Source organism: Vanellus vanellus, assembly GCF_965231255.1.
Source record: "Vanellus vanellus genome assembly, chromosome: 6".
In the NCBI taxonomy this organism is placed as follows: domain Eukaryota; kingdom Metazoa; phylum Chordata; class Aves; order Charadriiformes; family Charadriidae; genus Vanellus; species Vanellus vanellus.
The window spans coordinates 8,829,660-8,901,748 of NC_138911.1; the positions used below are offsets into that span (position 1 = coordinate 8,829,660).

The 72,089-nt window shown below is 44.7% G+C and overlaps 1 protein-coding gene across 4 annotated transcripts; it reads right to left on the reverse strand.

The window, feature by feature from the left end:
- Positions 1–18,245: 18,245 nt before the first annotated feature.
- WT1 (WT1 transcription factor) lies at positions 18,246–53,404 on the reverse strand (the record flags this gene model as incomplete). 4 transcript variants are annotated; one of them, XM_082485541.1, is made up of 9 exons in its annotated part: positions 18,246–18,271; positions 23,139–23,231; positions 24,854–24,943; positions 31,498–31,648; positions 33,029–33,131; positions 42,581–42,658; positions 48,305–48,407; positions 48,647–48,769; positions 53,014–53,404. In XM_082485541.1, 9 exons carry the CDS (start codon positions 53,402–53,404, stop codon positions 18,246–18,248), a joined length of 1,158 nt encoding a protein of 385 aa, XP_082341667.1. The 4 variants fall into 4 exon arrangements, with proteins under 4 accessions (XP_082341667.1, XP_082341665.1, XP_082341664.1 ...); XM_082485539.1 differs by lacking the exon at positions 18,246–18,271 and adding an exon at positions 19,604–19,725 and having other exon boundaries at positions 23,148–23,231; XM_082485538.1 differs by lacking the exon at positions 18,246–18,271 and adding an exon at positions 19,604–19,725.
- Between the last annotated feature and the right edge of the window lie 18,685 nt (positions 53,405–72,089).

Consider the following 72,089-nt stretch of genomic DNA (forward strand, 5'->3'; position numbering starts at 1 on the left):
AATAATTCAAAGAACTTCACAACAGCCCTCAAGGCTTGTCTGTATTACGCAGCTGGGAACAAACATTTCTTCCTCCTGTGAACTACAACTCACAACATTATTAGTTAACCAAAGGTTAAATGTAAGTAAGAAATGTTTGTTCCTATTACACCCGACAGTTCCTTACACACATACAGATATCTCAGTAGATATTTAAACATGACTTTCTTCTTGGTTCTGGAAGTGAATGTTTCAAATGACACGGTAACTGAACCTGAATAGAAAGCATAATTATTAGTCCTTAACAGTCAATAATGAGGCATGAATTGCTTAAAATTTGATGAGAAAGATCTGTGAACAGTTTTGAAAATTAATTTTGTCAGGTCATATTTAGTCAACAGCTCTCTATTTCAATTGTGAAGATTAATGTTTTTTCCATGAAACTAATGCCAAAACTTTGACTCATTGGAAATAAAACATTAGTTTAAAGAGCTACTCATTATCATTTGGTTTACAGTAAAAAATAAATTTCATGAATTAAGATATAAACCATTTTGTCACATAACAGTATGTCAGAGAAGACATGGAAGGTGACCTGTGTACAAATAGTTCATCCATCGTTGCCAAGTTCCCAACTACTGTAACACTTGCACAGTTTACATGGAAAGAGAGAAGTTTTGCTTGCTCAGACAGCTGACTTAGCTTAGCTTTCCTCTGTAAAATAGAAATTATAATGCATACCTTACAGGAGTATGTCGTTTTCATTATCCGTAGTGTGCAGAACGCTCCCCTGTGTGTTAACACCCACTGGCCTAATATCAACACCAACCTGGATGCACGCTCAGATCTTCTGCTCCATGACACCGTTATGCATGTGAGTAGAGATTTCTCATATGCATAGAAATTTTCAGAAAAAATCCTGGCATAGGGCAAAGAGGTTGTACAGGGTTTAACTACAAAGTAATGAGCAGTACTTGGAAGCACCCCTGTACCTTCAGCGTGTGTTGCTGCTTATGTGAAAGACACTAACAGTAGATCCCAAGGTCATGCTCTTACTGCAAAAACTTTATTCCCATAAGAAAGCAGCAAAACTTTGTAGTTTCCAAGCACTTCTGGGAAATGATGAATGTAAATGAATGGTGTGCAGCATTTTGCAGGATAAATTCGTGTTTGTTTGAAATCAAAATAAAAATCTTACTTTAGCATTCAAAATCTATATTAAATGTCTAAATGAGGCAAGAAAAAGAAAACATGGGAATTATTTTTTTTAATCTATAATAATATTATATATAATATATAATACTATATAACATATATTAACTGTCAGTGCTGGAGTATCAAAAAATCATACCAGGAATTCTTGCAAAATTTGCAAATCCTTAACTTCAAATTCTCCTTTATTTCCCAGAAAATGCCATGGACAGCAGTTGTTATCCTGTCATATACTCAGTAGGATATATCTCATGCTGCATTTAAAGTTTTATTCTCTGTTTTTTGTTTTGTGACACAGTGTTTTGGTCAATTTTGCTCTCAAACCAGATTATTTTCTCAGATGTTTTTTACTCTACAAAATATTTAGGCTCATTCTCAACCTACTGAGATCTGGAACTGGTATTCTTGGCTTTAGGGATGCTCTAAAATGACGAAGCTGGGAAAGCACTGGCAGATAGTGCCTTTGCAAGTGGGGGCAGATGTTTTGCAAAGGCTAAGAAGCTAAGGAATCTGCAGAATTCCTAAACCCCAGTGTGTTTAATGCTCCTTGCTGTCTCTAAAATACCAATACTTTGATGTGTGTCCCATATCCTGGATTGACTAGCACTGTGAATTTTGAGATCTTTGTAGTCAGTTTTCACTTCTGAATATACATCCTAAACATTTAGAAATACTGTATTTTCTGAAGAAACTACCAGTGAAAACATTGTTAAAGTAAAGGTAATTCAGAGCATATGTAAATAATCTGTAAAAGACGATTTCTCCAAAGTTCCTAATGCTGGTCATGATTTTGGGAACCTTGATTTTGGTTCTACAATACGAAATACTTTGAAAAGGTTGCAATTTTTTCCAGAGGACAGAGGATTAGTTTTAGTAAGGAATACATATTCCTTTTAGAAAACAATACAATTTCAACGTGCCCCCATTTGGCTACTTAAAAATGGAAGCATTCAAAGTGTCTAGTTACTACAATTAAGTTGGGCATACATAAAGCCTTTGTGGATTCTTATGCTGTCTGCGTCTTGTTCCATGTCCAAAAGTGCTCAGTTTGCAAACAGGAACCTCATCTTTCTCTACAGCCAGCTTTCCAAGCTTGTTTGGATCTTAATATTTACATGAGTGACTTTTCATGCTTTTCACATTATCGCAGCCAATAATTGTTCAGGTACATCTGTGAGAGATCACCACCTTAATTTCAACCTCTCCAGTTCTGATTCAGGAATGCACTTCAGCAAATCCATCATTTCTAAGCAGTGTGTAGACTATACACATATTCAACAGTTTTCTGAATGGGAATATTTTCTTATAGATCATACGGCTGAAACCTACTAAAAGCTACTTATTGTCACGCATCACAAGAAAGAATTATATCCAATCTTCTCAGGGTTAACTGTTCGCAGAATAAAATAAATTAAAAAGAAAAAGAAAAAAGGAAATACGTTGTTTAGAAATAAACTTGCTAAATACAACTGAAGGAACACGTTCCTTGCACAAGCAATTTTACATTGCCATTTTTGAAAGTCAGGCTGGATTTGAACACCTGAGTAAAAAACAGTAGTTACCTGAATACAGACAGTACAAAACTGGGAGCTAAGAATTAATTTTAAAGAGACTGCCTCAAGGAGACAGTAAGATTTTGTTAAATCACAAGCAATGTTCTAATAGCATGAACAGTAGTGAGTGACACTGTTGTGAGGAAACCAGCACTACTTGATACAGTGCACAGTTAAATCCCGTCTGTGCTGTGTGTGAGGGAGAGATCTAGTGCCTGGCCCATAGAGAGGGTGGTTACAATCAAGGAAGATACTGTTTACATTTCAGAAGTCCGCATATTTTTACAAAAATAACCATCATCATCTAATGTCAGCCCCACAGCGTACACAGTGATTCACCTCCTGATTACAGCAAAGATTTTTAGGATCCATATGTCCATCCCTTTAAAGAGTGCCAATACTCAGACTTCAAGAAAGTCAAAGTATTGTGTGTCCAAGGGATATTGTACTGAGCACATTGTTCATTGCTTAATTCAATAAAATCTCCTTTGTTGAAGCTACTCAACGTTGCCACAGGATTTCCAGTCTAGTAGTAAAGTTCAGTGCTGTTATCCCAGCAGTCCATTCTGGCTTGCTACATGACATAGAAAATATTTCTTGTGACTGATTAGCAATAGATTGTTTTTATAACAGTGTGTTTCTGTACACATGCCCTCCTCCAATATCCCTTCCCTGTTCCCAGGATAGACACCAACTCAGTAGTCACAGACTACTATATTACATCAGAGAGCCTCATTAAATCACTGTAGACACAATTATCTTTTGTATCCATCAAACCATGAAAGGTTACCTGAGTTACTAAAAAATTCCAGGCGTGTCTTCCTAATAAACAACAGTATAGTGATTAATTGCTAAAAGAATCTGGTGCTTTAGGATTAGCTTTTATTTGGAAAGTTTAACATACTCGTTCACCAGACAACTGAACTCTCCACTTCTCACTTTCTCAGGTCACCTGCAAGTACTAAAGATTTATGGGAGCAAGAAATATTGTTACTTTTTAACATGGCGATGTTTTTTTAAGCAACATATCTCAGATAGAAATTTAGCCCCATGATGCATACAAAGAAAGAGACTTCGCCTTGAGAGGATTTGGTATGAACTGGGTCACAAAGGCAATTAAAAGTCGTAAACCAGATGTATTATGTCTGTTCTATCCTTTTCATTTGTGTCAACGGGTGAAATCGTAGCATGGTACGCCCTGGTTCATTTTGTCATTCTAAAGCTAGAAATGATGTAAACAAAAAAGCAGCTCTCTTATTTTTTTAGTACTGTGAAAGATAGTATTTTTATTCCACTTAAATCAGTGCTAAATTCAAAGCTGAAAATGCATGTGTATTTTTTAAAGATTCTGATTCTGTAAAGCGCATTCCATAGTCTGGATTTGTTTTAATTTGATTAATTTGTTTTCTTCTATATTCCATAGTACCTATATGGAGGATGAAACACATGTAAATAAATCACACAGTTAGCACTGTTTTCATTCACCTGTGGAATCCTTCACAAGAATTACTAATTCATTTAAAAAAACACACTTTAACCTTCAGGCGACTGAGCTGGGCTGAATATGGTTTCTGCTTCCATGGAGTATCAGTTTAAACACAGTGAAATAAGTAAATCATGTATGTGGCTGCTCAGTAAGGAGTTACTCAAGTTAATTATATTTCTGTTGGTTTTGGCAAATAACTAATGCTACAATATTTACTTTAATAAGTTGAAGTAAGCTCTGAGCCTCTTTAAAATCACACTCTCTAGAGTGCAAAAAATGTAAACACTGCAGAATGAGGATTCCACTTGAAAATAGATTCATTACTTATTTGCCAAAAGTCTTGCAAATGAGGAGGATTTGCTATTCTCAGTAAGGTATATTTATAGGTAACTGCTGGGAAACTTGCAATATCTTGATGGCACTGAGAAGCTGGTGCTGTGGCATCATTCCTGAATAAATGCTGTCTTTGACCCATCGGGGGAGATGGAGTAAAAGTCTCTTTGCTACCATTAGGTACAGATCAGGGTGGAGATCAGTACCTAGTAAGGAAGTTCATGAAACAAATATTCCCCGCGACACCAGTCCCAGAGGCAGAACTAATCAAAATGGGTAGAGATTTCCATGACTGCACCTCAAAAAGTTCACCTTCATTAACCACTCAGTTCTTTCTTCAAATGCATTGTTTGGGTGATATTTGTGCTCTCATCTTCACCTGAGGGACTTTCAGACTCATGCCTGATACAGATATCTGCATTTTTTTAGGGGAAAAAATGCCATATAGTGTCCCTAAATAGCTTACTTTCCATAGCCAGACAGAAATGTGCCTGTAATTTGCTTTATACTGCCAATACTTTTTGTGAGAGGAAATTGTTGGGGCACTGGAAGTTATTTATTTTCCACTATATTTTATTGGGTTATTTCCTGTTTTGCTTCCTGTTCCTTTGCTCTGTCTTATTTGGCAGATTGATTTTCTTCTTGCACTTTCCTTCCTCCAGTTTGTTCTCCCAGTCCTACTCACCATCTACTTGTCCAAATCTTCTGGACATCAGTTGAATCTTAGAAAGTAGAGCTGGCCAAGGATTTCAACATTGAAAATGCGGATAAAGCTTTTCAGCTAATTTAAACCTTCAGGCTTGCCATCAGAGTTACGTCCAAATCTAGAAAACAGTCATTTCCTCTGTGAGGGTTTATTTTTTTTCTGCATATTTATTTTTCCTTTTAATTTATTTTCCTCAAACTTATGCTAGCCCCTGCTTTATCTTGTTCCTGTTCCCGCTAAAGTCAGGATTAGACTGACCCAATTATTCTACTTTCTGTTTTAGGTATTAGCATGCTCCCAAACGCCCAGGCACCTCAGCAGATTTTTCAACATTTAGACTGGGACTGGCAGAGGGCAAAAGAACTGGGAAATAACACAACATTGCTGGTACCGCCTGATGAGCGTTGGGCACTTGTTTGGGGTTACATAAGCTTACCTGGCCTAAGAACTTTATTGCTGAACATATTCACCTTCCTTCTCTGTTAATCTCAGTAAAGTATAATTATGTTAAAAACATTTACTTACAGGTGAGTAGAATATTGAACTTTGGCTTCCAGCTCCATCTCTGCTATGTACTGCATGTTTTATTGTTGCATTAGGAAGCGAAAATAGCTCATTGCATGATGAAAATTAACCAGATTTCTCTGCAGGTGAATTTTCCAACCTACTAGCTCACAAATTTCTACTGAAATGCACTATGCTTCAGGAAACGAGTTGCTCTAAAGTTATGTGCCCCTCTAGACTGAGATAAATGGAACGTGAGATGCATCTATACCTTGGGAAAAGAGATCATTAAGTTCAATTCACAGAGAAATAGCCTCAGGGGATCTTGGGCTTATTCAGGCTAACCAAAAGCCATAGCCAGTGCAGCAAAAATTCCAAAATTTGACATATTTAAGCTATTAATTTGAATTGCCAAATAGTCTTTAGACGTATTGTTACAGAGCCCTGTAGTGGAATTGCTCGGCGGTTAATTTTACTCATCAGCTGCGTCAACACATGTTCAAGGAAGACAGAAGCATTGTGTTATTCCTGCAGCGTTTTATGATTTCTCTCTTAAGGAAAACAAATTGAATTTGTATTTCTTTTTAACAAAGGCATTACTTTTGCCATAACTCTTCAAATTAAACAAAACTCTTACAGAACACTATTGATTCCGTTCAAAAGCACATAAAACAATTGGAGAAAAGAGACTAACGAAAAAAAGTTATCATTACAAAACACAAATGAAGAAAACTCCTTTATTTTAATTACATATTTAGTAGCAACTGTGCATAAACCATCAAAACTGGAGAGGGAAACTCCTAACATTGCTTTCCTAATCAGTTTCTAAAATGTTATCTAAGTTTCAGCATTTGTTAACTAAGCACAAATTTGATAGCATGGAGGGGAAGCAATACACTCAAAAGAGATTACACAGACAAGAATATGCTGATACTAAAGGCAGTGAAAAAATATTTTTTATGCCAAGAAAGAAAAAAAACTTAGGGTATGACCTGGAAATTTGAACACTTGAAGAACAAGGGTTCAGCATTTTTTATTTTTCATTTTTGGCACGATCTCTTCACTCCAATTTACTGCTCATGCGTTTGGACACAGATTCAACTGTCTCCTGTATCCAAGGATAATGACCTACCGCTCCAGTGATTTAGTAAACCTCAACTCTGTGCAGCCACTCAATCAGTGATGGGCTAATCCCTTAATGGCCATTTGTGTCTTTCCAATGCATCCTAAAGAGTACTGCAACACTCCGATTCTGCTGAACAGAATTATGTGCACTTCTTCCACCCTCGTTATCTTATCAGGTAGCTAATTCCCACAAATGATCATGCAGTTTCAAGTTTAAGATGAAATTGCAATTGAATCATAAATTTGTCACTCTCCAGACAGCTGCTAAGTCAGTAAAATCTTGATCAAGTGGGGATTAGTCACTGGATTGAACAATTAAGACCTGTGAGTGCATCTGGCCCTCTGTCAGAGACATGTTTATTGATAAAAAAAATAGTTTATGTTGAGGTTTAAAATGTTATTAATTCTTAAGTGGGGCGTAATCCTTTATCTAGTATATTGTGACACATAGCTAACTATCCCACTAACGTCTTGTTCTGCTCAATTGACTACTTAAACAGAATTAATTTTTTGAAATAATGATGACTGTGAGCCTTTATAAAGTACCAGAGCAGAGTGCAGTGAGAGACGCCTTTTACAAAAATTGTTTGCTTCTGTGGCTTTTTTTTAGTCTGTAAATGGAAACAGCCTTTCGGATCATCACCTAGCTATGTTTTCATTAAAATGTTCATATACATTAAGCAATATATTTCCTCTACACAAGAAAAAGATGTTTCCCGAAGAGAACTGACGTATACTCACATATCTGAGCCCTATTTTGAAAAAAAAAAAAAAAAAAGGCACAATAGGATACTGGAATGCTATTTTGTACTGCTTGTTACATAATGGAAACAAATAAAGGAGATAAGGACTTCCCTCAAGCTAGTGAACCCTGTCCAAAGTTTTCCTTCGTAGAGATTGTTCCCATTGTATCACGTATCCATGGTTTACCACTATCTATTTTTGTTGGTTTATTGTAGGAAACTGTAGATCTCTGAAATGTGAAATGTTACTGTTCCATGGCTGTAAATTTTACACCTTTTGTATTTTGAACATTGAAATGTTTTTTTAACTACAGGTATAGATGGAGTGATATTCTGGCTACTTCTTTAGTTCTTCAGTTATGGAGTTTTCATTGTGGAGTTTTCATTGTATTGACAACCAGCTGTGAAGAACTCAGCACAGACTAAGCCTCATTTCAGGCATACTACTAACAACAGCAATTTTTGTTCATCTTTGTTCTGACTGAGACTTCAAGTAGTAAATTAAAACCAAGCAATTTAAGGTATAATTCACTAATGATACCATGAGTGCATGCAGTCTTGTTACTTGACAGATTCAGTGCCCACCAGGTCTGTAGTACATAATCATTCACCAAGCTCTTCAGTGCCACCAATATCAGGTTTTTTTGATATATCCAGTGTAATGAAAAAAAACAACAGCATTCCTGTCTCCGTAGATAAAAATGTGATTTGCTTACCTGATGGAAATCTCCGTGTTGTACTTGCTTGTTATGAAAATGATTCACTGGAATTACATCAGACAAAGGAGAAAATTGAACTTGCATTTTCTGCAGCCCAAATGTTCTCATTCCATAGTGCTGAGTACAAGACTTCTTTTTTTAAGCAGATCTGTACCCTTCAATCCCTTTGCTTTTCTCACAAGATAATGAAACAAAACATTCAGTTTGGGGCTTGAGAGAAATATTTTGTTCAACTTGACATAGCAGTTTTCAGCATTTTCTTTCCACAAAAAAAGACCCAAAAGATTACATATAAATTTGTCCCAATTAAATTGAAATTTGGGACAGATACCTAAGTTTGACTGCCCATCTGAAAAAACAGTTCATATCCTTAATTAACTTAGCAATGTGCTGTATACTGCAATGTTTCAGAGTTCAAAGCCACATCAATATAATAACAACCCATTAACTCAACGCAAGAAACTAAGATGAATTAATGTTATGGAGGAAATTAGTGTCTCCTTACAGTAACATAGCAGTGATATTTTTCCGTGTACAGTTACACTGAGCAGCACCAAATCAATATCATATGCAATAAACAATCATCATAATGTTTAGCTATGTTAAGTGTTCACAGAGCTCAGCTGGAAATAAAGGTATATATAATTTCAGCAGTGCATGATTACATGCTGTATCTGTAAAACACTCTTTATCCACCCTTTGTTACCAACTCTGTGTCTGGTGCAGGCTCTAAGTGTAGAAATGAAACCAAGCATGATTGAAGAAGTTCTCAAGGAACAGTTTAGCCAGGCATGTACTTCTACCTGTGGTATAAATATTGGCTGGATTTAGCACCGGGATATGGTGGAAAACTTCAAAGGTAAATTAACCATCTTCTGGTTTTTGAGCAGAAAATCTCAAGAGGGTCCCAGCCATTTCACAGACATAACGTTTCTGCAGCCCATCTCGGACAAGGAGGCCTCAAACTCTGACTTCAATGACTTGCTTATGTAAGCCAAAATTAATGCCCTCAGAGATACCTTTGGCAGAATCCCTGAAGTGCTTAATTCACACCCAACTGCAGGCTACAGCAGACAGGAGGGGAAGTTTTAGTCAGTGTTCAGTCAAAGGTAACAACTGCCATGGGCAACAGTGTGCAGAGGTGGCTGAGTCTTGGGACTGCTCCTTGTTTGGGCTGTGCTCAGTGCAGCAGTAGCAGTGATGGCTGGTTAGGTGGGTGCTTGGGGCTGGGCCACGTACACCTGCTGAAGCTGGAACGTTTTCATTTGTATTTACTATGGCAAATTCTCCCTCAGAATCACACCCTATGTTCTTTGTCAAATCACAGCTGAAGGGCCTCTTGCTCAAGGAACGCAGCCCAAATTCCTCTGACAACCAGGCTGGATTAGGGTGATTCACTTCATGAATCAGACAGAACATGCCCTACACTAGCCATTGCTTTTCCATGCTGCTCAGAATCCTCATTTTGTAAATACTCCAAAATCCTACTCTCACAGGTCACAGTCATTTCGTTTTGCCCTTGCCTGTGGCTGATTAATGCAAATTAAATTTCATGCCAGTCAGCTCAAGCAATCTGCACAGTGCGCAGAAATCCAGAGTTTCCACTAGACAGTAAAATAGTTTTCACCAGTAACTAATGTTTTCAGAAAAGGTCAGAGTTCTAAATGCACTGATATCAAAGAGAAGAATTAAAAAATTCAATCACAATAATCTTTGGTTTAAAAGTACAATTGAAAAATCCAGCTGGGTTACTTAAATTTTTTTTTTTTTTTTTTAGTTTAGTGTATGTCCGAATAAAAGCATTTAAAATGTTAAAACAACAACCCTACCTTTAAAGACAGATCTCTGCAAAAAGAGCCAGGAACGTACTAAGCTATTTCCAGAAAATGGCCAAGACAAATAACACACAATGACAAAATTTCCCCTGACTAAAAACAATGTTATACATTTCATGACTATTCACTATGTTGTTCCTAAAGTGAGTTCACGTTTTGGGACAGTATTTCAGCTGGGTCTCAAGATTAGCTCATCCCTATCTTCTAACATTAAATACTCATTCCAGACAGAGAGGGGAACTTAAAAGAAAAAAACAACCCAACCCTGCCCTAGGTTTCTCTGTCACCTGAAATTTTATTCTACCTAAATAATATCCAAATCTTATAGCGATAAATGCAGAATCACATATCAGAGGTACTGGAATCCAGCTGAATTACATGATATACAGAATATAACCTTCCTGTAGTCTTGATATCTATGTGACAGAACATCCTCTAACTGGATACTCCTAACTGGGACACTAAATTTGGAATAATCAGTGGGTTTTGAACGTAATCCAGCAATTTTTGGTCAGGTAGAAGTCTTACTCGTATTCAGTTCAGGAACATGGGGCTTTTCTGAGTAAGAGTCTAAGACTGCAGATTCAGCAGATGCTCATACTATTAGAAGTGCATTATATTATATTACATTTATTAACAAGGGAGATTAATGTTTTAACTGGCTGGCCTCAAAATTCATAGTTAATTGTGAAATTCAGAGCCTTTAGTGTTTTTTGGTTCCCTGTGGTACCCAGTTCCAATAAATACTCCAGTGCCATTAGAAATTACATTGCGTAAGTCTCTATTAAACAAAACGTTTCAAGATGTAAACCCTTAAAAAGAGCAGTATATGTTTTGCTGAGGCTATCCCCCCAAAATTAATTTCGGTCAATTCAATTTTTTTATATGATTTTGGATATCTAGCCTGTACAAAACTTTTTGTAATCTAATTACATGAAACAAAGTAGCACATCAAAGGAAAAAATGTGAACTCTAGAGGCTCTTCACTAAGAAAAATTCACTTTCTTTTTTTTCTTTGACATTCTTTAATTAAAAATTTTAGCGTTCTCTGAGAAGCTCAAGAAAATATTTGTTCTCTAGGCAAATGTTATCTATCTATGAGGTTTAAAATGTTGTGGCTCTAAAGCACGTATCACTGAATCGCTAAATAACATTGCCAAGGTATCAGCTGCCTCATGTTTGCCATTGTGGATATGGAACACTCTCCTGCTAGCTGACTGTCTTTAATTTAGCCCAAGCTCATAATAAAATGTTTGGCCGTATGATCAGTGACTGACGTGAAGGGAGCCTGGGGACTTCGGTCCCACTTCTAGTGGCTGCCTTCTCCACATGCGCAGCCACAAAGCAGGACAGCCAAAGACTGGGAGGGCGGGAAGAGCAACCTGCTACCTCCCCACAGGGTGCAAGTCTAGGACCCTCCACTTTGGATCTGAAGTACAGCGGTAAAAGCCTGAAGAGAAAAGTATGTGGCTATTGCCCAGTCTCTCTGCCTTGTGTAGCTAAAAGCAAGGCCCTGTCACTCGGGGCAGGAATATTTCCCCATCACTGTGCTCATTCATTTTTTGCTTTTAATAGTTAATGATTTGTTAAGGAGACAATGGAAATGTCTTCAGTGTTTGATTCAGCTTTAGAGAAAAAGGGAGATTCTGAAAGACTTAACTATTAGACCTGTGTGTGGTAGATGAGAAATAAAGGGTTAAAAAAATCTAATCGTGGGCAGCCATCAAGTGGCAGAGAGTAGCAAACATACTGGACACAAACAGGTGATAAAAGGCGGTAAGAGACATGACAAAATTAGGAAAATAAAGAACACTGTTATAAAGATTTATAGATCAGCTAAAGCAGAGCAAAATAAATGATAAGAAACACTGATAAAAAAGAAATGGGGCATCAGCCATATAAACACGCAGGAAACTTCAATGCTTCTGTATAGTACTATGACACTGCTTTGTTTACACCAGCATTGACCTTTTGCTCCCAAAGAAGTTTATTAACCATCTTGGTCTTTCTTTGTGTTGCTTTACTCATCAAGAGAAAGTTGTACAGGGTTGATTCTGATGAATGGCTTTTTCAGAAAGTCAAGTTATCCTTGACTAGATGCAGATGGCCTAGTAAAAAATGAATGCTGCCAGCAGACATTGTCTTTATCAGTAGTAAAAGTTCAGCAGGGACTAGACTTCCTCATCTCTGGCCAGGGAAACCCAGCCTTCTGTTTCAGCACCATATCACATATTGTCCTAATGAATTCTTGTAACACACTGCAGCCCAGATAAATATGCTTATATTAATGTTTTTTGGCAGTCTGGGGCATGGTACAGGATTGACACGAGTGTTTGGATCCTGCCTGCAGCAGACACTAGGAATTTATACAGCTTAGAAATATTAGACTGTTGTTAGGTTGTTTGTCCTGTGTGATGACTTTCGGTATTGCAAACCACGGTCCGTCCTCCCCAGCCTGGCTTCACAAAGGGGAAGCCTGTCGCGAGCCCCGCTGAAGTCCTGCAGCCGGAGCGGGGTGAGGAAGCAGCTCAATCACTAGAGGGTTTCATTCACTCCGCAACAGTGCAGAAACTTATTTGAGATTTATATTTCGGGTGGTCCAGTGGACTTTCACCAGGGCAATATCCATTGCAGGCAATTCAAATCCTGCTGCCATGTGGCCTTTCCTTTCTTTGATTCTCTATTAATTCTTCCTTCTAGTAACAGAAACGTGTATCTCCACACTTCTGAGGTAACGAGCAGTGAGAGATTTACAGCACACCTCTCCAGAGCATGACGCACTGTCCTAAGCAGCCTCAAGGACAGCAGGAGCTTCCCCTTTGAAGAATGCCCCAGGCAGGCAGATTTTTAAACCTCTGTAATTGCCAAGAGCTACCCGGATCCACTTGGATAAATGCTGTAATTACAATAACAGCACAATACTGTACTCAGGCTACTGAACTACATTTTGAGTTGTATTACGTTTTAGTCTTCAGTTCTGACTGCTGCTTTGTAAGTCCTGTAACTTTCTGCCAGAAGTCGGGCCATCGCTCCAGCCGCAGCAGGCAGCTTGGCTGCGCTGCGCTCCCGGAGCCGCGCTTGTCCTAAAAGCGAGCGAACCCTCCGGCTGAGCCGTCTAGCGGCTGCGAGGGAAACAGCTCTCCTGCTCTAAGAACAGCTTTTTGTTGGGCTGCATTTCTTGCCATACAGTAGATAAAAACCTCTTTATTTGCCTTTACAATGTACCTTTGCTGTGCAGCTAGACCGATAACTTAACCTAAAAAACTCAGCAATACCGTTAAAAATGTCAGAGACCTTCCTGGGAGGAAATATTAAGCAGACGTGATTGTTGTATGAGTAGAGCACGTGCATGAGGACACACCATTTCCCAAGAAACTCTGGGGCAGGATTTTTTCTGGGCAGTGAGGTTACTTTTTTTTTTGTAGTTTTGTTTTTCAACATTTCATTCAAATGAATGGGAGTTCTGGGGCATGACTCAGATGGGAATGAGCCATAAAAAGAAACAGCCTGAGAATAAATACAGTTGTATTTCTCTCCTGCACCTCCACGCTAAAGTCTCTCAGTGCCCTGTGTGTTTTTATAATCTCCTTGCACCAAAAGGGCTTTTTTGATGCTGGGGAAGGGCAACTAGTTTTAAATTAGATTTATCTTGTCATTCAAGCCAGGATGACCAGCCAGGTCTTTCCATGATTGCTCAGATTATTTTTGCAGATTAAGATCTTGGTTCTGCCAGAGTTCATCAGAACATAACTAGCCAGTTTCACTTAAAAACCAGTGATGCTATTAAATTATATTTATACCTATGGCATAGGCATTCAGTCACCAGGAACAGAAAAGCCCTGCCTGGGACTATACTTTCTAATTCAGGATTTTCAGTGCCTTTAAACACTTGTATTTTAAAGCCTTATCTGTGGCTTGCAGCCTCTCCGGGGCAGAGTCCTCCCGCTACTCATTGTTCCTACAGCACCTAGCACAGGATGTCTCCATGTTATGTGTGTCTTCTAGAATAGATCGTCCTCACTGCTCAGAGCCCTTTGAGGTCTCAAAGCTAACTTTTTTAGCAGCAGAAGCTGGCATTAGTGTTTGGATTACACTCTGTATAGAAAACCGTACTTTATTTATTTGATGCTCTGGCTGACTTTCAGTGGCCATGCTGGTCTTGATTCCCTCACCACCACCATTTAAGAACCTTACTGTGCTGGTGGAGCCACATCTGCTCGTCAGCGCAGATCTCTCCATGCCTAGTGAAGCCTAGTTTTAAGTGCTCAGTTTGGCCACATCTGTACTGATGAGCAGATGTGGCCAAACTGAGCACTTAAAACTAGGCTTCATCATGCTGCTATTTGAAGCCACAGAATTTCTGCCAGCTTTTTTTATGGGAATCGACACAGGCTGTGCTGAAAACATGAAAGTATGCAAACCTTCGTACAAGCAGAGAAGAACATAACCTTTGTATATTTTGTCTTTGCCTCATTTGAATCATACTCTAGCCAACCCTGTTCTTTCCAATATGATGGGTAGTCTTCCATGAAAATGAAAAAAAAAATCGTTGTTGTTTTTTCTTTTGGTGTCTCTTTCTGTGCTTTTCATTGGTAACTTGCAAGAAGACAAGCTGCTTGGGTAGAAGTTCTTCAAAAAACTGTTTCTCAGCAAGCCTGTCAGGGCACCTCACTAGTGAAACCAAGGGCAGCACTTAGGACCAGCGCACTGAGAGCACACCCATTTCTGTCTGCCAGGCTCATCTTCCTTTCAAACTGTTCTGGCAGTTTCCCTTCATCCCTCACAGGACACTGCCGACAGCCCTGGTAAGTCTCCCAAGCGCCAAGAGCCACTCTGCTCCTCTACTGAGCAACTGGGGCTCAGAGCACTCTCTGAGGCTATTGGCCCACCACTGTCCTCGGGGTTTATCTCAACTCTACCCCCAGTTTTGTCACTGTATCCTTCAATCCCCTCTCTCCCCATAAAAGTGTCTAGCTGTCTCTTAAACTCACTTTACCATTTGCTTCTTTGACCTCACTTGGCAACTTATCCTTGTGTTTATTATTTGAGGTGGAATAGTTCTGGCTACATTCCTGGTTTTACTCTTAATTGTCTAATTTTTAGAATGGTGTCGGTGGGGTTGGGATTTCGGTTTGGCCTTTTTTTAACTCATCGGTCTTGTGACCAGGTCTTCTGTTTCATTAGGCTCCTTTGTGTCATCAGGACTTCCAATAACTAAAAGAATCCTAATGAATTTTTTATTGGATCTTCCCAAATATTGCAGCTGGGCTTTCTTGTCCATTAGTGCCATTCTGAACTGCACACACTGCCTCTAATTACTTTTTTGTTAATTGGAGGGGAGGGAGGGGGGAGGACGAGTTTCCCCAAGCAAGGAAGAGTTCCCCAGCCGAAAAGCTGAGCAATTCTCCCTGCACGTACTTGCCGCAGGGGGAAGGTACAAGCAGGACTGGGCAGTAGAACTCCTTCACGTCCTCTGGCAGCATACCTCTGCCTGCTGGTTGCCTTTCTGTACCCACCTCATGCCAGGTCCAGGCAGCTCTGAGCTGTGGGGCTGCAACCACCTTCTCGGCGCCCCTCGATCCGCTCCAGAGCCTTGTCAGACTTTTGGACAAGGTGTTGGGAGTAGTTTGCTAACCATATTGGATTTGCTGTCAGGTCACACTGATGACAGGAAAAGACTGCAGATGATAGGGTTTTCCCAGCGCCTGTCTGGGGAAAGGGAAGGAGGAAGAAACACTGGTTTAAGACACCTACCTGCATCTTCAGGAACTGTTCCCAGTTGCTGTAAGGTTGGTTGGTGGAGCAGTGGAAAGAATCCGACTGACATCCTGAAACAGATAGGCCTGGTTGGAGCGGCTTCTAAAATGAACAACTCGCCTAACCCACCACGGAAAGAGGAGCAAAGAGCTACTTTTTTGCAAGTCCCCCCTTCCCTTACAGGAATCAGCACCTGTCTGAAGGAGGGACTGCCTTCAGGTTGGTTGCCGAATTGCAGCAGGGTAGCACCTTTGTACCTCCTGTTTGGTCAGTGCAGTCCGTACCCTTAAAGAATATGACATGCCTCCGAAGCAGATCATGTGGTTACAATTGAGGCACGTTAGCTTTCATGTTTTTCTAAAGTAGAAGGGACGCTTTGCTGGATTCACTTACCTTGAAAAAATTGGTGCAAGTGAACCCTCGAATCCCACCTGAGAGCATCAGAGAGAGAAGAGATCACGTTCCCTTTCCTACGCAACACATCTTGCGCATCATGAAGTGACAAGAAAAAGTAGAAGTGTTAACTCTATAATTAACATTCTCCATTCCGGGGGGCTATGGAAGCTACAGGACAGGAATAGTGTGCCAATTGCAGCAAGACATTAACCATCAGCCAAAACAGCATCCATCACTATTTTCAGTTTAAGAACAGAGGGCAGAGGCATAAAAGATTTGCTCAATTAATCGTGGGATTGAAAATTTTCCAGAGAGCTAAGGATACTTGTAAGATATAATAGAGTGCAGCCCCCTCGTCTTTCACATGGAGGTCAAGCTCACAGAGGCTCGGCCTGCCGAGCAGTTTCTGCTTGCCGCGAAATGAGGAATTGCATGCTGCAAGAACCAGCGTCTGGGGGCTGCTTCTGAGAAATTCATGCAGTAAAGCACTTCAGTAAAGGTGGCTTACCTTGCTGAAAACAGGGAAATGAAAGGGAGAGACATAAAATGCCTCTCATGACAAAGACTGTAAAATAACTAGGAATAAAACCAAAAAACAATCTTGTAAACATTTACCATTGTCTTCACTGTACTCGGCGGGCTGGGGGACGTAATGATCATCAGCCATCAGAGTAGCAATAAGTACTTCCATTGAAAAAGTGGCGACAGCAAAAACAAAAGGACATGCTCTGTCACTCATCAACCCACGCTTCATTTTTTTTGTAGCCATCTACCATCATTATTCGGCATGCGATTCACTAAGCAGCAAAACCACGGCTGTAGTTATTTACAGGTCACTGGAAGTCTGGCCTGTGCTGCAGTGGAGTTTTGGTTGTATTTCACAGAAGATAGTTTTATTTATGTTTGACTAAGGCAGGCACAACTGGAGGCTGAATTTTCTTTTTTTGGCTTTTAGTATAAACACTCGTGGCAGCTCTCTATTTTGGGTGCAGACTGAAAACCAGATTGTTTTGTAGTTGCAGAAAACTGCTGGGTAAATCAGAGGACATTGTTATTGCGACCGAACTTTTCTCTCGAGAAAGCAGGAGGAGTTGCTTTATTTTTTAATTCTGTGCAGTTTTATGTACACCATTCGCTCCAAATATTTGATGTTTGCCACACTTGTTATGAGTTTCTCCAGAGAGATGCTGTCTTTTGGCAGCAAAAGATAAAGTTGACTGATACAAATGAGTCACAGTACCCCAACAGTAATTAACAGTGATGCAATACCCATGCGAAAAAGAGGACTTGAAGAATTAACTGTTGAGTTTTCTTGACGATGCAGCTGCACTTTAAGAGAGAAAGCTCAACCCATCATAGAACTCCATTGTGTACATTAGAGAAAAAAGCTTGGCAAGATACATTAAAGATTTTTGCTAAAGAGATACAAATATTTTGCAAGGTCAAAGGGCGCTGAGGCAGGCTGTACTTACTTCCAAAGAAAAGTAGGCAGTATGACAAAGAAACAGTAATATTTTTTTATCTTCATTTTCACACTTCATCATCTAAGAAAGACTGTCTTTTTCAACCTGCTGAACTGATTTAAGCCACCCCAACTCTAAGTTAACTTTTACTTAAAAGTCAGTCTATGACATCCTAATCTAAGAAGTTATCTGTGCTTATGCTTTCAGCGCAGTTCTGCAGAAGGCCAGTACGGCTATTTAAAAAACGGATTTTGAGATTCTATACCGGTCTTATGCAAATCTTATAGGTCGAAAGTAAAGGAATAGTTTGGTAAGAAGACGAACGATCGAAGCAACTGTTTTATAGCACAATATGAAACTTGACACTGTTTTCTGCTGCCAGTATGATTCCCAAGTGAGATGGATAAATTGTGGTCAAGACCTGGACAGGTTAACTAGTGGTCATCAGTGCTGGTGGTACCTTTATATACAAAAAAAAAAAAAAAAATGGATACTATTGGACAGGGCATTTGAAATTTAATACCAGACATGAAACAAGACATCTGTTGGACTCTCATTTGTTTCTCTTTGAATGGGCTTTAATTGAAAGCTCAGTGAAAAATGCAGGTTACATTCTTAGTGTTATCAATAGTTTGTAACAGCAACAACATCAGAACAGTGATGCATCTAATATTTATACACTTTCTAATTTTAGATGTCTAAGAGCAATACATTATCAGATATATATACACACAATTTCAAGCAATTAAAAGTAAATAATAAACCCCTCCTCCCAAAACCCTGAAACAATATATTTCCTTACACTAATAATGTCTTTTTCACATATACTTGACAAAGAGTCTTTTTAAGTTACTTATCTTAAGAGTAATCTGTTAATGGAGAACCTGGACCAGCCCCATTAAAAGTTCAGTTTTAAGTTTATACAGCTTGCTAGCCACATAACCAGTGTGGCTTTACATTGTAAACAAATCCCAAATGTCTACAATGATTGGAATTAGTTTTGTGTAAAAGAGATCTATGCATCTCATGACAGAATAAATTTAAACCAATACATTAAAAAGAGAGAAAGGGAGAGAGTTATTTGACAAACAAAACAGTTTGGGGAGATCAATTATGTGATTACTTAAAAAACAAGTTAACTTAATGGTAAGATTCTTGTTTTCTGTACAGAGAGGTTCTGCTTCATCTATCTTTAGCTGCTCTAGAAATACGTTCTTTAGAAAAAGGTTTGATCTGTGAAATTCAAAAGCAGAGCTTCGCACTTTAAAAGCTTGCCCTTTGGCAGTACGAGTACAAAGTTTACCAAAAGCATCTTCGGTGACTGTTCTGCCTCGTTTTGTGAGGATAGCTGTACTAGCATTTGGAAACCTCAGCATATGCACAGATGCAGTGAGCCTAAAGCTTACCTTCAGCCGGGAGGAATCACCCTACCCACTGCAGGACTTAAAAACGGCACAACAATGTGTACCTAGAAAAGTCCAAGTGAAAATAAAACCAGAAAACTGGAGACAGATGTGGAAGGTAAGCGTAGTTTATAGTAATCTTGAAACTGTGGCGATCTTGCTTACTTTTTAACAAAATTACAAATAAAAATCTCTTGACCTTATTGAATAGGAACTTGTGTAAGTCCAAATGGAAGACAAGGCTGAGCAGAATCCTACGGTTTAGTTAACTTGTGTCAAATAGGATGCGAAGACAGCTGCAGCACTCTGACAGAGGTGATCGAAGATGGCTGATAAAGTTTGCAGTAGCTCATAATGTCCCATCTGGTTTATTCACTCGTTTGAACTGTCTAAAGGGCCAACTGCAGTTTAGTCATGTTCCTCTGGTGCATGTTGTGATGACGAACTAATTCATCAGACCTGGCAAATTTTTTTTGACAGCTGGGCCACCGGCAACTGAAAGGCTTTTCACCTGTTAACAAAACACCCTGTTATTAACTGGGCATACAGCTCGCCTGAGACACTGCTATTTGTTTTCTTTCTGCAGGGTTGTGAGGAGCCCCTGTCAGGAGGAGAGGCATCCCGGGCTGTCCTGAGAGGGTGTGGGAGTGCCCTCAAGGCCTGCTCGCATCAGCACTCACTGCTTTCTTACATCTCCCGCAGCTGATGTTTAACCACAGCCTCTTCCAATGACGTAGAACATTTTGCAGTGGTTCACTCCTGAAGACGGGCCCTTACTGAACACTGTGTTGCCATGTCTATGCTACTCTCAGCTCTCAAAGAAACTACTTTAAAAGTCACTCTGGCCTTCGCACAAGCTTCAGTCACACCTTGGACTGTGGTGCAGACATACTGTTAGTCACTGTGAAAACAGTCAGCGGCTATTTAGAGCTTGACCTCAAGGCAAGGAGAGATTTTCCAGCTAGTTCAATGAATTTTGGCTGAAGTTCTTTGAAACTGGTGAGTGTAAGTGCATATGGTAGAAGCAACAGAGTTCAGCATGAAGTCTGCTGAGCCGGACTCAAAGTTTCCCACTACTGTCTAAATAAAGTAGATTTGCATCTATGGGAGATCTTAGAGGCTCAAAATATTCAATATTTTTCTAGCATTCCCATGAGCATAATATTCACTAAAAATGACCCCAAGCAGAGCACAATGAATTTAAACAAGAAATGCCATCACCTTTTTACAGTTTAATCTGGTCTCTCGATTTTCTACAATGTTTAAGTGGAATTTCAGGCCGTGTTTCTGATGCCGCTGGAATGCTGATGGAATGCTTTCATTAGCTTAGAGCAGTGCCCGGTGATTCATGTTTCTTTTAGAACTGCATTTTCTTTTTTTTTCCCCCCAAATAAATGCAGTATTTTAAAGTAGGTTCAGCTCTGGGGCTGGGCTCTTCAGCGCTGTCTACACACCTCGTACTCTCCAACTCAAGACACACTGGGGTGGTACAAGCTCACCCAGACATCTTCTCCTCTTCTTTCCCTCACACTTTGTGCGTTTCACAAACATCTAAATTCAGACAAAAGGGGAACTGGGATTGGCATAAATGTGTATTTCTGTTTGCAAAATCCCGTGCAATATATTTTAAGGGGGGGGGGGGGGGGGTGTTAAAATCTACTTTATCCACTTAACATAAGCAAAAGCATCAACTATCTCACATGAGTGCATAAAACAGCATGGGACAAAATTGATCTGGTCAGAGCTACCGATAAAAGTCACGGATTGTATAAAGTGGTCTTCTTTCATCTCAGCAGCATTAACAAAACCATCCTGTGAACCGATGCGAGTTAGCTATTACTGGCCAGTTTTTCTCAGTTTTGCTGTTCCACAAGCAATTCTGGTTGTCCTCTCACAACAGGGGGCAGCAATCTCTATTAGTTCTGTGCTGGGCACAAATTACTTTGTACAGCTCCAGTGTACAGATATCAGAAATCACACTTCCATTGCTAAAAATGTATATGGATGTATGGAGTTTTCCTTTGATTCATTTTTTTTGCTTTCTACAGCAAAGATTGCTGTCACAGTAAAATTGCTTGGGGAGACAAAAATCACAATTTGTAGCTTAACAAATAGTTTGGCAAATCACTTAAAATTAGGATGGAATTAGATGGAAGTCACCTGTGCTTTGCTTCATCAAGGTTTGACGTGGAGCAAGTTAACTTGCAACTTGTTTTGTTGCAAAATTCAGGGGGTACAAGAAAGAAAGAGGAAGGAAGCTACAGGGCAAGATGGAGATGAAAAATCCCCACCCACCACTCCTGCTCATTCCCCTTAGGATATGTGTATTTTGCAGTCAAAGAGCATGACACATCCAAAACCGCTGACAGGAGGATCATCGCAGCAGCGCGCAGCTGGGCTGCAGAGCTCGCACAGAACCTGAGCCAGTGGCAGGCAGCAAGCCCACGCAAAGGTCTGTGCTATGAGGTTAGCAGTGCTCCAGTGAGGCTGCTTTCAGCAACGAGTGCAGCGTGGGCTTGGATCATGCGGAGCAAGGAAGAACTACAACAGGGAGATGAGTTTCACTAGAAAAAAGAGAGCAAGCTCTTCACTGGTTTAGCTAATCCGGAGTAAAAAATTACCGGAGTCATGAAAGTCTTGAGTTGGCAGATCAGTTAGAAATGAAATGGGATGGGGAATGTAGTTTATCCTGACTTGCTGGCACGTGACAACCACTTGCCATTTTGTCTCCACCAGAACGTTACCTCTTGCTGATGAAGAAAATCTCTTTCTTCATGCAAATGCACACAGACCCAGGCCCAGCAGCTCAAATGAGACTCCAGGGGAACCCGGGAACACAGCCATGCCCTTTATCATGTGCACATTGCAAGTGCACATATGGCCAGTACTTGAAGCATTTGTTTGGCTGGTGCCACAGAAAATGCCATTGTTCTCATATGAATTATTTCCTTTATTACAATCTCTTTTTTTTTAATTATTTTTTAAAGTCTTAAATATGTGGTTTTATGGTCCAGAAGAGAAAAAGTAATCCTTAGCAGGGAGAAAAAAGATTTTCAGGCTCTTTTTTCCATCCGTACAGAGACTGAATTTAAAAGGTTAACGCCAGTATTGAAAACACTGTGACATCTAATAACATGTCAAAGTGCTCGGTAAACAATTACTTGGTAAAAATACTGCATACGTAGCGAAGGGAACCGAAAATGTCAGTTCATAGGAATAATTCTAATACTTAAAACTAAAATATAGAGGTTGCTCCTTAATGGTGTTTACATTTACGTGAAGGCAGAGTAGACTAAAATGGCCTCCTATTTTTTTCCCTGTATTTATATGAAATACTACGGTTTCTACAAAAAGGTCCTTGAATATTTGAGTAAGCTTTTACTTTAGTGTCTGTCAGTGTGAGTTTGCAAAAGGCACTCCTTTTATCTTCTGGAGAGATTACAGTACAAGCAGCAACAGCAAGAGCTTTGCCGTGCTATCCTGCATTAGGCTCAACTGACACTTAGGAGAAGCATGAGTAGGCATGAATACTTTAGATTACGGACCTTCGGCTGAAGCTAGAATTAAAATTTCTGTCTTGCAGGGTTTTTTCAGTAAAGGCAGTAGATCAACTTGACATTTGTGGGCTGAGACCATGATGTTCATTTCACAATAGCTGACAAAATATATTTTGCCAAGCTGAGATTTCTTTAAACACAAAGAAAGAAAGCGTAGTTTCCAAAATTACCTAAAGCCCTTTGTAAAGAGTGACTATGACACTTGGGAAATGTAGTCACACTGGAAAATCAACACACTCTGAAACTCTTTCTGTTGCTTTGAATATTTAACTCCTGGCTAAGAGACTTTCTAATCAAGTAATTTACAACAACATTGATTTAGACTTAAAAAATAATGAAATATAAATGTGAAGAAAAGTTTACGCACTTGTTTTACCTGTATGAGTCCTGGTATGAGTCTTCAGATGATCAGATCTGGAGAACTTTCTCTGACAGGTTTTACACTGGAAGGGCTTCACACCTGAAAAGACAAAAGAAGTCTATTCTTATATCCCAAAACCTTTTGGGAGAGTGGATAAAGTCAGCTATTTCTGCATTTTCAAAAAGCCTGTAACTACTCCTCCTGGCTTCATGCATTGAAGTTCATACATTGAAGAAAGTAACCTCGTCTGCCAATGTCTGGGTCTGAAGCATCCAAACAGCATCACCACAAACAAACACCCGCTTACGCTGTTGGACTAAGGAGGATCTGCAAACGTTGTTAATTCTGATCCTGTGGCTTGGAACTATTGGCATCATATATGAGCAGATACGACACCAGAAGAATACAGGCGCAGAGGTATATTTTTGTATACTCCCAATAGGCTGAACTTACTTTACACTTCTACTAATTACTTTACACACTACACGTAGTTCTTGGGGACTACTTAACACAGATATGTTCTAACATGCAGTTGCTAAAAATGTATCATGGCACCAGCTTTCAGAGACACTTCCTACATCTCTCAATAACACCATTTAAGTGGGATAGAATATGTTTAGCACGAAAAGTAGTAGGCAGAAATCCACCACAGAACAGTGGTTGCAGTTTCTTGCTGTGTCTCAGTCAGAGAAATACTCTGAAGCCCTTTCTCATGTTCCACGCACAGTGCGCTCACCACGGTTCCACTCCCAGACAGGAGGCTGGGGTCATCACCATCTCCTCTCCTGTGCCTTCGAGAAGGGCAGCTGTCTCCCTTGTCAATCTAACCTAGACCTCCAAGAGCTCCTGAAATGCCGAAATGGGCTCTCTTGACTTTTCCAGAAAATGGTGTATGCAAAAAAAAAACCAACATGCTGAATTTGGACTGAACTCACAAGTAGTTTTGGCTGTCTCAGAACATTTCACCCAGTAAATGATTCACTGGGACAGACACACAAGCTTAGCCAGGACCCAGACCCCTTCATGACTGCTGCTGCCCTCTCCGCTGTATACGAACTGCTATACACTTTCCAGGTTATTTGCGCAATCCAACCAGCCACATCTGTGACGTTTCTCTCTTGGCTGCTCCTAGAATCCTTCTCCAGTTGGCAGAATTCAAAAAAGGCTCAAATCTAAGCTAAAGCGGTTTGTTGAGTTACTGTTTTAAGCATAACAGCTGGTGTGGCTTCTCTTTCTCCACTTCTGCTTTCCACATGTAAGTGCACAGTAATTGCACCAGCCTTTCACGTTACGCACCTGCAGCATTCACCTATTAGCATTGCCACACGAACACTGGAATAACAACAGTAGCGTTTATCAGGTTACTCATTGGCCACTTTTTCTTGCAGAACTGTTTGGTTTTTAAAAGCAATATGTTTCCTATATTTGGGATACAGCATAGAGCCAACAGTTTAATTAAGAAAGCTTTTTCAAAAAGATGGTGGCAGGATGAAAGGGTCACCTATACAACCATAGTAGTGCCAAAATGCCAATAAAAAAAAAAAAAAAAACAAAATCAGCTACAGTCCTCTCCTAAAGCTAACTTCCAGAACTGGGCACTACGGGTACCCTGTATGAGCAGACACAACACCAGAAAAATAGAAGTTTAGAAGTATACTTTTTGGATCGCAATTCACATATAAAGATGAGCTCTAAGGAGCAGAGATGTGTGGTCAACAAACCTGTGTGTCGTCTTTGGTGCCGTTTGAGTTGGTCTGAACGAGAAAATCTCCGTTCACAGTCCTTAAAATCACACTGATAAGGTTTTTCACCTGTAAAGGACAAACGGTTTATCAGAAAAAGCAGCTAAATGAGGGAACACGTCAACCAGAATCAGAAGATGAAACACGTCGCGCTAAAAGACTTCTCTCCTGTCTAAAGCCGTCTAGTGGTACAGCAGGACTCTTTTGCTATAAAACCACACACCTGTGTTGGAATCAGTGGGGAAAGGCCGGCATGATTCTACTGCATCGACACCGATATTGAATCTGCTCATTCTAAAAAAATAGCCCATTATGTTAAAGCTACAAAAACATTCAGGTTGCATGGATTTTTTTATTGTTTTCTGCTGGAAAAGAACAGAAATCCCTTGGTTTATATTTCTAAAAAAAAAAAAAAAAAAAAAAAAAAAAGAAGTACTAAGCCCTTTCCACCTGTTTCAGTAACATATAATTTGTACAAGGGAACAACTTGTAGTTTGCTTTTAATCGGATTTGAAGCAAAACCAAAACCAATGACATCCATGTAGGTGGTAGTTTTAACCATACTAAATGGATTAAAAGAAAATGAAGAGCAAAATTCAGAAAAATACATTCTTCCCCAAAACACAAATGATGTTTCTTCCATAAAGCGCCATAAAATAGAATTTCTCACGTAGCTGCACACCTCCCGCCGGCAAGCCCATGACTTATTGCAAAGCCTCATGTTAATATAAAATCTTCCTCCACCTGCCATACAGTTCAGAAGAAGTCCTCAGGATGGGTTTTCTCCAGGACAAATAGCGAGATTCTGGCTTTTTAAAAAAATGAAATCCCTACAAGCTGGCTTCTCAAATGAACATGGTCTTCAATGCAAAGGACTTCACCAACCACATAAACATGCAAAAAGCAATGCAGCGATCGAGGAGCTTGAGGGAAGAGGGAAACACTGCTGGCATGTAGCATACCACGGAGTTGGTGAAATTTGGCCAGCCCAAACCCACTAATCTCTATGCTGTTACAGGAGGAACTGTATGATCTTTCAGATATGAATTGCATCTAGTCTAAGGCCCCTTTGCACAACACTGGAATCCTGCAAGAGCCTCAGATATAATTACATTTGTAATTATATCTGCGCAGAGGCCTCAGCACAAGAAGTAATGAAACATCTCTCACTGCAAAGCCGTGAGAATCCTGGCTTTTATCTGGAAGGTACACACGAGACCAGCTGGGACCTGCTTTGTCTACAGTGGAAAGCTGAGATGTAAAACAAAGGTCCAGTAGGAAGGACCTAAAGAAAAACATCAGCTGAAGTGGGCACTGAGTTTAATTTCTCTAAGTATATTTTTAAACACATATCACTTTAATAAATCTTCATTGCAAGTGTCTGCATTTCTGATTTCATTATGATGAGAAAATGCATTCTGGTTTTTAGTTTAAAGCAGAAGCATTCTGATCTAGGTAACGCCACATAAGTCGTACATTAAGAAGAACTTTCCAAATTCATAAAGGTGTGGCTAAGATCAAAATTTCACAAAAGCAACTCAATCTGCAAGAACAAGCTAACTTCCTGTGACAGTCACCCAAAGGAGTTTACTGATTCTCAAACCTAGGTGTGGACAATTTCCATGTCTGCTGTGCTTAATTTATTAGCATAAGGGATTAAAGTTGCCACAGGTGTTTGAAATAGTTCCGTACACTTTGACCGCAAGGACTCCCTGGGGGGTGCCTGCTTTTCAGAAACCACTTACTTCCAAGGAATTCAGCCCTTTGGCAGATTTAAGAGGGGGAATGTCAGCAGAGCAGAATGCAGTGACAGGATGATTGTCTGCTAATTGCAATATAAACTCAGAAGATGGTTGAGGAGGTATTTGAATCAAACAGTATAGCGGGTCTGATGGCATGCACATGGAAGCATTTCTTGAAATACTTGGAAATATAATCTTGATTAAATTAAGGACAAATTTAACCAATGCATATATTAAAGGAAACAATCCAAGATGCTTACACAGAGATATGATGACACTGCGTAGAAAACAAAAAGCAAACAAACAAAAAGAGGCACAGTATGTGGACAGAAATCCTAATTTCCCTTTCCTTCTACATCTTCCACGTCAGTTAGTGCCAAGCAAAATGGCTGCCAAAGCCAACTGTCACGTACCTCTTTACTCCCATACGTTTCATCAGAACAGGATGACAGAAATGTCCCAGATTAGAAAAAGTCTGTTAGTACCCCATCAAATCACTGTGCCGAGAGGGGTTACAGCAGTGTCTAGCTTCCCCAGGCCTATTGAAGCCTCTCCAATAAAAGGCTAAAGTCTCTGAATGTATGAAAAAATACCCCATAATGCTGTCACCTTCCTGTGTGACTACATACAATTTCAAAACAAAACAGGAGATGAAGATGAAGCTTCACCAGTCCTTCTTTCCACCTGCCACTCGGAGGCTTTTACGTTTCGTTACTGAAAGAGGGCACACAAAAGAAAGGCATAATGAAATAGTCAAGATGGGAGAGGATACCGGGAATAGTAGTTCTTTAATATTTAAGAAAATATTGAGAAAAACTAAAGCTCAACAATCACAGAACAAGTATGGATCAGCCTTTGCATGTATCGCAATAAATGCTTCTAATAAAATAAACCTATTTGCTCAAAAATAGTTAACTTAAACTAGAGGAAGCATGGGCACATTTTCTCTGGAGCAAACTCATTTGCCCAGATTCATGGGAAAACAGAAATTCCTACTGCCGTAGCAGTTGCACAAAATATTCACAATCATCGCATTTAATTAAGGAGTGCTGGAAGAGCAAAAGCCCATCGCTAACAAGAAATCATGAAAGGAGGCTTTTTTTTTGAAACCAGAGACTGCAAGTCCAAATGAGAATCTGAGGGCTTATCTATACTCCTTTCACCCACTTAAACCCCTTTTCTTGTATACCCACATAATCAAATGAGCACAACCCCATAATCACAACTTTACCTCACTAATATAACATTTTTCTATTCAATATAATTTGCTTTAGCAATCTTAGATAAAATGTACGTTTCCCGATTTAGCAGGGAGCCTTTATAGGTAACAGTTGCTATCATCTTCACACTGGAGATCAGGTGTGAGATGTCATGACTGTTTTGATACTAATCTTGTATTTTAAATAGATAAGTATTCTTATTTTATGCCGTAGAAACAAAAGCCTAAAAGCAGTCCATGCTGGGCGAGGCTAAAGGTCCATCCAGCCCAGCATGGCCCACATGAGATGCCTGCAGGAGAGCAGAAGATAGCAAGGACACAGCAGCACTTTCCCCGGACACTCTCCTAGTATCCAGCAGTTCATGAGTTAGCACCTTTCTAAGCCAAAGGTGGCTTTCTATTTAACACTCATTAATGGAGTTTCTTCCCATTAATTTGTCCAGTTGTTTCTTGAACACACATAAGCTTTCAGCTGCCACACTATCCTGCAGAACGGTATGCCACGGCTTGAGTATGAAGGTCAGTATTTCAAAGCACCATTAATGACAGAGTGCTACCCCACAGGTTACCACACTAGGCTCTTAAGAGGAGAGCCTGTGCAGTTCCCAGCTCAGGCACAACTACACCCATTTATCAATTTATCATTTCTGTATATAGAGGACATAGCTCTGTCTTTCAAAGGCATTGTAATGATGAACTGCATTAATGACTGTAAAGCATTTAGCAGCGCAGTGGCACATGTCATAGTAAAAGGATATTTGCTTTAGTCAAAGCAAAGAAATCATTGTTAGATGATAAGCATAAAAATCATTATTAGACTGCATTACATACATCCCCAGAGCCTCAGCAATTCGCCACCGAGACCTGAGTCCCCTACCACATAAAGGACAACCTTCCTGATTTACAGATTCCCATATCCCATTGTAGAAGCTCATACCTGCAGCTGAACATATTTAGGGTGAAGAATATCCCTGGCAAACAGGCAGAGAATATTTTCTCTGCAAAGATGCTTAGCTTTCCGCTAGGATAAATCCAGTTTGTCCAATGTGTGGCACTGAACCCAAAGGGTCTCTGGAAAGAATGCTGATGTTTTCACCATAAATGAAATTTATGGAGGTCTAGATATCAATTTGTTTCTGCAAAGAAGTCTCTGAAGTCTGCCACAGGATGACAACTCACATTATTTGCTGAAAAGTTATATGTATTTTTGCATTTCCTTTCAGAGGCCTATCTACTGCAGCAAAATACACCGAGATAAGAAAAAAGCTTTTTTGGCTGTACATGTTTCAATAATGGCATTGTTAACAATGGATAAGCAGTCTTGGAGGGTACAAAGTGTCAACATATTTTCAACTAAGGCTATGTTGAAACATTGGTAAAAACTGATTACAGAATCCAACTTTGTGTTTCAGGACCCTGCTTGATTTTGTAATAGTACAACTGATGAAGAATGGAAGACCTGATGATCCAGTCCTCTGGAAGTATCTATTATAGAAAGAAAAGATAATCAAGTGCCAACATTATTCTGCAAATATACTATCTGCTGGTTTAAGGTTAGATGTATGTAACAGCTTGTTTTCAAATCATGTGTTCATAATAAAAAAAAATGACCTACTACTACACTAAGAAAGGTGGAAGAGCTTCAAACCCATGAGTGAATTCAGAACCACCTTACAGGAGGACTAGTAAAATTTTATGTTGGCTGTAGAGGTATACCAAACACAACTAAATTATCCTCCACTTGAGCTGACATCTGATAGCTCTCCTGACTTTACACTGGCTTGTCAGGATTCCTCCTCATCAAAACACTGAATCAGAAGAAGAAAAAACACATCCCTTTGTTTAGTAAGCATATTAGGTGTTACGTTTGCCAACTATTTTCTGTCTAATATGCTAATTCCACCAAGCCCAATTTCTGTACCTAGTAGAGAATTCTAGAATGGGGCTTTGGCGTTCATTGGGTTACAAACAGAAAGATGATCAGAGAGCCTATGGGACAGCCACGTAATTATCAACATAAACCAATAGCCTCACTGGAGTCCTGCTAGCCTCTTAAGATATCCCCAAACATATAAAAACAAGCAGGTGGAGAAAAGACAGAAGGTGCAGAGGAGTGTGAACTGTAGATATCGTAATTGTTACCAACAAGACACACACATTCTTCATAGTGATGATTTCCTTTACCCTGTTCCACTACAGCATAAACCAAAGGAGGGGCATGTATGACCTCAAAGACAACACGAGAAGTCTCGCTAGGGATGCCAGATGGCCATAGTCCTATCCTCTATGTCTTTTGGGGCTTTTCTGACTCTATGTGCCTAGATTATATGTGGTAGAATTCTGAAAATCTTCTTCAGTCAAGGAAAACAAAAAAAAGGATGTAAGCTGATGCATCCTTGTGATGCATCCAGAAATAATATTGCAAAAGCCAAGCCACTAAATGAAACAAAAAAATAGACCAGAGTAAAGAAATTATGACTGTTAAAATAAAGGGTAAATAAATTTATGAGGAAAAATTCAGAACTGTTCAGGCATACTCAAGAAAAATACTGCAATTAATGGACCCCAAAAGATCTCCAATTTTTCTTGTTTCAAATTTATTTACAGAAAATAGAGTAGCATTTCCATAGACCTTCATCTCTAAAGACTAAATTCCAGTTAAAACCTAAATTATCTTAAACATGTAATCTGAGCAACACTGGAGAAGTCTATCTGAATATTTTGTGACTTGCCCATTCAGAATTTAAAAATCCTTTGTAATGTTCATTTCTCACCAATAAGTATTTTACGTAATTAACCAATGTCACCACATAGTCTGCAAAAGGACAAGTTTGCAACTATTTTTTATGAAATGTTAGACAGTCTGCTAGGTCACAGCAGCATGGACTGCCTTCCTGTTGTCTGTTTCATCCCTTTGACCTTCCACCATATTTACGGCTAACTGAACATCCGTATTTACAGATTTTATCCACAGATTTCTAGATGAGCACAGAAGAACTGCCTAAATACAAACATGACAGGCAATCAAAAAATGCATAATATCTAAAGGTGTATAATAATTTTACATTTCCAACGGTATGAATTTTCCAATAGTGGAAATAATTCTGTTTATTCTTTGGCAAGGTGCAACAGGGCATCTGATTTCCACATTTTGAGGTGTAACAAATCGCCTGAACTCAGAGAGAATCCAGATCTCTGCCTACAAATGACTGGCTTCAGAGTCTATTCTTCATGAAAAGATCCTATAGCAAGGAAGGTCATTTGCCAATTCCTGCATCCACCCCCAACCAGAAAAGGCTTATACAGGCAGACAAGAGGATGCTAAATGTCTAGGTTCCTCTTGCAGAGGAAACTTCTTAAAAAAAAAAAAAGAAGAAGATTCACAGCCCTGAACGATGCCCTATAACAGTAAGAGAGGGAGGGAGGTGATCTACTTGCTGTCAGTGCTGCTCTGTGTTTTTCTTCACTAGATTCAGAGAGTCTTCTGCATCCAAAAGAGAGACTGCCCAGATGACAGAGCCCATGCATACTCATCTGACAGATTCTCGCTGCCCCTGACCTGGCAGATCATTTCTTGCACCTTATGCTATTTTAAAATCACCCTACCCACTTTGCTGTCCAGTGCTGCAATGTGATTTATACCAATCCATGTTGACACTTACCAGTGTGCTTTCTGCTGTGCATCTGTAAATGGGACAACTTAAAGTATCGCTTGTTACAGCCAGGGTATGCACACATGAAGGGACGCTTTTCATTTGTCTCACTTGCTGATCGGACAATAGTTGGAGCTACCCCTGGCACCCGTCGGACATCCTGCAATGACAGAGACTTGCTAATGAAATGTGTATGTTCTCAAGCTTTTACTTAACATATTCAAAGACAAACAATCAGAGGCACTTCTCCAGGACAAAGAGATACTTATATTATACTGCAAACAGGCAATTTTATTTTATTCTACATTAAAAACGTACAACCTTAGTATACCTTAATCTGTTCTTTGCGGAGTATTAAAATTATTTGAAGGTGAAATACGGTGAACTCCACCTGGTAAATTCTCTCACCAATATTTATATATAAGGCTAAACGGGCCACATTCTGACCTCATGTATAATCACACATTCTGGAAGAACACTCAATGGCACATGAAATAGTTTCAGGCTTATACCAGTGTAAGAGAGAAGACCGTGAGCCAAAGTAGCATTCTCCTCTTCATTTTAAATACTCATATGGAGTTAAAGGACAGGCAAATTAATATATTGGGTTAATACAAATGGGTAAAAAACAAAACAAGAAAGACCATCTAGGTGGACCTGGTGAATAGTTCAGCCTTAATGCATTTTGGCCACTGTCACGATATTCCATCAAAGATGATCTTCTCCTTCTGGGATAATTAACTTCCTTAAACAATGTCAACTGCTTACTTTTATTCACTCAACAAAAGCTGGCTCACGAGCCTATATTCTGAGAGCTTCCCACTGAAAAATGACTTGTTAAGCTATACATAAAAAGGAAAAGCAGAAAAGATGCTATCTAAAAACCTGGATGTATGTTGACAACACAAAGGAACATAGAAGAGGCAGATATCATGTAATGACTTTGCCATCAGTTTTAAGATGGTATATCTTTTACAGTGGTATTTATTGATGATATGACTGTTTTAGAAAGGGAGGAAATTAACTCCCGGGAATGCTAAGTTCCTTCCAAATATTCACTAATTACTTAGTCATTAGGAAACAATCACTTATCATATTTTGTTTTAAGGAAGTATGTTTGAATTACTAAAGTTTCAGAAACCCATAAAAGCAAAATGTCATCTAACACTTTCTTTTGTGTAGTTATCAGACGTAGTCCAATGTAACCACAGAAGCTTCACACGGCCAAAGGGATTGGAGCTACAAGTTGGAAACTGCATCGTATCTTTTGGACCATCCTGAGAAGCTGGTAAGGAATATTGCCTCGCAGATATACTTTAGAAGAATAAATAAACAATTTTAAATGACTGTGTCAGAAAGAAATCTTACATTATACTTCAATGGCTTCAGTGAAGTCCGGACACTTATGTAAAGCATTTCTTGATAACACAGGAAAACCGCAAATCAAGGATGGATTTATAAATACCAGTGAAGTAGTAAATGAACATTATAAACAGGCAGCAATTTTACTTTCCTATGAAGAATGCTCTACTATACTCACTTGTATGCCTCTAAAAACTCCATGGGTGTGTATTCTGTATTGGGCCCCACAGCTGTATAGCATGGGAGCGCTGTGGTTCTCATTTTCATATCCTGCTGTATGGCTGTAAATAAAGAGGGGAATAATGGAAAAATGAAATATTTTTCAGTACTCAGCTCCACGTGAGAGGTTCCATTTCTTAAGTTGATGATAACATATACGGAGTTTGCTTTTATAGCCAGGATATCCAAGTTCAAATGAAATTCACCAAAGGAAACCTGCTCTGCCTTCGTATGGATCTGCTCCCGCTGGCACAATGCACTGACTCTGTACATACATCTATTCGTATTCATTACGACAGTCCAGGGAAAAAAAAAAAAAAAAAAGTCATTATTTGAACTCTGATGTATTTCCACAAAGATTTTAGGTAAGAGGAAAAAATCCACATAGCAGCATAACTGTGTCATGTGCACATGTACACATTATTTATCAGTTAAATGCAGGGCTGCCTATTGCTAATATCTTTTGGAATGAGCAAAATGCCTCAAGTTTCACATTAAGTGCAGTGGATTTTTGTCAGCACCTCATGACTCAGATATTACCAGATACTACCAAGAAAGTGATGACATTTATAAGAATAGCAGTCATGTCCTCATAAACAGAGATTACAAATCAGTGTCCAAACTATTTATCCCGCATATCAGCTTGCAGGATGTGCTACAAATTAACCCTTTATAAAAATAAAATAAAAACCAAAACCTGCATATCCTTACTAGGTATAAATTTTCAAGATCCCTCATGCAGCATCATCACGATAATTTTAAAAATTTGTAACCTTCTTTGTGTTTTGGGGGTGTCACAACCACATGTTTTATCTAATTATATTCTTCAAAATACTATGTTCTCCTGTCCAGAATGTTAGGAACATTACTCTGTTTCTCATTTGCAACTTTCTTGTCGAAATTATGTAAATAAATTTTAGGTTTTATTTTAAAATGAGTATTTTACATTAGAGTGTACATTGCTACATGTATTAATATACATTGGCAACGGTAAGTGTTCATGTTTTACACAGCACTAGAAATTAGAAAGCCCAGAGCAAAGCCCAAGGGCACACAGCTAGGGACAAAGATGGATACGTGGGATGTTATCCCAGCCTTTGCCAAATGCTTGCAATAGCAATTTGAAGGGGTCCCTGAGGCCCAGACTCTCATTTCACTGGTCCTTCCTTTCTCTTCACTCAAAGTTCATGTGCAGAGTAGAATTACAAGGAAGTTTTAAACCTCTTAAGTGATTTGCAGAACAGCCAGTGGAACTGGAATGCAGGAGATGTCTAAACGGTTTGTGAACCTGGCTAAACAGGAGGGGAGCAGGATTTGTGAGCAGCTCTTACTGCAGCGCGCGGGTTGCATTCCTCGTTATTTGTCCCCAGAGCAGCCTGCAGGCTGCCACCTGGCAGATGTGCTCCTTTAGATCAATTCCTTTGCTGCTTAAAATACTAGTTTCAAACCCTGGCTCCACCTGGCTATTCAAATCAAAGGCTACACCTTTTAGGAACATGTGCTCTGTTTACTTCCATATTAAGTGATAAACAGGTGATCATAATGAAATAAGTTATAGGGTGGCAGCAAGAAAGTCTCTCTCATCTGTAGTAATATTGGTAATAATAGATAAAGGAAGATACCATTATCCAATTTAAATGGATTAAACTCTTCTCTAGCTATGTACCATGTCCAACTAATTAAGGCCTCCTCTCTGCTCAGGGCCCAGATGTGGCCTTTCGTTCCCTGATACAAGTACGAAATTTCCATTGCTATTACCATTTGCTCAATTTGAGTTCCCCACCAGCATGGAATTTTCCTCTCTATCTAAAGGCAGAAAAAGCACCCAACCCGTGCTGACACCCATGTTGATCACAAATTAAATGCTGCATTTTAAAACTGAAATTAAATGAGAAGTACCATTTATAAAGAGAAAGTTCTGCAGTAGAAGCTATTGCTGAACTGTAACGTAGCAGCAAATCAAGGGGAAATATGAACTTCAGCACTAGTCACCCCGAGTAACCGTGTAACCCCTCATTCACACCTGCACTAGCAACCTTACACGTTACAATAAACACGAGACACAAAGTTAGATAAGAAGAATTCCCAGGTCAGAACTGACAGAAACTTTAGGAATACATACAGGAATACACAGTAAAATTTTATACCATAAAACACAACCTGACTTGCCCTCCAAATTCACGTGGTTTCCATCTTTCAGTAATAACTGTTTTTTTAAAGACCAGTCGGTTCTGAAATAATTCCTCTCAGGAATAAGAAGCCAAACAAAGACCCTGCCCACGCCCTAAGGAATGGCTCTAGGAATGGGAGGTATCTTCCAGGTAATCTCCATCCCAATTTTTATTGCACAGTTGGGAAGCCTTCCTCAACATTCAGCCTTTTTAATATTTCCTCCCATTATTTCTAGTTATACTTCACTAAAACGGTACATACAACTCCAAAGCCTTAAAGATTAAAACCTGTTTTCCGAGCCTCTAGTCCCATAATATACTAAGTAATGAATAGCCATCTACTTAACCAGCTCCCTAGGAGGGATGCTTTAATAATCAGGAACCCTAGTTCCCATTTTACATTGGGCACATTTCCATCAACGTTGGCTGGTACTCAGCGTGGTCATATGGATGATGACAGCAAAATGGATCACGTGAGAGCTCTTGGTTAAAATACTATTTATTCACTATGAAGTGCTATGGAATAATCTGACCTTCAGGGAGATAGAAATGAACAGGTGAATGTTCTTTCAAGTCAGGAGGATTTTTCACAAACCGTCCCTACACCGCTGCTCCCTTGAACTTCAACCTGCACCCAACCTTCACCCTGCAGCGATAGTAACCTCGTTGTGAAATACAATTTTTTTTCTTCCAACCTCTTTACTCAATGCATCCATGATGTATGGCACAAAATGTATACCACAGTTTGCACAGCTCGCTTGTTTCATATTGCTGCGATTTATATACTAAAATAAAAGCACTGATAGAAGAACAGATATAAATCTCCTAAACACATTACTGAAGCTCAAACACCTGCTTTATTGCATACAAGAGATAACAACAAGATGCAACGCGACATACATAGGCAATACAAGTAACTGATGAATTTATACCCGCAGTACATTAACTAAATGGAAATCTTAAGAGGGTAGGAGATCCCGTAACTTTCATCTTTTCTGGTCAGGCCCTCTATGTTTAACTAAGCAAAGAGACAGTGCCTTATACGCTTAGGTCACCAATTCTGTAAGTATAATAACGAAAAAATATCCCGATAGACTCTCAGGACTAGATAACAGCCCAGATCTGCACCAAAGCACTGCAAGGCGTACGCTGTACACCCCACTTCCGCTAACAATATATGCATTATAAATTAAAAAGAAAATGCGTTAGAGATTACACTGTGCTGTTCAGATGAACAGTGATAATCCAGGGAAGGCAAACGCTGATACTTTGGGAGAGACAGGCTTCTGGGACCAGGACCCACACGTTCACTCCCAGCAGGATGGGCTGCTCAGGCAACACCACAGCAGCTTGGAGAACTGCCAAGGGAGCCGCTCACTGCCCTGCTGCAAGAGCGCTCGCAGCACGGGGGAGAGCACGGCCAAAGCTCCTATGCTCTGTCTTCCCCTGCTCCAAGGGCTGAGCCGCCCCCAGGAGAAACTCAGCTAAGGCCAGGGGGATAATCAGGGGGTGAAGAGTTGAGTTAACCAAAGAAGAAAAAGGGAAAAGAAAAAATCCCCAGTAAGACCCCAGAGTGATAGTTAGGAGAGACGCTGGACCCATCCCTCCACAAGTCCTAAAAGGAGTCAAAACTAAACAAGGCTGGACGCAGGCAAACTGGCCTGCCAGAATCCAACGGAAATTTTTGTTCAAGGAAGGACTGAAGGATTTGGCCTCACAGTCTAGTTCTGCCTTTACTTGTAAATATACAACTCCTTTTAACTTCAATGGGAACCGCACAAAGGCAGAACCGGACTATAAATATTTAGAATTTGAGTTAGTTGGTGAAAAAAGGACTCAGTATATTTTGTTCTCTGGTTCTAGGCAGCCAGAAACAGACCTGGAAACACAGCCGTAAAACGTAACTCTAGATAACTGGGAAACAAAGACTGATACTTATGCAACATAAAACGCTAAGCAAGCGCTACGTGTTGTGGAGTATTTAGAAGCGCTTGCATTTACCGTTAGCCCAGCAAATCCTTCACACTCGGAGAGTAGCTCTTTTAAAATGATTAATCTCAAAGTTGTACAGATTGTACAAAGATTAATAAAAATGAAGGCTTTACAGATGAGAACGTGTGATGAAAAACAGAGCAGCTTTAGAGAGTTGTATCAATCTAAGTGGTTATAAAAAAAACTCATAAAAGATGACATCCTAATCTGAATATTTTAAAAAATAATCAAGCTGCAATTTCTCTCTCACACCATTTTCACTTTGTTAAACTGAAACTGTCTGTCTAATGTATAACGCAGTTACAACTTAATCTGAAGAGTTAAGCTTTTTATTATTATTTCATAAACCAAAAAAGGGAAGCTTTAGGGCATACTGAGGAGAGTTAGAAAATTTCAGATGAAACGTGAATACACATTGATTCATGAGATTCAGACTTGGAAGAATAAAAAAAGCCAGAAAGCAAGATTACATAAAACAGGCACCACATTAAGCCTCAATTTAATTGTGTTTCAATGCAGGAACAGGAATTTTAGGGTTTAGAAACGGAGCCAAAAATGAGGCAAAGTGAGGGTGTGGGCTAGTCCCGTTGATAACAGAACATAAAGGAAGAGAAGTAGAGTTAATTCCCTCTGCTAAAATATTTACCATCCTAGCACCCTGGGAAAAATATGTATGGAGACAGCGAAAAGATTCTGATTAGTTATATAGAAGATCATGTTTCGGCCTGTTTTTTGTCTAATACTATTACGGAGGGTGGAGTATAAAGCTGCGTTTTTATCTGCAGTTTCCAAGGCAAAGGAATATTAAAAAATGGGATTTCACAGCCCTTCTGCCATTTTCAATGAGAAAACCAGCTGGCTGACAAAAGGAAGGCACTGGATTTTCAGGGGATCCTAGTCTCTCTGACTTCAATAGTCTTTCGTTTGGGGTTTTTTACCATTGACCTGAATGGAATCAGGATTTCACCCAACACTACCCTTCAAAACAAGACCCTCAGCTATCAGTGGGAAAGGGGAAATTCAGTATTAGAGACAATAGGTCATTGTCTGTTCCCAATTCATGTTGATTACAGAACTGAACCCAAGTAGGAAGTTTTGCACCTCCAAATTTTACTAATAAGACCACCAAAGCTAAACAGAAAACCCTTTACAATTTGCTCCTAGACAAAATAAGCTTCCACTGTCTTGTTTTAGATGCAGTTTTAACAGTGTTCTACAGAGATCATACCTAATTTTCCTTCCAGTGAGCCTGAGCAAACAGCAATAAATACAAACTTCCACGGAACATGCTGACTATTTAACACCCGAGCAAAACCAAAAGGGAAAAAAAACAAATTTTGTCTGGTTTCAGATGATTGTTGGAAATATGGATCAAAACTTTTTACTCAAGCAGCTGGAGAGACAAATACATAATATTTCTGTTAAGTCTCGCTGTTGGGTATGTGGCTACACTTTTTGTCAAATGTACCATATCATTTCCTGCTCGGTATAAGTTATTTGCATGTCACTTTTATACAGAACTCATCAAAATATCACGGAAGGTTTTCCAGTCGTGAGGTCTACCTCTGCAACAACACTATGAAGAGAAGCAGTATTTTCCACATTGGACAAATAAGAAAGCAACAGAAATATTAAGGACAGAAACTGAAGGGAAAGGTGTCCACTAATGTGGGACATCCATTTTAAGATGTCTGGGACCTGAGTTCTCAGGGTGATAAGTAAAGGACCCACTGACTTTCCTGCAACAGTATAAATCTGATCGCAGCTTGTTACAAACAAAATACCACAAAATGGGGAACAAACCACCAGCAAACAGTCTGAAGAGATAAAATCCAGTCCCACAGTGATGTTCACTGCCTTAACCATGAAGTTTTCCTTTCAGACCCTGGAAGCTGCCAGTTTGTGTGACAGTTCTCGCAGACCAGCCAGCCCTCCCTCTTGTCTGCCCAAAGTTCAGAAGGTGAAGGAGAAGCCCCTGGACAAACAGGCAACACGTAATGAACGTACTAGCTCACAAGGCACCAAATGTGGACTGTTCTTCCCTCACACGTGTTATAAGCACAACTTGAGCTCAGTCTTTGGCACGCAGAACCTAAGCAAAAATCTGTAACACGGATTCAAGTCATTTGGACTGTATGGTAGCAGTAGTGGGTTGTCTTCTTCTCTAGGGACAACTCCTTGCAGAGCAAAGCTTATTTGGGGCTGTCAGACTTCCTTGTGGTTTGCTAGCAAGTAGAAACATCTAGAATTCAACTTTTCAGACTTAGTCCGTGTTCTGGAGTAGTCTGGCTACAGTCTTTTCTGTCTGCTTCCCCATTTACACCTCTCTCCCCTTCCCCTGCCAGTCTATCACATTCTTGTATTCTGCCAGAACGCATCATCTCTGTTCACTTTCTGTGCCTCTCTCCACCACTTAGCAATGGCTGGTCAGAAACTCTATTCCATACCTTTTACTGCCCACCTCTGCTTGACACTCAGGCCATGCCTTCTGCAGTTCCCTAATGCTTACACCTACTGAAAGCACTCAAAGACAAAAAGCCACAGAGTCAAAGAAACTTCTTGCCCTCGGTTCCAATTATCCAGGGAGGAAAAAACATTCAGGGGAAAAAAGTCTTCTAAGGCCTTAAAGCCATAGGCTGAAGCAGGCTCTGAGCAGATAAAATCATTTGATAGTTTAGATGCCTGGCTCTTGCTTCTGATCACACACGAACAAGACTGTTCATAAGCTTGGAACTCAACGGGAATGATTTTCACAATGACAGAAAAGGACACAGCTTTGGCCACCTGACAATATTCCTTGCCAAATTTCAAACTTCTAATCTGGAGTGAAGAGATTCTGGAGCTGATCAATCAAATACTAGCAAGAATGTAAACAGCTAAAACCAGAAGGCTCTCAGATGAACTGCTAGATAACAAGCATAGAAGCTGCTAACTAACTCTACCTGAAATGCACAGCAACAGCTTCATTTCAGTATATTAAATATGCTGAACATGACCCCAGAAAGCAAGCTACTGAACTGGTTTACTGTCAAGTATAAAGTGTATGACCCATAAGTTTTATACAATTGTAGAGTTCTGTAACTATTTGCAGAACTTACTGGTAATGTTTTCTCCCTTCTTATAATGTGCAAAAGTCTTACCGAAGCCAGGAAGAAGTGCTGCGGAGAATTCAAGGCAAGGAGCTAAACAAGGACTGTCATCGTTGGACAGAATCTAGAAGCTCCATATTTCAACAGAAGGATTGATTCCAAAATTCTTAAATTACAACTACAAGATTGAGAAAAGCATCTGAAATACTAAACGCCTGGGAATCACTTATGAACAGTTCATATATTTTAAAGATGTAAATCTTGGGAAGAATACCTTATGTTCATGGCAACTGAGATTGGAGGTACTGTGCATTGTAACTCTCAGCCAGAAAAGACAGATAACTATTTTGGCTCATATTACCAGTGATGAGGCTATGTCTAGCACTGATTTTCCACAGATTCTACAATCTTGGCCTATACCAAAACTTTCAGCTTTGTTTTACCATAGATCATTTATCTTGATTTCTTTTTTCCCCCCCTTTTATGCATCCTAGGTCACATACTTTACACTGCTAACAGTCTGACTCCTGGGCAAGTAAGAAGCCATTTATTTTGTTCAGTACTCCTTTAATATTTCTATTGTGTCTTTTTTTTTTTTTTCACTGAATTCCCCAAAGAATAACCTCTTCCTTGCTTTAATAACTTGGACCTCAGTCAAGGTTGATGTGTTTCTCCATTTTGCAGGATATTTTCTTCAGATGAGACAAAACAGTGTCTAATATTGCAATGACTGATCTTTAAAGGGTACAGTTTAAAGAGGAAATCAAAAACACTTATGAAAAAAAGGTAGGAAATAACCTTTAAAAAGAGGGGATTGGCAGCAAAGACACTGAAGTGTACACAACTGTAGGATTTGGGGATCTTCTTAACCACAAGAGAGTTCCTTGAGAGATCTCTCTAGGCTCAATTCTCTAGTTCATTCTGATTAGATAGTTTACTATGCTACTATCTTCTCCCTCTAACCTTCAAACACTATTTGTGAATGAGTTAGGAGCAGACCCATAATATTTTTTCCTTTATCACACTACAGCTCTATACACAAAGTCCATCTTGCACAAGGTTTTCACATTTATGGACAACTACATGAAAGCACAGATCTACGTGGGCTTTTCTAGATTTCTCCTGTTGTTCGCTTGAGGCTGTTGGCACACACTTAGACACTGAGGACATCTCAAAGCAAGTTGGTGATACTTACCAAGGTAGTTTTGATACCTAGTTTTCACGGCCAATCATCTACTCAGAGCAAAGCAGGCAATCTTTGGCTTTGTCTTGGCTAAACTCAAAAGGTGCCTCTTTTGCTCAGGGTAGTGATCGTAGATGAAGCAAGGTGAAGTTACAGCGGTGCACCAGCCCAGCGGGTCTTGGTCCTACCTCATGCTCCCCTGACTGCCTCAGAGGACAACCCACCCGGAGCAGGACCACTGGAGGCGGCGGGCACAGGCTGCCGAGCGGCCCAGCACTGGCACCCAGAGCTCCCTCCTTCTCCCCTTCCTCCCCCAGGCGGCAGCCGGGCTCCCCCGGGGCCGGGATCGGTGTCCCCCGGCAGCCCCGAGGGAGCCCGGCTGCCGCCTGGGGGAGACCGGCGGGGGAGATGCCCGCCCGGGCCGGGTGCCTGGAGCGCTGTCCCGTCGTGTGCCCCCCCCCTCCGGGGCCGCCACCCCGGCGGGGCCCCGCGGCGCCTCGGGGCCTTCCTGCCCGCCCAGCGGCAGGAAGCCCCGCGGGGGAGGCGGGCCGGAGCCTCTTCCCGGCAGGTGGGAGGGCGACAATGGCCGGGAGGAAGGAAGCCGGGAGGCGGCAGGGCCGGGACACAGGACGCAGGGCCTGGCGAAGGGAGGGAAAGGGAAGAGGAATGGTAGGAAGGGGCGACAGCTCGAGGAGGAGAACGCGGAGGGGCCGCAGCTGCCCCCACCGGCACCGGGACCAGGACCAGGACCAGGACCAGGACCGGCACCGGCACCGGCACCGGGACCCGGCCTGGGGCAGAGCGGGGCGGCTGCAGCCCGCCGCCGGAGGGCCTCGCCTTTTATATATCTGCTGCTTAACTTAACCCCCCTGAACCACCCAGCACCCTTACACTTAGGTTATTACAAGCATTTTTAAAAACACGGTAAACTGTAGCCAGACGATGAGCCCCTGTCGGAACCGAGCAGTGATTTTTCGTGTTAGTGACCGGGTTCGAGCCGTAAAAGACAACAGAAAGTTAGCTCAGTAATACAGCTACGCTGGAGCAAAAGATTAGAAAAGAATAAAGCACCTTACCCCTTCAATGTGGATCCCAAGTTCATTTGATTCCATGTCATGCATTCAAGCTGTGAGGTCATTTGGTATAAATTGTCGCTGTTGTGAAAATATGTAGAATTAGAACTAAAATTACTGCCATCAAATTAAAACCGATATGTCAAGAGAGCAACATTTTCTTTGTTATTGTTTTTAAATATATAACAGCAGAAAGTGAATTTATTTTATATAAACCCTTTTTATCGATGTATTGTTAACTAAAAAAAAAAATGAAAGGAAATAAAAGAAAAGAATGGCTGCGGACTGAAAAGTCTTCTTTAATCTGCAAGCCTGTCAATTTGTAAACAGCTGGACGTGGAGACATAAAAGTTTTTCCTTACAGAAAAGTAATATCCGATATTGACACTTGGAAATTAATGAAACGAATATAGGCAGCCTGGCGGGCTAACGAAGCAGATTATTTGTTTTAAAAAGGCAAATCTGTTAACTGTTTTAATCAGGAGCGTGAGAGACCACGTGGGTAATGGAGTGGGGCAGCTATCGTGACTCATGATGGATGTTACTACATCGAGGGGCTTGACAAGCAGGAGAAAAATGGAGTGGCTGAGCGATAAACGAAGCTCACCGCTGGAATATGCTCTTTCCCAGTCGCTACACCACCGAAAACAGCACCGCCGAAGTTTCTCGACCACCGCTTTCCACTTTTGAAGCGGCAAACCCGGGGAGCGCGGTCGCCGGTAAACGACAGCGGGATGAGCTCGGCGGGCGGCGGGGGTGGGGGGCGGGCTTTAAGCCCCGCGGAGCGGCTCGCCCGGCCGCCCCCCGTCGCCCCAGCCGGCGAAAAGAGCCGCGGGGGGGGGGCGGGGGCGGACGCAAGGCGGGAGCCCCCCGGTCCTTTCAGCCGGGCTCTGTGATTGATGCCTCTCACAATAAACGCAAGTCTCCCTGTTGATTAATTACACCTAAATTCGCTGGACTTACGCGGTGAATTTATATCATTGTCTTATTAGAAGAGGGTGGGTTTTATTCTTTTTTTGTGAGTTCTTTTTTTTTTACTTCGTGGCAGGTAGAAGCGACCTAAAAAAGCCAGATTCCAGTGGGAAGCTTTTGCATATAAAAACAAATTAAGTGACTTCAATCTCGAAGTATGTGTAATATCATTTGTCAGTATCACTGGACACTATTATTCATTAGTGTGTCTGAAGTGCTATTATGCTACTACAATGTCCTGCATATCAGCTCAGGAATTGTTAAACTCTCCTGCAGTTTCCCCATTTGCAATAGCAGTCCGTGCTGGTCTGTGCCAACTACGTTTTGCAATTCCACGAATTCTTCCTGTAATGCTGCTGTAATTAATTCCTCCAGGACTCTGATTTTTATTAGAAGTGCCCGCCCGATGCATTTACAGCAGGAGATTTCCCTTTAACTTTCTTTCGCTTGACAGTTCATTTATAAGAGCCTCCCCCACAATATCCACTTTTTCCCCTCCTTTGCTTTTTCATAAAGCAATACACTTATTCATCTTGTCACTACCTCGCAGCCACTGTATTGCATGCCGCCTTTGGGTGACAGTGTCCAAAACAAACCGCTCCGGAACCAGCCCAATGTCCAGCGACGAGGTGAAGCTGCAGCTCCCCGTCTAAAGCTCCCTCCTGCCCTGCCCGATTTACAGCCGCGCTTCGCTCCTGGCTTTGCAGCTCCGACAACAGCTCAACGGCGGAGCCTGAGCCTGCTTCAGCCTGGGAAGGGAGCCCGGGGTGGCTTTCGGGCAGGCTGGGCGTCGTGGAAAGCCCTCGGAGGAAGAGGGCGAGCGAAACTCCGCTCTTTCTGCCCCATTCCGCTCTGCCGCAGCCGGTCCCTCTGGCTCGGGACGGCCCCGGCAGAGACCCGCAGCCTTCGCCCCCCTTTGTCCTTCCGCTGCGGTTGCGGCGGGGCAGGAGCGGGAGGAATGAGTGCCGGGGGGAGCAGGCGCTCGGGCTCCAACCCCACGCCAGCCCGGCTCGGCACCCCACGCCAGCCCGGGCTCCAACCCCACGCCAGCCCGGCTCGGCACCCCACGCCAGCCCGGTTCGGACCCCACGCCAGCCCCACGGCGCGGGAGCCGAGCGGAGGCGCGCTTCACCTGGGCGACTTGGGGAGAAGGAGACGTTTGACTTGCGGGCGTGAGAGTGGATTCCCGCGGGATGCGCTGCGGTCCTTCCGCACACACCGGGTGGGCTATGCCCCGGCACCGGGGTGCCCACAGAGGGGCACCCCCACGCCCCTCACACGGGCTGTAGAGGCGGGTCCGCGTGATCTCTGCTGCCGGCAGTGGCCGCGGGAGAAATTTCTTTTCTGTGGCGATGCAGAGCCCACGGCCCTGAGAGGTTTACATCTCGAAAAACCCGGGATTGCCCAAGATTTGGCTAAATCGTGCGAAAGCGGCCCCGGGGCGGGAGGCGGGCGGGCACCGCGTCCCGGCAAGACCGCAGGCGGGAACGGCCGCGCCGGCCGCCGTTTGCCCGGGGGCCACCGGGCATCGACATAGGGTTAAACTTCTCGCATCTGACATGTGACAGAGAACAGGACATCCCTAACTCCATTTACGCCTCGCCATGGTTTATTATTGACAGTACCGTGAGATGATCTCATGGAATTAACAGCTCCTCTCAAAATCTCGACGTTGGACGAGGTTTGAACGATGAGAAGGAAAGCGGGGTCTCCGGGGAGGTGCCTGCACTGATTCCAATCTGAATCCTTGGCCCTCCAAACGGCCACAAAGAAGACACTAAAAATAACTTATTTTCATTACAGAGATACTTTTAAAGAGAAAGGAGAGGAAGGGGGGGAACGTTTCTACAACGGGGATTAATGTAAGTTGGAGTGGAATAAAAGGAAGTCAACGCTGAGCAAAAAGGGAACTTAAAAGGAAACCAGTAGTAGATCATATAGAGTTTGTTTTGGCCTGCATTGCTGTATTACCGAGTTCTTGACCTCTGCACAGAAAGAGCTATAATCTGAACCGAGACTCCTCCACTTTTAAAGTCTTTGTAAGTGTGACTCACAGTAAATTTTCAACATCGAGCATGTTTACTACATTAAACAGCGCGAGGTAGAAAAGTTCACATCACCATTTTAATGGACCCACAAACGCTAGTCATCTAATGCACACTTGCAATCTGTGCGGGTTTGTCATCCATGTCCAGCTATCAACAACAGGCGCAGTATTCCTTGGCAGACGAGCGGGCTGCGCTATAAACAGAGCGCAAGTAGTTGCCGAGGCGAGAGATTTCAGAGATACTTTTGCTTCCAGTATAAGAATTACGATCTTTTAACCATTTCTTTCAAGCTGTTGCCTTCCCGGCTGCTTTCGCCAGTGCGAGGAGCGGCAGAGGCGACGAAGCCCGTCACGCCGGGGATGAGCACCATCCCCTGCGCGCTCGGTGCGCGCTGCCCGCGGCGCTCACCAGCCGCGCAGGGAGGCGCGCAGCGGGCGCGGGCACGGCCGCGGGCAGCCTCACCGCCCCATCCCTGCCCGCCCCGGTGCTCGGATGCGGCAACCGAGCCAACAGTTGGCAGAGAAGAGCTGGCAAAATTGACCTGAACTGCGAAAAGCAAAATTAAGCTTCGCAAAGGAGGTACGGAATAAACACGGTCTTAAAAAAATGTAATAATAAAGATTCCGCCAGATCAATACGAATGTTGGCTAAGGCAGCGCGGTCGCTTTTCAGGCCGTTGGAAATGTGGCTAACGAGTCACGCCCGTTTCTGCACGGTAACTAGTCACCCACTTTCTTGACAACGCTTTCTAGGAAGAACACTTGTGTAGCAGGAAAATCGTTTTTGTCCAGATGCTTTTGAACACGTGCAGGAGGGGACAAAGGGAGAACGCACTGAGTTCATCCACCTGTTCGGGCTCGGATGCTGGAGCAGGCTCTGTACAACCGGAGCTGCCCTCGACATGGGACAACTTCTGCCCTGACTCACACACCCCCACATCACTGTGAGGTTTAAGGGCTTAAATCCTTATCCTACCGAAGTAAGCAGTGAACCTCCCGGGGAGCAGAGTAGGATCAAAGCTAAAGTCGGGAAGAAATCGCCCCCGTAGGGCAGCGCTGCCCCGTCGCGCCGGGATCCGGGTCCCGAAGCGCTGGGCGGGAGGCGGCGGGGTTAGGGCGATGCCCGGCTGTGCTAACCCCCTCCCCGATGCTTCCCCTGGAGAGGCACGGGGAGGAGAGAGCTCTCTGCACAAGCAGCGGGTTCCTATCGGAATCAAACCTCCCAGGACTGGGCTCGCTCCACTAAACGTACAAACCCCGCAGGGGGCAGCGCCAGCGGTGCCAGTGCCGCCGCCGCCGGGAGCCCCGACAGCGGAGCGGGGCACGGGACGGCGAGGGCCAGTCCCGGGGCCCGGCGGGGCCGGGGAGAGCGGCGGCTGCCTGCGGTGGCTGGGGGCTGCCCTCCCCGAGCCTCCCTACAAACCGTATTTATAGATTTCCCTGCGAGGCGAGCAATCTCTGTCACTTCAGCGCAGGAGTTCGCCCCGCCAATTATTCTGCAAGCTAATCTCTCTGGATAGGCTTCTTTCCTTCCTTCATTACCTCATTCCCTCCTTCCCTTGACGTCAACTCACGTTCATTAGTGAAGTGGCTTCTGGAAGTGACAGAATTTTGTTGTCCCACGTCCAGTGTTGATTAATCAAAGATGATATAACCGGCCTACAAGAGGAGCCGCTCGCGGCTTCCTTCGCCGAGGCATATTGTTTTGTGTGCGAGAGTTACTTAGCAACTCCAAGATACGGGCCTGGCTCCAAGTTCACAAAAAGTTGAAGAATAAATTTTGGGGAACTTCTTTGCTCACTAAACACGTTGTAAAACTGCGAGAGACACGCCCAGCCCCCATGCCAGACCGAAGAAAACGGGAAGCCGCGCTTGCAACGGACCCGTCTGTTGGCCAAGAGAATTCGTGCTTGCAGCAAAGCTCCAAATGCACCTTTCTCCCAGCAAGGAAATCCGAGAGGTTTATTGCCCCGTTTTCAATAAATAACCTCCCTGCAGGCCAGTCCCCATCGCTCCTGGGAGCCATCGGAAGGGCTCTTGGTCTGTAAGACGAAGCCCCTGGACGGAGCTGAGTTTTAATCGCCCGCCCGACCCCTGTGCCACGCTCTGCCCAGCGCTGCTGCTCACCAGAGAGCGCTCCCTCATCTTCCCGGCCTCGGGGAAGAGCGGCAGCGGAGAAGGCGCAGGGACAGGGCCGCGCCTTGCGGGTCGGACCCCGTCACCGGAGCAGGCTGGGTCTCTGCTGGGCTGCGCACCAGGGATGAGCGCACCTGGGCAAATCCCAAACCCTTCGCACCAGAAGGCTCCGTCCGGGACAGGCGTGTCCCGAGGAGGTCCGACAGCCCGGTTCCCGGTTCCCGCAGGCGGCCGGCACCTGCCGCCAGAAAGCGGCTCCCCCGACCCCCGCGGGGGATGTTCCCGCAAACCCCGAGGCGGCCGGGAAACCTCGGAGACACGGCGGGGCCCGGGGCGGAGGGTGCGGACGCTTTTTTGGTTTTATTGGGGGTTTTGATTTTTTTTTAGTGTTTTTTTTTTTTCTTTCTTTTTTAACGTGTGATTATTTTTTTTCTTTTGAGAAAGGAAAAAATAAATCTGTTTCCTTGCAGAAAAGAGAAAGCTGTTTGAACGGCATGCGGGGGAGAGGCCAGGGTCTGAGCTACAACCCGCGCAGGAGGAGGCCAGGCAAAGCTGCCTGCCGGCGGAGGTACCTGTTGTAGGGAGTCCGGAGGAGCAGGGCCTGACTGCCCGTGCAGCTGTCGGTGGGGGTGTGACAGCCGTACACCGGGGGAGGCACCGAGTACTGCTGGTCCCCTGCAGAGAAAACGGCAAAGAGTTACTCTCTGCGGCGACTGGCCGTGTCCTCCCGCTCCGCGTTGCAGAAGGGGCTGCAAAGCCCCGTCCTCCACCGTTTGAGCAGCTCTAGCTCTCTGCCAGGCGGGGCGAGGGGAGACAGCGGCGCGACACCGGAGCCTCTCCGGGTTGCCAGCGCCCTTTGAGAGGGATCCCCGCGGCAGAGAGCGCGGTCCGCACCCCGCGGAGGCTGAAATTACCTAGTGAGGGCTGCTGGCTGATGGGGTCCTCGTGTTTGAAGGAGTGGTTTGTAAACTGAGCGGCGTGGTGAGACGGCGTGTGGCCATAGCTCGGGGTCCCGTCGAACGCCACCGTGCTGTAACCTGCCGAAGAGACCACAGCGGGGTTAGGAGGGTGCCTTGAACCCGCTCGGTCACCAGCTTCCCGCGAAGACTCTCCGAGCAGGCGTGGAGCGAGAGGAGCCCACGTCCGGCCGAGCGCCGCAGGCTTCCACCGCCACGTACCCACGGCACCAAATATCTCGCAGTTACTGCACCCTGTTGAACTTCCCCCGGAGCTGCTGCCCACGGCGGGGAAATAGACACAGCAAGGCTGTGCCCCTTCATTCACCCGCCAACCGTGCCCCCCCCCCCCCCCGCACTTGGCAAGGGCACGGGGCGAGCGGTGGGACCCCCGTGGGCCCCCCCGTGCCCAGGGGAGAGGAGAACCGGGCAGCCCGCTCCGAGGGGCGGAAAAGTCGGAAGTCTCGTTCGTGTTTAAAGAGAACAGATCGGCTTCGGTAATAAAAAGGATGTTTTCATTAATCGTTGCTCATATTAAAGAGGAAGATTCCCATCTGCTCAGTGTACTCCTCTGCCGTTTCCAATTTAGAAGTTACCCTTTAATCTTTTTTTTTTTTTTTTCTAAGAGCAGCTTTCTGAAGAGTCTGCAATAAAGAGGCGGAATGTTTCATGCAAAAATAAAACTCCTCCTTTCAGCGAAAATTGCTCTCCAAAATAATAAACAGCCTATTTTGTTTCCTACACCGAGCAGATTCAGATGGAAAGAGACCACCTCTGCTGACCCCGGGCCGGCACGAAATCGTAAATCAGGTGCTTGGACACCAACTTTCATTAATGACTTGGAGCTGGCTAAACAACTTCAGCTACAAAAGTAATTACAAAGTAATATTATCTCAGAGGCTTCTCGGCTCATCAGCATTTACTCCGAGAACCAAACTCCTCCGAGAGTCACTTCCAAAAAAACAAACCAAAACAGAAAGTCCGTCGCGGGCTGGGAAAAGAAACCAAACCTCTCTCTTAACCCGCTTATTCCGGCACGGGCATCCTCCATAGCCCCGTCTGGATGTGGCATGTGGCCGGAGGGTGACTTTGTTAGTCGAGAGGGAGCACTCGGGACTCAGGCTCCTCTCTCAGTTCCTTTCGGTGCCGGGTGCTCGGCGCTGCGCAGGTCTCTGCTTCACCACCGCCGATCGATAAATCACGGGGGATTTCAGAGGGAATAAAATGGAGAGGCAACAAAGGGATACGGTTGTTGCTTCTCGATTTTATTCTCTCCGCAGACATCCTGGATCCAGCGACATTAGAGGACTTAATTAACCTGCGGGGTTGCGCGGGAGAAACGAAGGGAGCAATAGGGAGAGAAAAAAAAAAATCCAGAAGACTTTGAAACCTTCACCTTCGCGATGATCTTAAGTCGGCCCTGAGATTGCGGGGCTGAGATAGAAGTGGGACTGGCTTGTCCCCGGCCAAATCTCTCTCACATCCCCCTCGCCCCAGGAGCAGAGCTCCTTTCGCGGCGATGCGAGCGGCGTTGACAGGCCGGTACCTTACGGGCTCCCATCCCACAGCTGTTTCTCGCTCCTTATCTCCTCCCTTAGCCCTCAGGGTAGAGGCTCAACCTTCAACTCCCTTTTCCCCATTTCCCTCTGCCTCTTTTTTAACTTTCAGAAAACACTGACACTTTCTACGTTACTTTTGGCCCGGCGCAGACTTTCAGTGACCTTCAAAACTCAGCTCGGAGCAGAACGAGGTTTTGGCCGCATTTTCCGGTGTTGCCTGACCCAAAGCTTCAGGAATGTGATAAGAAAGTTGAGTTCTGAACCGAGCTGCCGATAGCGAGGTCTCTTTAATTAGGGCGTTATCAGAGCCAGGCCTGATTAAAATGTGCTGAAAATAATTGAAAGTTGTACATCTGCTGGAGAACGGGGCCCGCTGGAGGCATCCAGTTGTTGGAGGAGCCCAGCTGGATGAAAGAGACAGGCGAACGGCAAGAGGAAAATTGGGCAGAGGTTTCAAAGCCTTGGTTCCCTAACCCCCACCCTATCCCAGACTTGGCAGTAGTGTCATCGCAGAGCCAAGGTAGCATCTTTCCCACGGTCGGAGGAACCGGCTAAGAAAAAAAAAAAAATAGTTCAACCTTGAGGAGAGCCAAAGCAAAAACATTTTATCCACCCAAAAGAAAAAAAAAAAAAAAAAAAAGAAAGCAAACACCCTTTGCCGAATTCCTCCTTGCCGAAAATAGTCGTGGCTAAGCCCCAGTGCTGCCCGTGAGGGGACACAGCCCCGAGCTGAAGGGACCCCCCTCCCGCGGGCACAGGGACCGTTCCCGCGGCGAGGCCGCTCGGCCCGCGGAGCACGGGAGGGAGCCGGGACACGGCCCCTGCCCTCCGGAACGGCGCCTTCCTCCAGGCTCCTGCGGGGCCTCGATCCACCCCACCGGGCCCGGGGCGGCGCAGAGACGGGAGGCCGCCAGGCCCTGGCTCTCCGGGGGCGCACAGGTGTGGGTGTGTTTGCGGGGCTTGGGGTGCCGCAGACCGAGTAACGCCCAGTGCGGGCTCCGTGTTTTGGTGCGTTAAAGGCTCCGTTTCTCTTTGGGGTGGTTAAACTCAGACGACAGGACGGCGCGGGGTCGCAGCTATTTTGTCCCTCACCCACTCAGGGCCGAGTTTATTTCCCTCACCCTCCTCTCCACCTTCTCGTCGATATTTCTGCCCAGCGATTACAAATCCTCTCCGATGTCTAAAATCCTTTCAGATGTCTTAAAAATAACAACAACAAAAAAATCCCCCGGCCCGGTGTGCTCTGTGCTGAGGCGATCTCAGACCTCTCCCCGCCGCTCGGAACCTGGGGCCCCCGCGGGGCACGCAGCGGCCCCGGGGCCTTGCCGCCAGCCCGGCCCGGCCCGGCGCGGCCGAGCCTCCCCCCCGAGCTCCAGGGATGCTGCTCCTCTTTCCCAGCCGGGCTCGGTTTCCGACGTTAGAGCCCGGCGCTGGGCGGACAGCGGTGGCCGAGGGGCGAAGGCAGCGGAGCGGTGCCAACGGGACTGCGACCCGGCACTGCCCGGGGGAGGCCCCTGGGCGGCCGCGCTGCAGAACAACCGCTTCCCCTCCGCCGCCATCGCCTCTCCTCCCTGCAAACGTCGCCCCGGGCCGGCGGCTAGCACAGAGCGCGCCCGCCCGGCCTCGGCCTCCGCTCTGCCCCCCCGCCCCTGCCTCCCTTCGCCAGCCGCCAGAGCCGGGGACAGCCCGGGTCCTCCCGGGGCGGTCGCCCCCAGCCCCTCTCTTTGGGTACATGGTCGCCCCCGTGGCGCACAGCTAGCCCGAGCTGCGGGCCGGGCGCGAACGACCCCGCGCCAAAAGCGACGAGACCCCGGCGAGTCGACCCGCTCCGGCCGGGCCGCGCACCCTCCGCCGCTCCCGCTCCCCCGTCCCTCGAGTCTCGGGGCCGCGACGGCCCGACCCCCTCCTCGGCCAGATTCCTCCGGGGCCGGGTGTGCGGGGCAGGCGCTCAACAACACGGGGCCAGCTGAAGGAGGGGGGCACAAGCCCCGAAAGGGCTCGGACGAGCTCGCCCCCTCTCCTTTCTTCCTCCCGTTTGCACCAGCAGATGTTTACACTGCAGCCACTGGAAGAAAAACGATTAGATGATGATCCCGGTGCCACACGCAGGGGCTGACCCATCGCCCGGCCGTGCAGCACCCCGCGGGAATTTCTCAGGGCGGTGCAAACACCGGGGGCCGCAGCGAGCTACAGCGCAGCCGGCCCCGGCCACGGAGATGCTGAAAAGCAACTACGAGGCGCCCCTGTTTGTGTAGCCCGGCCTGGGGACAAGGGGCTTGAAAACACTAAGGTGCGGACAGCGGTTGTCGGATTCAGGAGGAGGTTTGGAGGTACATTTTCCCCTCTCCCCCCAAGATTTGTAGAGGAAACTGTTTCGGGGCACCGGCCCCATCTCTATTCCAGGACTTGAGCCGTCCCCGGCCCGCACAAACCTTTGCGAGGCGAGAGAGGCTGCTCCAACCCGGGGAGTGTGGGCGGAGGGGGGGCTCCAAGCCCGCCCGGCAGAGCCGCCCGCTGCAGCCCGCTGCCCCACAAGGAGAGGTGGGGGCAAGCAACCCGTGGCTCCTAAAACTCCCCGGAGCGACGTGGCTGCCGCACAGGGAGGGAAAGGAGGCACGGAAGGGCTGGCTCCCCGAACCCTGCCCGGCTACTGCGGAGAGAAAGGCTGGGCTTGGTGTTTACATCAAGCGCGGCCCGGCGAGGCTCAGCGGAGGCTGGCGGGGGCCGCCCCCCCGAGCCCGGGGCGCCCGGCAGCACTGCCCTTACCCTGGTTGCGGATGGCTTGCTGGCTCTCCAAGCAGTTGGGCAGGTAGGGCCCGTTGGGGAACATCCTAGCCTGGCCGGAGGGCGGCTGGCTGGGCGGCGGGGCGCCGAAGGGCCCGTAGCGGCAAGCCCCGGCCGTGCCGGTGAACTGGCCGGAGAAATGGACAGTGAAGGCGCTCAGGTATTGCTCCTCGTGGGGGTCCGACCCGTTCCAGCTCGGCTCCTGCTTGATGAAGGAGTGCGGCCCCAGCGAGCCGTAGGAGGCCCCCGGGGGGAAGTCCAGGACGGGAGCCCACTGCGCCGCGCTGCTCACCGGCATGGTGCAGTTGCTGTTGCCCGGCAGGGAGGGCACGGAGGGCAGCAGCGCGTTGAGGTCTCGGACATCGGAGCCCATCTGCTCGCAGACCTTCTGCCTGCCGCCGGGCAGCCAGTCTCCCCCCGGGCCGCACTTGTTCCAGGACACCTGGCCCCTGCCCGCCAAGCCGGAGGCCGGCTCCGGCTGCAGGCACCAGGCTGGCGAGCTCAGCCCTTTGGGGGAAGTTTGCTCCGCGACGCAGCTCCCCGGGTCCAGCCCTGCGGGAGCCGGCAACAGCGACAGGGAAAGGTTGTTCTCCAGGATCGCCTCCGGGCTTGCACCCGCTCGCAGTGCAGGGGCAGGGCGGGGTGTGCGTGTGGCTGGGTCCGCGTGTGGCCGTGTGTCTGTCGTGGCTGTGCGTGTGTCCGTCTGTCCGTGCTAGGGGGGCACAGCCGCCTCGCACGCCTCACCTCGGATGCCTGCTCACCCTCAACTTTGCAAAGCTCAAATAGAGGCGCTTGCAGGGGAGGAGGAGTCAGCCACGCCGATCCTCCATTCACACAACCTCCGCCGAGGGGCTGCCCACAGCCCGCTCGGCTGAACCCAGCCGGACCAGACACGCGGGGGAAGGGGTGGGGGTGGGGGGCGAGGAGAGCCGGGGATGGAGGGGGAGAGGTTACTGTGGGAGAATATATCTCCCCTACGCATCCCTCCCACCCTTCTTCTGGTGCAAGCGCCACTAAATCTCACGCTAACGTCCCTTCGCTTTAGGAGAGACTTGCGAGACTGTTAGAGGGATCCAGGTGGCCAGTAAGTACGTGCTGGATGACTTCCCCCGCCAGCTCCGTGCGTGTCCGTGGGGACTCCCGAGGGCGGCGGGGTCGCAGGCCCCGGGGACGGCGCGGAGAAGCCTCCGCCCTTGCAGGAGCCGGGGGAAGTGACCCAGCCCGGGGCGGGCGGACCCCGTCTCTGCGAAGAGAAAGCGTCTTTCCAGGTGCCTCTCTCCCGCTAAGGGAGGAACCCGCGTCTCCCTGAGCTCCTGCGGGGTGCGGGGCTGCCTGCCCGGGCCCCCGCCCCCGCACACCGGGCGCTTCCTCTCCTCAGGGAGCCGGCCGTGCCAGGGTACCGAGGGCTCCGCCGGCGAGGGGAAGGGGAGGGCAGGCCGCCCTTTCCAGGGGGACCGGGGCCGGCGTGGTCCCGGTCCCAGCCCCGTCCCTCCGACCTGCCCGTGTGTGAGAGGGAAGGAAGCGGCTGGGCGGGCGGGGGAGGATCGCAACGCTCTAAGTCACCTGCTTTTGGGAGATTCACCTGGCACTGCTCCTGGGGAGCCCCGGAATCTCTTTTCCCTCCCCAGCCTCCTGGACAGCAGCTCCTCAGCGTGCACCCCAGGGGCGGCGGCGGGAGAGCCGCGATGACAACTTATACCTTATCCCCGGACGGTCCTTCCAGGCGACACGGCGGGTTTCGGGTCGGCCCTGGCAGCGAGGGATGCCACGATTTCGGCGGTGGGGGACCAGCAGAAAGCCCCGGGGCGGGCGGCAGAGCCCCGCGGGACGTGGCGGTACCCGCCGCGGCCAGACGCCCGCCGGGACCCGGGGCAGAGGCGACCCGCAGCCTCCCCCGCGGGAGACGCTCTCGCCAAACGCGAGAAGAGGGATCTTGCCGCTAATTAATAACCACCCGGGGAGGATGGGGTGGGTTGCTTCTACGAGCACGCGTGGGACAGCGCCTGGGAGCTGCGCCCCGATGCAGAGTACGCGGGGGAAGCACGGCGGGCCCCATCCCTTGCGCGTCTTCACGGGCCGCTAGTAAAACCGCGCCACCGCCGCTGCGGCCACCGCTCGGCGCACACCCCGCAGCGCAGCACAGCCCGCACACTCCCGCCGCGGCTGAAATGATAACACAAACGCCGTGAAACGTTTACCTGCCGCTGGAAAGACCCGGCCCGTTGTCTTCCCGGTGACAATTTACACTTCGGTATTTCCTTTCCACCGCGGCATTAAAGGTTACCGCAAGTATCGCCAATCTTGAAACGATGTTTTAAAATTCCAAGAGTAAGTGCTACAACAAAATAAATTAAAATAGCTGGTTATTAGAGTAGCCAAGTATGATTTCATTTTCTCTTTAAACTCTTTAACCAAATCCGTCGGGTTTTGTTATTAGTGGAATCACTTTAATTTTCACAAACAACCTTCAGATAATTCCCTTTTAAAATCTCTCTTCTGATGCGTAAATCTATTTATTACGGAAATCTACGTGTAACGTAAGAGCGAAAGATTGTTGATTATCTTGGCCGATATTAAAGATCGTCTAAGTTTATAGGATCTGTCGCTTCTTATGAATACACACAAAACCAAACCACTCTCGGACGCAGCCCATGACCGTGACGGGGACAGTGCGCTGACATCGCCGACCCCCGAGGCGTGATCCCCGGCTCTGACCGCACCGGGGCTCCCCGCACACCGCAGCCCCCCCCACACACACACCGGCTCTGACCGCACCGGGGCTCCCCGCACACCGCAGCCCCCCCACACACACACCGGCTCTGACCACACCGGGGCTCCCCGCACACCGCAGCCACCCCTCGCCCCTCCACCCGCAGGGCCCTTGCGGGGAGGTGCAGAGCCGGGAGCAGGGCTGCTGCTGGATCTGCTCACTTCTGTGATGGACCAACACCTGAGATTGGTCCCCTTCATCTCTGGCTCTAAAATCGACAACGTACATACAGAAATAGAAGTCTTTGGCCAGCCTAAGCGGAATATTTAATTTCTCGTGAAAACTAGATTTTCCTTGGTACAAACAGAAAAAGCCTTTCCCGCAACGGAGTATTTTTCGAACTAGTGCGGTTTGGTGTTTGGGGGTGGGTTTGTTGTTTTGTTTTTTTTTGTTTTTTTTTTTTTCCTCGTTGTTTTTTGTTTTCTTGAAATAACCTAGCTTGATAAATCTTCTTGAAAGGGAAGGATGTTTTCTTGATCGCTTAGGTCTGCGTTATTCCACCTGGGAGGAAGAACTGCCGAAGCCCGTCCAACTCTTCGCCTCTCTCGCGCGTCCCAGCGGTGAAACAAGAAGACCCCCTTGGCCACCATCGCATCCTCACTCTCCGCGGCTGCGGCAGCGCCTGCAGCGAGGCCGGGGAAAGCCGTGCTCGGCCGGGGGGCTCCGGGGCCGCCGGCTCAGCCCCGCGCAGCGCCCTGCACCGGCACCTGCGCCCTCCCGAGCCGCCTCAGCCGGTGCGGGGCACAGAGCGGGCCCGGCGCAAACAGGGCGGGGGCGGATGTCCCGGGAGAAACCCTCAGCGGTGCAGCCCGAACTGGTGGAGGAAAGCCCGGACCCTTCTACCCCAGGAAGGGCTGGGAACTTTTGGGAAACGGCCAGCGCCACTTTCCGCAGCCGTTCCCCTGTAGCCAACACCAGGGAGAGAGAAAAATCTGCCGCCCGGCACTTCTCTAGCCCAGGCCGGGAGCGCCCCGGCATGCCGAGAAGAGCTGCTCCCCCCGTGCAGGGGACATTTGCTCGCCTCTTCCCCGGGCATCCCGACCACGATTCCAGTCGCACTCTGGCGTAAATCACCCCACGCCCCGCAAACCGAGCGCCCGCGTCTGGGCCTCTGTGCCCAACTGAAAGCAACGGCCGGAGAGATGGCAGTCCAGGGACAGCATCTCCTTTGCCAGGGTCCAGACCCAGGCGGTCGGGAACTTTTTGCCCTCTCCCCTCCAAACGCGGCCCGATCCAAATCTCTGCCAGGCAGCAATCAAGCTTTATTGTTTTGCCCTCTATTCCGTAGCTATGGTAATTCCTGATAATTCTCAGTCCTCGATCGTGCTCGCATACTCTACAATACCAAAAAACAGATAGTTCCTGGACGAGGATTATTCCACTGAGAGTCCCGCTTGATCCCGGGCAAAACGGGCTCGAGAACCTGCTCCAACCTGAGCAGGGCTGAAGCACCTCCCCAGCCGGCGTTTCCCCGTTCTGCTTTCTCCCCTGCCACGCTAACCAATTAATGGGCTGGTAATTCTTACTACACTTTACTAAGCTCCATAAAGGATCTCCTCGCCGCTCGGAGGTGGGGAAGACTGACTTAAACAGAGATAAATCCCCAGCCCTTCCAATCCTGCTCAAGCCGCTCACAGCACGCAGGGGGATCTGTCTCCTTTCACTCAGGGAGCTGATCCGACTTTGATTATTTAAGTGCCAAGGGCAGCAGAAACAAAGCTGCGAAGCATCTCCAGGAGCACAGGGCTCAGAAGGGCAGGAACTCATCACGGCGGGCCCGATGCTGCATTCCTCCCCGCGCCCCTCCGAGCACGGCGGGCACCGCGGGAGCCGGGTCCCCCCGGCAAGGCGGGACCGGCCTTCCCTGCCTGGGCTGACGGGGGCACTGGCACGCTTTCGAGCTGGGGAGAGGGCATTTTGTCTACCCTTTGAGGGGAAAAAAGCCTTTTTGTTGACGGCACACGGAGGGAAAGGTGCGTGCCCTCTCCCCGGCTCTCCGCTGAGCGGAGCAGGGCACAGCCCCTCGCCGCCCGGGGACCTACACATCTCCGTTGGTCCCGGCTCCTTCCCCCGCCCCGCCGGTCCCAACACCCGGGGCAGCGCGGCCCCGGGGCTCCGTCAGCTGAACGCTGCCCGCTCGCAGCGCGCCCCCCGCCCGGTGCGCGCCGCCGCAGGCCCCGCTGGCCCGGCACCGGGGAGGGGAACGGCGGTAGCGGCGGCGGCGGGGCGAGCTCCCGGCCCCCGGGCCGTCACCCCAGCGCCTCGACCGGCGTGCGGTGGCGGAGCGCGGAGGGTCGGGCCCGGCCGGTGGGGCTCAGGCCATTATTTTACCGTAAATCTTTGAAACGCTGGAACTAATTACGGAGAGGATATGTCTCAATTTGTTCCGCATTAGTGCCGCGCCGGGACGCAGGCACCGAGCACGGGAAATTGATGAGCCCAGCCCAGCCCAGCCCCGCGGCACCCCGCCGGGACTGCCGCCCGGCCCTGACCCCGCGTTCAACCCGGCGAACGGCCCCGCTCCGCCTCCCGCACCTGCGGGACCCGCCGCGCCGGCTCGGCCGCCCCCGGACCGCTCACACTCCCCCCCCCCCCCCCCCCCCCCCCCCCTGCCGGTGCCCACTGCGATACCGGAGGGGTGCGAGGTGGGGCTCAAGCCTAGTACGAGGTACTACGGGGGGGCTCTGCTAAATTTATTAGCGCGCTGCTAAGAAGAGGCTCTGTATAAATCACGGAGCTGTATAGGGTCATAAAGTATCCCCGTGCATCCTGCCCTCGCCGGGGTTCTGGTGAATAGGAGTTCATAGGCAGCTGGGTATCAGTAACATCTCTCAGATCCGGCATATGTGACGTTTTAAAAGTCTTAGATATACAATGGGATATACTTATGGAGCAGCTAAAACTATTACACAGGATTTTTATAGGTATTTTGTACTTACATACAAAAGAAATGGGGGGGGGGGGGAAGCTCTTAGGTAATATGCTCAGTTCTTGCCATTATCTCTAATGGTTTTGAAAGCAATAAAATTATTATTTTGGGAGGGGAAAATAAAAAATATATATTCTAACAGTACATTATAAAGGGATGTATGGTAACTGACATCTAAGTAATTAATTTCTCTCTGGTTGTAGAATGCAGATCCACTATAAAGGCATACTGACCTATAAATGTAATTATATAGAAACAAATCAGTAACAGTACCTGTCATGGACCCAGACCCGAAGAATTCTTTGAGCCACCTGCAACATCGTCTTTGAATACAGGTACACATTGGAAATGTAAAGCAAACATTCATACATTCAGAAGTGTTAGAAAAGCTCCAGCTGAAGCAGACCTGCTGTCCCCTGTCACACACTGAAGTATTTCTGATACCTCACAGGTAAGAAATGCAGTTTGTAACTGATGCCACCAGCAGCCTCAGGTCTCACTAACCACTGGGTATTACAGGACAGGGACAGAAGATGACTTGTCCAATGCTTCTCCAGTAGACTGGCCACACACATGTTTTCCTAAACACTAACCATCCGTGAGTTTATCTTTCAACTTCATTCTTGAACAAACACACTTTAACAATGCAAACAAAGTCCAAATCTCTCTTTGTTCTCCCAAAGCCCTTTGGCAGCCCTGTGCAAAGATACTCTCTTGACCAGTTCTCCTCAGTGGGAAACTAGTGGGGCTCCAGTGGGGCTGGTCTGTCTGTCTTCAGCTAAGAATCTAAACTGTTTTCACGGGATTTTGTTCTCATCCTACATGCTTCAGAGTAATTCATGCATGTACGCACTTGACTGTGTATTTTAGAGTAAGAGCGGTCCCACTGAAATCAGCACTTAAGGACTTAAGTCCATCAGGGCCTAATGGCTCACACCATGCAGAGAGGAAAACCAAGCATATCCTCTTCAGCTATGGATGTTGAGTGAGTGCAAACGACAAGCAGTGAAGACAATGTATCTAGTGCCTAAAGCAGATGAGGAACAAAAGCTCCTGGGTTCCGTTCAATGCCTTCTGCACGCTCCGGAGAAATGGAAGAGGTGATATTAGTTTTGCAAGAACACTGGGGGACTCTGGCAGCATTTGTGGAGTGCTTGTGGAGTGAGTGGGTAAGCAAAGAAATGCAGATGGTTGTTAGGTTATGCAGCACAGTTCCATGTGATCTGCCAGGGATGTGACCTGTGAGGGGGTGGCAGGGCTGGAGCTGGAGAGCTATTGCAACACGGCAAGTCCCTGCTCCCACTCCTATTACCACAGTATACGCCAATGGCTCCTTCCCAGCCTGGGGAGAGATTCCACCGCCCTCAGCCCCCCCAGCACAGCCCCTTAGCTTCATTAGTAACTGAGCATACCCAGTCCTTCATTTAACTGCAGATACATGAAGGTATGTGTCTCTTTTCTCTCTCTGGACTATATGTACTCATACGTGTGGATTGCAGCAATACACAAAAGGCAAACAAGTTCATTTTTCTCATCTAGTTGGCTGGAAACAACAGGCAGCAAAAATGTAGCTCCAACCAAAACAAGAGCTTTCCCAGTTCTTTATTCTAAAGCTTACCACCTTTTTTTTTTTTTTTTTTTTATTCAAAACCAAAGCTTTACAGCCATTGTCTCCCTTGTATATGTATCGCCTGTTCCTGCAAGGGATATCGGGTCTGGCCACAAGGGTGAATGGTCACATGAAAACACCATGGCTTCAGGGCCTCAGCCCAAGAGAGATCTGCTGCAAGCAGTGACAGAAGTCCTAGTGCCCTCCACAGAATCGAGTACAACCTCACTGGGCTATGCTGGTGCCTGCACGATTCTCATCAGCATGTCACTGCAGCACTTGTCTGTTTTCATATTTGTGACTGTCACTGTTCAGCAGCAGCCTCTGCTGAGCCCGCTGTGACCAACAGACTTGTCTCACAAAGCTCATGGTGAGAGTGAGATATGGAGGGACAGTTAGGGATGAAGCTTGCAGGGAGAGGTGGGGGAAGAAAGGAGAGAAGGGAGGGAGCCCGTGTGTTGAACTCGCCTTAGAAGTCAAATTTCTTCTTCACAAGACACAGGAGATTTGTTTCCCTTCAGATTTTATGGATGTTTGATTGTGCTAAATTTGTCCGAGTACTGCTATGATACGGGAATTAAAAGCACCGAGGCTTTGCTGTAGCCATTGAGTCACGGACTCTTAAACTGATCAAATCTACCACTTATTTTTCCTTCATATTAGATGAAAGTAGAGTTCAATAAAGTACAGATTGGAACTAAGACCTACTTTTGTGATGTCTTGACAAACCTTTCTTGAAATACTTAATATGCTTGTTGAAAAGAAAGAAGCAAAACAAGGCACAAAGGAACCCTGTCAATTTGTTATTTATGTTTTTTAAAATGAAACAATGAAAGGAACAACTAAATAAGTGTGATTCCTTTCTTTAGATTGCACTATCATAGATTAATAGCTCTATGAACAGATTTGCAAGTAGCACCATCATGCTAGTCAAGATATTAAAAAAGTTTACGAGCAGTTGCTTAGAAAAAACAAGATAAAGCCTGTGGAAATCTGATACTGGTCAATGGTGCATTTATTCAAAACATAATACTGACTTCAAGTCTCCATAAATCCTTTGCAAATGAAACTTCCATTGTGATCACTGTTCCAGATCTAAATGATTTATATTTTTTCTTCGGTAGGCATTAGATATATCTCCGACTGCAGAAGTTATGTACCTATTGATACAGAGTTAATCATGCCCCCATGAGATAATAAATATTAAATTCAAATAAGAAGATAATTGAAAGAAGGAGTATCCTTATAAGATTTTTTAATTTATTTACTAGTAGATTAACTTACATGAAAAAACTCAAATTTCTGTGTGATTTGTTTCAAAATTCAGGGCTTGCACAGTTCTAACCAGTTGGCTCTTGGGAGCAGAGCAGATGTTGGATTGTGTGCACTTTCAAAACTGAGTTCTTAGCAATATTTATCTCATTGCTTCACCCTGAGCAGCAGCAGCCTTTGCAATTTCTAAGTGCATTTGAGAAAACGGGTTCTACTGCTTCGAGTGGCTGCTAGAAAACAAGGAATATACAGAAAAGCCAAGCAGAAGAGACCCACCAGGAAAACAGTCTGTCAGCCCATTTTCCTAACTCCATGATCTGAGCTTCCCAATTTGTTGAAGCCTTGTGGTCTTCACTGCCTCTGGGTTACTGGGGTTTTGCATGCTTTTCTCCTAATTGTTCAAATCCAAATGGATTCTCAGTTATCAATTTACTCTCAAAACCTCTGGGCAGAAGTCAAAATAAGTTCAGCAAATTGGTTGGATATAAGCTAAAAACACACTTAATTTTTCATCAGATAAACTTCTCTCAGAGGAACTAAGTGAGTCAGCTTTAGCCAGACACCAGATCTATAACGAAATAATTATATGAATGTGTAACATGAACACCTTGTAATAACTACATGTGCTTTATCATGGAATGAAAGTTCTTGAATATGTTGAATAAGTTCTTGAATAATTTTCCTTAATTTACCAGTCTTTGTTTAAGCACGAAAAAGCCTCTCTGGCCAAATAAGGATTTCAGAGCATTTCACACTTGCAATATGCTTCACTCCAACACCATCTATCGATAATATCCATCCAGATACGGTAAAGGTTTGGGCCCAGATTTATGAGGACATATGCAAAGGCATATACAATTGCCACCTAATGCATCTTCAGAGATCACGTCCTTTTGGATAGCTGAATCCAACCTTGCAGTCTCCTGCACCGAGCATCAAATAAACAGGATCAATCCATAACCACAGTGAACATATTTGCATGCACCAGCTCAGAGGTTTTCTTCAAGAGCTGTAATATTATTTAGTAATCTTAACCAAAAGAGAAGCCACAGGCTGGTCAGCACACAAGGGATGCTCTGGGCTGCCCAGCAAATGCAAGGAATCCAAAGAACCTCAAACACAGTTAGAAGATGGGAAGTACTGTCCACTCCTGGATGCCAAGTTATTAGGTGACTACAGAGCTATGCTTTGTGGAGCACTGCGAGGTTCTGAATAGTCTTGTACAACTTTTCCCAAATCGCAGAAGTCTCCTGGGAAACTTCAGTAATCAAACAAGATCTCGCGGTCAGGAAGCTTTTCTTCATCCAGCCAATTTTATTTCCCCTTCATCATTCCATCTATTACTCATTACATCCTCCTGCCAAACTCAACATAATTCTTCTCTCTCTCATGCTTACATGTTTGAGTTACATATAGATCATTATGTCCTTCCATCCCAGCTTTTCCTACCCCTTATTCAGGCTGCATGTATTTAGCCCTTTTCATTTTTCCTGCTGTCCTCCTCTGAGCTCCCTCCAACAGCACCTCTCCAGAATAGAAGCCCTCTGAGTTGACCTAAATATTCTGCAAACAATTACATTTGGCAGTCTCTAAACGTAAGGACGCACAAACCAATGACTAAATCACCTTGAACAACTGAGTGAGAGTCCAAAGCCATAAAATTGTCAAATCAGGATAGGGAACTTTGGATGACACTGCAAGATCAACTTCACAGGAAGCCCTCAAGTAATGATGTCTTAAAAAAATTCCCTGGTCTGCTTTATGGTCCTTGTCTCAAGGAATGTGTCATTAAGTACATATTTGCAGTGATTTTTATGTACAAAATATTTTATAAGCATTCTGTCACTGCAACATTAAGAAGATACTTGTAAGTGCATATTATCCTTACAATCTTATAATATATTCTTGGGACACAACTTAATTATTGTTCCAAGATACTGAGGTTCATGTAAAGGCAACTTTTTACCCAATTAAATAACTTATTGTTGAGCAACTCATGCTTAAAACATTAGAACATTACTGTGTTACAGTTACAATAGTTTGCTTCTGTCATCATATCCCGCTTCAAAGAAACAGCTTCCACAGCCTTTCACTGATAGAAACATGTAGTTCTTATTCAAAGACAAGGCAAGGTCATTGCTCAAACCAGAGCATATTACGAATTATACTTCATCTACATAACTTACAATTATAAGCTCGGCTTGAAAGACTTCAAGTCTTGTCATCTGAAAATGGTGAACATGGTAATTTATCTCTTCAAAATCTGGGAGCACTATATATTTGACATTGGGTTTACATCCAGTTAGGAAAGACAGTTACCTAGACACTCATTTTCCCTAAAAATTATCAGCTTTATGACTAGACATCGATAATGGTGTATGTCTCTGTAAGGTGCCAAAACTGATGCAGGGCTACATTATCACTCCCTGAACTCAGAGTTTGATTTTCCTTTTAGAGCAGAAGAGGCAGGTAAACTCACTGCAACTTCAGAGCACTCATCAGCCCCAAGGAAAGAGATGAGGGACAGGTACTGGTGCTGCGACATGCAATGCAGCATGCTAAATGACCTCTGTGCAACACACAGATAAGCAGTAACTTCTTTTTTTAATCTGTGGAAGGTTTCAGGTTTAGAGTGAGCCCTCATGTTTTTTCTGGACCTTTACCCAAAGCCTGTGTTAGGATCTCTCTAACAGCACAGTCCATTTGGGGTCACCGAAACTTTTGCCATGCCTGGGAGAAGGGCGATGGCCGCAGAATTAAGACAACTACTGTGTGACCTGTAAGAGCTCTCAACTCCCGAGCAAGAAACATCTGGCCATCTTTCAAAATGGAAAGGGCAACTGGCAGATTTAAAGGATCGCAAACACACAGTAGGAAGGCTACATCTAAGTGAAGCACCTGCATCTACCTGCTAACCCTGCACCTCTGTGGAGCAGAAAAGGCACATAATGTGCATGTCCCAAGCCAAGCCCAAATATTTGTACTTGAACTAAATTCTTACAGGATGGTTTCTGTCTTTACATAAAGCTACTCTTTGCATCGACCTCTAATTTCTGTGCTTTGTTCTCCTCCCCTCAAATTTGTTCCTGTTATAAAAGATAAGGATGCGCTCCATTTCGGTCTTTCTTAGGTAACTGAAAGGAGCTACACAACACAGAACATTTGCAGATAATTTTCATGTCAAAGACACAAAGTTGCTCTGATTACCTGTCATGCATTTACCAGAGGAAAGGGAGAGAAGGGACTCAGCCTTCCTCCCCTCTCCTCTGCCTTTAACACTGGCTGGTGCAGCTCTGCCTCACCTCATGCAGTCCTGGACTCTTGGCTGTTCTCTGACTTTTCCCACTGTGAACTGGGGTCACGTACTTTCTTGATTATGGCCAGAAAAAAATAGGTGGCATGAGGTATGCAAGGTATCAGGCCCTATGACTGCGGACAAATCTCTAAGTACTTATGTGGATTATGTTGGAAGCGTATTCCTAGAGATACTGTTCATGTTTATAAAGTCTTTTGGGGTGAATGTTGCTCAATGGAAAAGCAGCATAGAAATTTAACAAAAGCCATGCTGCAAAATGTAAAAACAAAACAAAAAAGTAATTCTCCCACAGGAACAGAAAGGCATTTCATACATGTCCAATGAGACATTAAAAATAATTATGTGGAAGAGTAATAGCTCCCTTGGTTGTTTTAATATATTTTTGTCTACAAACAAGAAACGTTCTCTAAACTGCTGCCTTGGCTTGGCTTGAAAGGTCTCTCAAACAAAAGCCCTTCGAGTGACCCTTAGATTATTAAAGCTCAGTAACAATGAATGTGGATCTCAGTTCAAACAAAGACTGTAAAAATAAAAAGACAGCAGTTTTGGTCTTGGAAATGAGTACGCCTCAATAAACTGGAAACACACAGAACGTATTTTTGACCAATAGTCATACCTTCTCTGAACAAACCCCAAAACTTTTGTCTAAAGTTTTCAACATTGTTTTTCTCTCAAACAATAACTGCAAATAGCCTCACTTGTAGTACAAATGGAAAGGTTGGATGCTGTGTCTGAATTTAAAGTTCCCAGAGTTCATTCAGAGAGCAATTCAGATCACCAAGGGTTTTTTTTGATTCTGTTCTTAATGATTTTTCCTCCAAAAGTTCCTAAATGTCATTAATATCATCGGAAGCATTTGTGGTGAACAAAAAATGCCAGCAATGCCAAATTACAAAGCTTAAACACTCTGATCTGTGTCTCCCATGAGAAAGATACAAAGGTTGAGATGTTCAATGACAGACATTAATGTCAGATGCCAAAGCAGGAAAAGCAAACATAGGAGTGGGGAGAGATATATAGGCCCCATTGAATATCTTGTTTTGAAAGTCATATGTCATTTAAATGGTCTTTATAACTGAAGAAGTTAATTAAGAATACATTTTTGTGTAGTTTGCTGGCAGAACATACACTGCTGCCAGCTGATAGAGTCAGTTTTGCACTTGTGTACTTGAGGCACAAATTTTTTGGTATCCACTTCATTGCTGTGAGAACCAGCAGCTCTGCACAACTCTTCCTCCAGGCATAGGTCAAAAAGGAAGTTGCCGAAGAAAGTGGACCCTACAAAGTGTAAAAATTGCCACAGTTCCTTGATCTCTTTTGTGTCTACCAGACTTGCTTTTGCAGCCAGTGGAAGAACCGGAGAAGTAGGGACTGTAGCTATGGCTGGGAGGAGACAATCTCCCTAAAGGACAGTGGTCCTCTGCCCTTCCCTCCTAGCTCACCAGGCAGCTCACCAGCCCCTCACCAGTTGCTCTGGCTTTCTGTGTGTGCTCCAGTCATTCATTCTCCCTCCCCTCTCCTTCCTTTAGAAGAAGCAGCCCAGCTCTCCCCTCTCTGTGGCACACCCATCAAATTTATATCATGGGCTCCAGTTAACAGCATAGCATCAAGCAGACACAAGCATTTAGCCATTTCTTAGCCGAGCTAGACCACGTCACGCTAAAACTCCCTCAGATGTTTTCATTATGGAACTTCACCACCACTGGGAGCATTGGTAGAGCTGAACAGGTGAATAAAAATGCAACACATTTTCCCCAAACACTCTCTATACATTAATGCAGGCAGACAACAGATGTGTAGAAATGATTCCTCTCGTTTGCCGTGGACAACCAACCTTATCTCTCTTTTGCCGAATTCCTGAATGGAAAGCTCAAATGAGCTTCATATTTGTCATAGAGAAAGAACAGACAAAACTGTGCAGCTGCTTTAACAGCTTGGAAGCTGTAGCATCACTTCTCTACGCAGGGATGCTTAATGACTGGAACTGGATTAGTATCCTTGCTGACCAAGGCTTTCTATTCAATCTATTTTATTCAGAGCAGTAACCTTTGTGTTATGACTCATTCCTGCCCAGGGTGCTAGGAAGATGTTTGTTCTGCATAACCATGGCAATAAAGTTGGCAATTAGCATCAAGTTTGGCTATTCCTGTGAACAGGAATTACCCTGTGAACTCTATTTACCAGACACCAAGCACTCAGCAGTGTGATAATGATGCATTTAATGCCGTGATGCATTTAATACTGTCAAGACTGGATCTGAGTACAGTAATAAAAAAAGACACTATAACCTACGAATCTACCTCTTTCTCATTCTCTCCCATGTTTCATGACATTTGTATTTTGTCTTAGATATAGTGAGCATCTCTCTTTCATGCCTTAACAATGATCTCTTTGCTCTCACATTGCAAAGACTAATGCACTAAAGCTCACCTGTAGCATGGAGCGATCACGTAGTTCACTGAAAGTACAGCTTCTCATAGTACATTTCACACAATGCATTACATGAAATACAGGACAAAAATTAATAGGCGTATGCAGGAAGATGATGTTTCTGAATGAGATCTGGAAATGAAGACAGATGAAAAGAAGACATATAATTTACTGAATAGATGAATAGTTTATAATGTCATTACTGATGTTCTTCAAAGCACTGATTTACTTTTTATGAGAATCCATAATCCTTAAACACAGGAATCTCCTCTCTGTTCTGTGTTTATACAGTGCTCAGAACAGTATGGCACTGGTTTGCCACCAGGTTTCCTAAGTGCTTCAGCAGTGCAAATAAAGAATAGCAGCAGAGGAAAAGTGATTATTAGAAAATGTTCATTCTTAACAGCTTAGCTTAACATCTGGTACTAAGCAACTAGGGCCTGGGTTTCCACACAATTCTTCTCAGAGTTACTGATCACTTATGCCAGTTGCATCTTTTTATAGTTCGTACAACTCTTCTTACTCTCAAGTTAGATAGATGGTGATAGCGTTGATGGCCTCCTGTAGTTACCTTTCTATTATTGTTCTTTCTATATAACAGTATAGTAATAGTAATTAGCTCCTTGGTCAGAAAAGAAACTCTAATCATGTTGTGTCTCTGCAAACATCGAGATCACATAATGACCTGCAGTGCATGACAAAATGCTGGTCATACTTGTAGAATAAGTTAGGAAAAAGAAGATGAATTTGAGAGAAACTGGGTCTAATGAATGAAATATTTATGAATGTAAGAGTAACATCTTTTTTTCACAAGGATGGACAATCAATTATGTTGATGGCTGCTATGCTCACAAAGAGGAAAGCTAAGTACCTTTTTTGTTAAATATGACATGGCAATACATTCCAGAAGACTTCATCCTGGTGTTCATTTCTATCTGTCAACAAAAAAGCCCAAACAGAAGCATGATGTCTGTTCAAGGAAATGGCAAACTAGGACTTGTTTATTAATACTTAAGGCGCACTCAGCCATTTCTTTATAATTTTTGATTTTCCGTATTAAGTAAAGCTACCTAACACCTGAACACCTGAAACCATGCTAAGGTGAGGAGAAAAACACTTTTGGACTAATACCATAACCTTTTAAGAAGTCAGCAAAGTCTCCAAGATACCATGTATTTCTCCCACAAAGACAGCAACGTTTGGGCGATGCATCAAATGCAGAGGGAAAGAAGAGGGATATTGAAGGAATTATAACAAAAATTCTGTGAAGCCAACATAAACTAGGCAGGACTAGCTGTGCCATGCTTTGCTTGTGAGATAAGTAAAGAAATATATCCACTGCTATTTTTTAGAAACAAAATATGCATAAACTGACAGAAGAGTACTAACATGCCTAAAGTATCATTTCATACGCATATTTAGTTTAATCCAAGCAGTTAACAAGTCTTGGAAAACAAAGCAAAAATATTTTATCTTGGTTCAAACAAAGCATTTGAAGGCAGGTTCCCTTAGGAAAAAAGGCTTATATGATTGCACTGCCAGTCCATCTGTCTCTTGAATAACTTGTCAACCTCAGACCTGTTTCAGCCAAATTTTGTAGAGACATGACATTTCCAGCAATGCTAAGTGTGCACAAACATCAAGAAACTTGCAGCTCAATAGAAACAAAGGGACCTAAACTAGCGCCCCCACTAAAGAAGCGCTGCCATGTGAGCTCAGCAGTTATTTGGAGATTTTGGCTCCCCCCTGGCCAGTTACTCATCAGAACTAACTACAATACATGCTACAACTGCCCAGCTGTTATCTGGGGAGAAGTAAGGGAAGCGAAGGTAGTGGGAGGGGAGGCAGTCACGGGGGACATGTAGGGAGCAGGGGTTGAGGGGTGGGCAAAGAGCTCCAAGGCAAGAATTCAAATCCAGGCAGCCAGGATTCATTAGTTTCACTGTCGTAGAACAACTTGTTTCTCAGTTTTTCAGTTGAGCTAAGAAACTAGAAAAAGGAGTTATTTGCACAGCTCAATTGTTATTGGTCTTGAAAAATCCTTATTTGCTGACATTTCAGATCCTGCTTCCAACGATGGCGGCTTGTGCAAGGAGAAGATTTGATCTGTCCTCAGCAAGCTGAACTGAACCTTTACATTGATGGGGGAAGGAAAAGATGCATCACAACATTGACCTAGAGGTGCAACAAACATCAGGTTGCTTTAAATATTCCAGAGAAGAGTTTGCATCCTTCCAAAGGGGGATATTTTCTGCTTCTTTTCATCTGCACTGTTGTGCCCTATAAACCAACCCTTTATTCTGCTTGGGAATAGTAGAATGTGTGAGTAAGGACAGAGTCTACTAAATGTTGAATTAGTTGGGATTGATTTAACCATTTAGGCCTTTACTTGTGCTTAGGAAAACGTGCTGAACTTTGAAGAAGTTGTTTGATGCCATTTTTTCTAAGCAGGATGTAAACTGATTCTCTTTAACTTCCTATAAAGGACCTCATAAAAAGTTGTCCTGTGACATACACAAAAGGAGGTCAGAAAAAAAAGGCCCAGCTGACAAAACCCACTCCAGACAGTGAGCTACATATCAATTCCTTGCTCTGTCAAAAACTGACTAGATGATACAAAAATGCCCAGGACACTCTAGAATACATAGTCTTACAAGAAAAACTTCAATCTTTTCATTCTCTGTTTTAAGTTTTTCCCATGTGATAAGACCTGTGACACCAGCTCCCTTGTTATGGTATCCTCCAGTCCTGAATGTCATTAAGCATGCAGTGACATCCAAAATCAGCTTCAATTTTGCGCTAGGTAGACTGGAGAGCCAGTCGTTACCAGGGAGCTTGACAAAGGCAGAAGTGGAATTATCACCGAAGGAGTGAGTTCTAGTGTCTATCAGATCAGTAGCTGTCACTTAAAACTCCAGTTGTTATTTCTAACAAGACCATCCCTAAAGGAGTGGTACAAACCTTTGGAAAGCCTTTTTTGTTCCAGTTTTGTTGAAGTGCAGAGACCTAACTCCTGCAGGGTTTGCCCCTAATAGCAGTAGCAGTTGAGGTTCCCAAAGAGCCAGTTCAATATCCATGGGAAGGAGAAGTTTGGACTGTTCTTCAGTGTCTTGCTAGCTACAGGTGGGACGAGTAGTACTCGAGGCTAAACCTTTTTCACAAAAAAGTTCCCATCCCAGTGGCTGTGTCTAAACTGTCTGGAGGTACCAGCTACAGCTTGTCCTGAAGGCCTGTCCCTGAGCTACCCATGTGGCTTCCACTGGGCCTCTGTGGGCTTCTTCTTCATTGCAATTGAGATATGGGAGCAGAAGAGAACGAAAAAGACTGGTATGTGCCCAGGTCTCACTCTGAGAATAAATGGCCAAAGCACACTGCAGAGAGGAAAAGGGTCTTGATCATTCAGTTCAGATGTAACATGTGGCACCTTCACAGAAAGAAAACAGCAGGATTTGCCCACAGAACAGTTTTAGTAGGTGGTTTCATCATTTGGGTTGCAGTATTCTGCAGAGGTAAGAAGAAAGATAAGATGCAGGAGCCAGAAAGGACCATGCAAACTCACTGGTGGAGCAGACCTGTGTTTCTCAGAGTACAGCCAAAAGTCTTTGCTGAAGAGACAGCAGAGATGTTTCGGGAGCGTGGAGGAAGGCAAAGAGGTTTGGGAGGAAGTTAAAGATGGTTGTGGGAGACGGCTGCTCTCACTGTCCTGCCATCATCTCCTGTCCAGGGTATGTCAGACACCTCTCTTCTCTGTTCTCCAGGTGCCACCATATGGGTTGTGTAAGGAAAAAAAGACAAAAATAAGGTTGTCATGGTGGTGAGGAGTAAGCTTTCACACCAGAGAATCCACAGCTGCTTTTTTTGGTAGTCAAAGCTGGATGCAGTTCTTTCCCATTGCTGGCCTTTCATCTGAACACACACATTCACAGAGCCATAACTTGTACCTGTGAGAGCTATATGCCCAAGAAAGCCTAGACCATTTTCTGTTGGCTCCATTCATCTGGCATTTGTGTTCTTAGATTTTCTATTGTCCAGACAAGGACTCTGACAGAGCTAAACAACTCCACAGCCAGCAAATAAATCCAGAGCATATCAGCGTCTCATATATCATTGTCTCATATAATGCAGCACTGACTGCCCATACTTTCAAAACAGATCCAAGAAGAGACACCAGCTGCAAGAATGCCCCATATAAGCTAAAGAATCCCTTGCTTAGAAAGCAAGGAGGATTACACAGGCGTGTGCCTCAGCAGCAGACCTACCTCTATTTAACAGTGCCTAGGGCTGCATAAAAGAAAAAGGGGAGATTACAAAGCAAGCACTCATTCATTTGAAACATTGCTTTATTTTCACTAACAAGGCTTGCGTGAATCATAATTCAGAATTGTCCAGAACTGAGGTGCATTTAATGTTTACCTTCTCTTCAGCAGATGACAAAGAGACCCCGATTTTTGCTGTGCTTCACAAAATGAACACTGCCACGGCTCTCTGCACAGCAACCAGAGGTTCCGAAGACTGAACCTGGTTCCGACACAGATCCTTCCATGAGTCTGGTACTGGCCTTCAGTACCTTGTTTTTTTTACTGATTCAAATTAGGATGTGAGTGGCAGTGCTGGGGCTAGCGTAATCCACAGCACACATCATCCTGCAGCTCCCTTGATCATCTGTGGTAGCATCAGGTAACTTCTTTAGAAATTAAGCTTTAATTCAACTCGAGTGATTAATATGTTCAAA